Source organism: Hemibagrus wyckioides, linkage group LG21 (assembly GCF_019097595.1).
Source record: "Hemibagrus wyckioides isolate EC202008001 linkage group LG21, SWU_Hwy_1.0, whole genome shotgun sequence".
NCBI classification, from domain to species: domain Eukaryota; kingdom Metazoa; phylum Chordata; class Actinopteri; order Siluriformes; family Bagridae; genus Hemibagrus; species Hemibagrus wyckioides.
In genome coordinates this window covers 581,547-653,635 of record NC_080730.1, presented here as the reverse complement: position 1 = coordinate 653,635, position 72,089 = coordinate 581,547, and the positions used below count along the sequence as shown (strand labels likewise).

Here is a 72,089-nt window from a genome sequence, read left to right as displayed (position 1 = left end):
AACACACCTGAGTGACACCTGAGTGTGAGTGACACCTGAGTGTGAGTGACACCTGAGTGTGAGTGACAACTGAGTGTGAGTGACACCTGAGTGTGAGTGACACCTGAGTGTGAGTGACAACTGAGTGTGAGTGACAACTGAGTGTGAGTGACAACTGAGTGTGAGTGACACCTGAGTGTGAATGACACCTGAGTGTGAGTGACACCTGAGTGTGAGTGACAACTGAGTGTGAGTGACAACTGAGTGTGAGTGACACCTGAGTGTGAGTGACACCTGAGTGTGAGTGACACCTGAGTGTGAATGACACCTGAGTGTGAGTGACACCTGAGTGTGAGTGACAACTGAGTGTGAGTGACAACTGAGTGTGAGTGACACCTGAGTGTGAGTGACACCTGAGTGTGAGTGACACCTGAGTGTGAATGACACCTGAGTGTGAGTGACAACTGAGTGTGAGTGACACCTGAGTGTGAATGACACCTGAGTGTGAGTGACAACTGAGTGTGAGTGACACCTGAGTGTGAATGACACCTGAGTGTGAATGACACCTGAGTGTGAGTGACACCTGAGTGTGAGTGACAACTGAGTGTGAGTGACACCTGAGTGTGAGTGACACCTGAGTGTGAGTGACACCTGAGTGTGAGTGACACCTGAGTGACACCTGAGTGTGAGTGACATCTGAGTGACACCTGAGTGTGAATGACACCTGAGTGTGAGTGACACCTGAGTGTGAGTGACACCTGAGTGTGAATGACAACTGAGTGTGAGTGACACCTGAGTGTGAATGACACCTGAGTGTGAGTGACACCTGAGTGTGAGTGACAACTGAGTGTGAGTGACACCTGAGTGACACCTGAGTGTGAGTGACATCTGAGTGACACCTGAGTGTGAATGACAACTGAGTGTGAGTGACACCTGAGTGTGAGTGACAACTGAGTGTGAGTGACACCTGAGTGTGAATGACAACTGAGTGACACCTGAGTGTGAGTGACATCTGAGTGTGAGTGACACCTGAGTGTGAGTGACAACTGAGTGTGAGTGACACCTGAGTGTGAGTGACAACTGAGTGTGAGTGACACCTGAGTGTGAGTGACAACTGAGTGTGAGTGACACCTGAGTGTGAGTGACAACTGAGTGTGAGTGACACCTGAGTGTGAGTGACAACTGAGTGTGAGTGACACCTGAGTGTGAGTGACAACTGAGTGTGAGTGACACCTGAGTGACACCTGAGTGTGAGTGACATCTGAGTGACACCTGAGTGTGTGTGACAACTGAGTGTGAGTGACACCTGAGTGACACCTGAGTGTGAGTGACATCTGAGTGACACCTGAGTGTGAGTGACACCTGAGTGACACCTGAGTGTGAGTGACACCTGAGTGACACCTGAGTGTGAGTGACACCTGAGTGTGAGTGACACCTGAGTGACACCTGAGTGTGAGTGACACCTGAGTGTGAGTGACACCTGAGTGACACCTGAGTGTGAGTGACAACTGAGTGTGAGTGACACCTGAGTGACACCTGAGTGTGAGTGACATCTGAGTGACACCTGAGTGTGAGTGACACCTGAGTGACACCTGAGTGTGAGTGACACCTGAGTGACACCTGAGTGTGAGTGACACCTGAGTGTGAGTGACACCTGAGTGACACCTGAGTGTGAGTGACACCTGAGTGTGAGTGACACCTGAGTGTGAGTGACACCTGAGTGACACCTGAGTGTGAGTGACATCTGAGTGTGAGTGACACCTGAGTGACACCTGAGTGTGAGTGACATCTGAGTGACACCTGAGTGTGAGTGACACCTGAGTGTGAGTGACACCTGAGTGTGTGTGACACCTGAGTGTGTGTGACACCTGACTGTGAGTGACACCTGAGTGTGTGTGACACCTGAGTGTGAATGACAACTGAGTGACAACTGAGTGTGTGTGACACCTGAGTGTGTGTGACACCTGAGTGACACCTGAGTGTGAGTGACACCTGAGTGTGTGACACCTGAGTGACACCTGAGTGTGTGTGACACCTGAGTGTGTGTGACACCTGAGTGTGTGTGACACCTGAGTGTGAGTGACAACTGAGTGTGAGTGACACCTGAGTGTGAGTGACACCTGAGTGACACCTGAGTGTGAGTGACATCTGAGTGACACCTGAGTGTGTGTGACATCTGAGTGTGTGAGACACCTGAGTGTGTGTGACACCTGAGTGTGTGACATCTGAGTGTGTGAGACACCTGAGTGTGTGAGACACCTGAGTGAGTGAGACACCTGAGTGACACCTGAGTGTGTGACATCTGAGTGTGTGAGACACCTGAGTGTGTGTGACACCTGATTGTGTGACATCTGAGTGAGTGAGACACCTGAGTGACACCTGAGTGTGAGTGACAACTGAGTGACACCTGAGTGTGAGTGACACCTGAGTGTGTGTGACACCTGAGTGACACCTGAGTGTGAGTGACACCTGAGTGTGTGTGACACCTGAGTGACACCTGAGTGTGTGTGACACCTGAGTGACACCTGAGTGTGAGTGACACCTGAGTGTGAGTGACACCTGAGTGTGTGTGACACCTGAGTGACACCTGAGTGACACCTGAGTGACACCTGAGTGTGTGTGACAACTGAGTGTGTGTGACACCTGAGTGTGTGTGACACCTGAGTGACACCTGAGTGTGAGTGACACCTGAGTGTGTGTGACACCTGAGTGACACCTGAGTGAGTGTGACACCTGAGTGTGTGTGACACCTGAGTGTGTGTGACACCTGAGTGTGAGTGACACCTGAGTGACACCTGAGTGTGAGTGACAACTGAGTGACACCTGAGTGTGAGTGACACCTGAGTGTGTGTGACACCTGAGTGACACCTGAGTGACACCTGAGTGACACCTGAGTGTGTGTGACAACTGAGTGTGTGTGACACCTGAGTGTGTGTGACACCTGAGTGACACCTGAGTGTGAGTGACACCTGAGTGTGTGTGACACCTGAGTGACACCTGAGTGAGTGTGACACCTGAGTGTGTGTGACACCTGAGTGTGTGTGACACCTGAGTGTGAGTGACACCTGAGTGACACCTGAGTGTGAGTGACAACTGAGTGACACCTGAGTGTGTGTGACACCTGAGTGACACCTGAGTGTGTGTGACACCTGAGTGACACCTGAGTGTGAGTGACATCTGAGTGTGAGTGACACCTGAGTGACACCTGAGTGTGTGTGACACCTGAGTGACACCTGAGTGTGAGTGACACCTGAGTGTGTGTGACACCTGAGTGTGTGTGACACCTGAGTGACACCTGAGTGTGTGTGACACCTGAGTGTGTGTGACACCTGAGTGTGAGTGACACCTAAGTGTGTGTGACACCTGAGTGACACCTGAGTGTGTGTGACAGCTGAGTGTGTGACACCTGAGTGACAACTGAGTGTGAGTGACAGCTGAGTGACAGCTGAGTGTGTGTGACAGCTGAGTGTGTGTGACACCTGAGTGACACCTGAGTGACAACTGAGTGTGAGTGACAGCTGAGTGACACCTGAGTGTGAGTGACAGCTGAGTGACACCTGAGTGACAACTGAGTGTGAGTGACAGCTGAGTGACACCTGAGTGACAACTGAGTGTGAGTGACAGCTGAGTGACACCTGAGTGTGAGTGACAGCTGAGTGACACCTGAGTGTGTGTGACACCTGAGTGTGTGTGACACCTGAGTGTGTGTGACACCTGAGTGACACCTGAGTGTGTGTGACACCTGAGTGGCACCTGAGTGTGAGTGACACCTGAGTGACACCTGAGTGTGTGTGACACCTGAGTGACACCTGAGTGTGAGTGACACCTGAGTGTGAGTGACACCTGAGTGTGAGTGACACCTGAGTGACACCTGAGTGTGAGTGACACCTGAGTGACACCTGAGTGTGAGTGACACCTGAGTGTGAGTGACACCTGAGTGTGAGTGACAGCTGAGTGACACCTGAGTGTGTGTGACACCTGAGTGTGTGTGACACCTGAGTGACACCTGAGTGTGTGTGACACCTTAGTGTGTGTGACACCTGAGTGACACCTGAGTGTGTGTGACACCTGAGTGACACCTGAGTGTGTGTGACACCTGAGTGTGTGTGACACCTGAGTGACACCTGAGTGTGTGTGACACCTGAGTGACACCTGAGTGTGAGTGACACCTGAGTGACACCTGAGTGTGTGTGACACCTGAGTGACACCTGAGTGTGAGTGACACCTGAGTGTGAGTGACACCTGAGTGTGAGTGACACCTGAGTGACACCTGAGTGTGTGTGACACCTGAGTGTGAGTGACACCTGAGTGTGAGTGACACCTGAGTGTGAGTGACACCTGAGTGACACCTGAGTGTGTGTGACACCTGAGTGTGAGTGACACCTGAGTGTGAGTGACACCTGAGTGTGAGTGACACCTGAGTGTGAGTGACACCTGAGTGTGAGTGACACCTGAGTGACACCTGAGTGACACCTGAGTGTGAGTGACACCTGAGTGACACCTGAGTGTGAGTGACACCTGAGTGTGAGTGACACCTGAGTGTGTGTGACACCTGAGTGTGAGTGACAACTGAGTGTGAGTGACAACTGAGTGACACCTGAGTGTGAGTGACACCTGAGTGTGAGTGACACCTGAGTGTGTGTGACACCTGAGTGTGAGTGACAACTGAGTGTGAGTGACACCTGAGTGACACCTGAGTGTGAGTGACACCTGAGTGTGTGTGACACCTGAGTGACACCTGAATGTGAGTGACACCTGAGTGTGAGTGACACCTGAGTGTGTGTGACACCTGAGTGTGAGTGACACCTGAGTGTGAGTGACACCTGAGTGACACCTGAGTGTGAGTGACACCTGTGTGTGTGTGACACCTGAGTGTGAGTGACACCTGAGTGACACCTGAGTGTGAGTGACACCTGAGTGACACCTGAGTGTGAGTGACACCTGAGTGTGTGTGACACCTGAGTGTGAGTGACACCTGAGTGTGAGTGACACCTGAGTGACACCTGAGTGTGAGTGACACCTGAGTGTGAATGACACCTGAGTGTGTGTGACACCTGAGTGACACCTGAGTGTGAGTGACACTTGAGTGTGAATGACACCTGAGTGTGAGTGACACCTGAGTGTGAGTGACACCTGAGTGTGTGTGACACCTGAGTGTGTGTGACACCTGAGTGTGAGTGACACCTGAGTGTGAGTGACATCTGAGTGACACCTGAGTGTGAGTGACACCTGAGTGACACCTGAGTGACACCTGAGTGTGAGTGACACCTGAGTGTGAGTGACACCTGAGTGTGAGTGACACCTGAGTGACACCTGAGTGTGAGTGACACCTGAGTGTGAGTGACACCTGAGTGACACCTGAGTGTGAGTGACACCTGAGTGTGAGTGACACCTGAGTGACACCTGAGTGTGAGTGACAGCTGAGTGTGTGTGACACCTGAGTGACACCTGAGTGTGAGTGACAGCTGAGTGACACCTGAGTGTGTGTGACACCTGAGTGACACCTGAGTGTGTGTGACACCTGAGTGACACCTGAGTGTGTGTGACACCTGAGTGACACCTGAGTGTGTGTGACACCTGAGTGTGTGTGACACCTGAGTGTGAGTGACACCTGAGTGTGAGTGACATCTGAGTGACACCTGAGTGTGAGTGACACCTGAGTGTGAGTGACACCTGAGTGACACCTGAGTGTGTGTGACACCTGAGTGTGTGTGACACCTGAGTGACAACTGAGTGTGTGTGACACCTGAGTGACACCTGAGTGTGTGTGACACCTGAGTGACACCTGAGTGTGAGTGACACCTGAGTGACACCTGAGTGTGTGACACCTGAGTGACACCTGAATGTGAGTGACACCTGAGTGTGAGTGACACATGAGTGACACCTGAGTGTGTGTGACACCTGAGTGTGAGTGACACCTGAGTGTGAGTGACACATGAGTGTGAGTGACACCTGAGTGACACCTGAGTGTGAGTGACACCTGTGTGTGTGTGACACCTGAGTGTGAGTGACACCTGAGTGACACCTGAGTGTGAGTGACACCTGAGTGACACCTGAGTGTGAGTGACACCTGAGTGTGAGTGACACCTGAGTGTGTGTGACACCTGAGTGTGAGTGACACCTGAGTGTGAGTGACACCTGAGTGACACCTGAGTGTGAGTGACACCTGAGTGTGAGTGACACCTGAGTGTGTGTGACACCTGAGTGACACCTGAGTGTGAGTGACACTTGAGTGTGAGTGACACCTGAGTGTGAGTGACACCTGAGTGTGAGTGACACCTGAGTGTGTGTGACACCTGAGTGTGAGTGACATCTGAGTGACACCTGAGTGTGAGTGACACCTGAGTGTGAGTGACACCTGAGTGACACCTGAGTGTGAGTGACACCTGAGTGTGAGTGACACCTGAGTGACACCTGAGTGTGAGTGACACCTGAGTGTGAGTGACACCTGAGTGTGTGTGACACCTGAGTGACACCTGAGTGTGAGTGACAGCTGAGTGACACCTGAGTGTGTGTGACACCTGAGTGACACCTGAGTGTGTGTGACACCTGAGTGTGTGTGACACCTGAGTGTGAGTGACACCTGAGTGTGAGTGACATCTGAGTGACACCTGAGTGTGAGTGACACCTGAGTGTGAGTGACACCTGAGTGACACCTGAGTGTGTGTGACACCTGAGTGTGTGTGACACCTGAGTGACAACTGAGTGTGTGTGACACCTGAGTGACACCTGAGTGTGTGTGACACCTGAGTGACACCTGAGTGTGAGTGACACCTGAGTGTGAGTGACAGCTGAGTGACACCTGAGTGTGTGTGACACCTGAGTGTGTGTGACACCTGAGTGTGAGTGACAGCTGAGTGTGTGTGACAGCTGAGTGTGTGTGACACCTGAGTGACAACTGAGTGTGAGTGACAGCTGAGTGACACCTGAGTGACAACTGAGTGTGAGTGACAGCTGAGTGACACCTGAGTGACAACTGAGTGTGAGTGACAGCTGAGTGACACCTGAGTGACAACTGAGTGTGAGTGACAGCTGAGTGACACCTGAGTGTGAGTGACAGCTGAGTGACACCTGAGTGTGTGTGACACCTGAGTGTGAGTGACACCTGAGTGACACCTGAGTGTGTGTGACACCTGAGTGTGAGTGACAGCTGAGTGACACCTGAGTGTGTGTGACACCTTAGTGTGTGTGACACCTGAGTGACACCTGAGTGTGTGTGACACCTGAGTGACACCTGAGTGTGTGTGACACCTGAGTGTGTGTGACACCTGAGTGACACCTGAGTGTGTGTGACACCTGAGTGACACCTGAGTGTGAGTGACACCTGAGTGTGAGTGACACCTGAGTGTGAGTGACACCTGAGTGTGAGTGACACCTGAGTGACACCTGAGTGTGAGTGACACCTGAGTGTGTGTGACACCTGAGTGTGAGTGACACCTGAGTGACACCTGAGTGTGTGTGACACCTGAGTGTGAGTGACACCTGAGTGACACCTGAGTGTGTGTGACACCTGAGTGTGAGTGACACCTGAGTGACACCTGAGTGTGTGTGACACCTGAGTGTGAGTGACACCTGAGTGACACCTGAGTGTGTGTGACACCTGAGTGACACCTGAGTGTGTGTGACACCTGAGTGTGAGTGACACCTGAGTGACACCTGAGTGTGTGTGACACCTGAGTGTGAGTGACAGCTGAGTGACACCTGAGTGTGTGTGACACCTGAGTGTGTGTGACACCTGAGTGACACCTGAGTGTGTGTGACACCTTAGTGTGTGTGACACCTGAGTGACACCTGAGTGTGTGTGACACCTGAGTGACACCTGAGTGTGTGTGACACCTGAGTGACACCTGAGTGTGAGTGACACCTGAGTGACACCTGAGTGACACCTGAGTGTGAGTGACACCTGAGTGACACCTGAGTGTGTGTGACACCTGAGTGACACCTGAGTGTGAGTGACACCTGAGTGACACCTGAGTGTGTGTGACACCTGAGTGACACCTGAGTGTGTGTGACACCTGAGTGTGTGTGACACCTGAGTGACACCTGAGTGTGTGTGACACCTGAGTGACACCTGAGTGTGAGTGACACCTGAGTGACACCTGAGTGTGTGTGACACCTGAGTGACACCTGAGTGTGAGTGACACCTGAGTGTGAGTGACACCTGAGTGACACCTGAGTGTGAGTGACACCTGAGTGACACCTGAGTGTGAGTGACACCTGAGTGTGAGTGACACCTGAGTGACACCTGAGTGTGAGTGACACCTGAGTGACACCTGAGTGTGAGTGACACCTGAGTGACACCTGAGTGTGAGTGACACCTGAATGTGAGTGACACCTGAGTGTGAGTGACAACTGAGTGTGTGTGACACCTGAGTGACACCTGAGTGTGAGTGACAACTGAGTGTGAGTGACACCTGAGTGTGAGTGACAACTGAGTGACACCTGAGTGTGAGTGACACCTGAGTGACACCTGAGTGTGAGTGACACCTGAGTGACACCTGAGTGTGTGTGACACCTGAGTGACACCTGAGTGACACCTGAGTGTGTGTGACACCTGAGTGTGTGTGACACCTGAGTGACACCTGAATGTGAGTGACACCTGAGTGTGAGTGACACATGAGTGACACCTGAGTGTGAGTGACACATGAGTGACACCTGAGTGTGAGTGACACCTGAGTGACACCTGAGTGTGTGTGACACCTGAGTGACACCTGAGTGACACCTGAGTGTGTGTGACACCTGAGTGTGTGTGACACCTGAGTGACACCTGAATGTGAGTGACACCTGAGTGTGAGTGACACATGAGTGTGAGTGACACATGAGTGTGAGTGACACCTGAATGTGAGTGACACCTGAGTGTGTGTGACACCTGAGTGTGAGTGACACATGAGTGTGAGTGACACCTGAGTGACACCTGAGTGTGAGTGACACCTGTGTGTGTGTGACACCTGAGTGTGAGTGACACCTGAGTGACACCTGAGTGTGTGTGACAGCTGAGTGTGTGTGACACCTGAGTGACAACTGAGTGTGAGTGACAGCTGAGTGACACCTGAGTGTGAGTGACACCTGAGTGTGAGTGACAGCTGAGTGTGTGTGACACCTGAGTGACAACTGAGTGTGAGTGACAGCTGAGTGACAGCTGAGTGTGTGTGACAGCTGAGTGTGTGTGACACCTGAGTGACAACTGAGTGTGAGTGACAGCTGAGTGACACCTGAGTGTGTGTGACACCTGAGTGTGTGTGACACCTGAGTGTGAGTGACAGCTGAGTGTGTGTGACACCTGAGTGACACCTGAGTGTGAGTGACAGCTGAGTGACACCTGAGTGTGTGTGACACCTGAGTGACAGCTGAGTGTGTGTGACACCTGAGTGACACCTGAGTGTGAGTGACAGCTGAGTGACACCTGAGTGTGTGTGACACCTGAGTGACAACTGAGTGTGAGTGACACCTGAGTGTGAGTGACACCTGAGTGACACCTGAGTGTGTGTGACACCTTAGTGTGTGTGACACCTGAGTGACACCTGAGTGTGTGTGACACCTGAGTGTGTGTGACACCTGAGTGACACCTGAGTGTGTGTGACACCTGAGTGACACCTGAGTGTGAGTGACACCTGAGTGACACCTGAGTGTGAGTGACACCTGAGTGTGAGTGACACCTGAGTGTGTGTGACACCTGAGTGTGAGTGACACCTGAGTGTGAGTGACACCTGAGTGACACCTGAGTGTGTGTGACACCTGAGTGTGAGTGACACCTGAGTGACACCTGAGTGTGTGTGACACCTGAGTGACACCTGAGTGTGAGTGACACCTGAGTGTGTGTGACACCTGAGTGACACCTGAGTGTGAGTGACACCTGAGTGTGAGTGACACATGAGTGTGAGTGACACCTGAGTGTGAGTGACACCTGAGTGACACCTGAGTGTGAGTGACACCTGAGTGACACCTGAGTGTGAGTGACACCTGAGTGTGAGTGACACCTGAGTGTGTGTGACACCTGAGTGTGAGTGACACCTGAGTGTGAGTGACACCTGAGTGACACCTGAGTGTGAGTGACACCTGAGTGTGAGTGACACCTGAGTGACACCTGAGTGTGAGTGACACCTGAGTGACACCTGAGTGTGAGTGACAACTGAGTGTGAGTGACACCTGAGTGTGAGTGACACCTGAGTGACACCTGAGTGTGAGTGACACCTGAGTGTGAGTGACACCTGAGTGACACATGAGTGTGTGTGACACCTGAGTGTGAGTGACACCTGAGTGTGAGTGACACCTGAGTGACACATGAGTGTGTGTGACACCTGAGTGTGAGTGACACCTGAGTGTGAGTGACACCTGAGTGTGAGTGACACCTGAGTGTGAGTGACACCTGAGTGACACCTGAGTGTGAGTGACACCTGAGTGTGTGAGACACCTGTGTGACACCTGAGTGTGAGTGACACCTGAGTGTGTGAGACACCTGCGTGACATCTGAGTGTGTGTGAAACTTGTGTGTGTGACACGTGACACCTGAGTGTGTGTGACACCTGAGTGTGTGTGACATCTGAGTGTGTGTGACATCTGAGTGTGTGTGACATCTGAGTGTGAGTTTGAGAGCTGATGGATGTGGAAGAGGACAGGGTGCACCTTTCTCAGTGTGTTACATGTCTCTGCTGAGCAGCACCATGATGTGTTAATAATCATCTGAATGTGAAGCTCAGCAGCCGACTCTTCCTCACATTAACACTCTTACTTAACACTCACGTCTCTGGCTCCAAACACGCTCACGGAACCGAGATTGCGCAGAAGAACGTGATGAATGGTGAAGCTCTCAGAAAGCTGGTGTTTTTCTTGTTTCCTCCCACCTACGTGTCGGAGCTCCCGCTCACGGTTCTGCTGTGGTTCTTTCTTTCTATCCGTCACAACTGACACCAACACACAATAAAACAGGAGTTTAAAATAAACGCCTCAGTTTACTGCTATACAATCTGCAGAAATGGTCTAGATAAGTGTTCCTGCCTCAGAGACAGAAGCCTAGATTTTTCCTGCAGTGGCGCTGGAATCGATCCTGCGACAGAGTTCCTCCTCTGGAGCAGAACCGTGATTTAAAACTCAACACTGACATGAAAACACTGAGATTTTAATTACAAACTCATTCTCCTTCATTGGGAAACTGCGCTTCACTCCAGAATCACCTGCACTGAGACTTCCTTTATTTCTCTCTCTGAGGAGGAAACACACACACGCACACACACGCACACACACGCACACACACGCACACACACGCACACACACACACGCACACACACGCACACACACACGCACGCACACACGCACACGCACACACACGCACGCACACACACACACACGCACACACACACACACGCACACACACGCACGCACACACACACACACACACACGCACACACACGCACACACGCACACACACACGCACACACGCACACACACACGCACGCACACAATCATTTCACCTCTGATCACCTCTGATTGCTTTGTCAAAGAGGTGTGTGTGTGTGTGTGTGTGTGAGGTGGAAAATTGATTATAGATTTCTTTTGTTCCCCCCTCCACACACACACACACACACACACACACACCTCTTTGCCTGCTTTCTTTTATTTCTTTCTCATAATAGTTCCACATTCTCGTGTTTGCAATTGTTTCACTCGATATTTTTTTTTATAAACACGACAAACACACATCCTAGTAAACACGCTAATCTACAGACTAGCATCGTAGTAAACACGCTAATCTACAGACTAGCATCGTAGTAAACAAGCCAATCAAAGCGGTGTTTCTTTGACAGTTTTATAGAATAAAGGATTGCGACTGAAGTGAAAATGAATCAGTTTTTCAGCTCTAACAGGAGAAGAGTTGAACTCTTTAACGGAATTAAAAGTCGTGTTTGTTCGCTTATTTCTTATGAATTTATTTATTTTTTGTTCACATTGGTAGCGATGAAGCTGTTTGGTATAGAAATGTGCCGGAACATTCCGTGAGTGCCGCGCTGACAGTGAAGGATCGCGCTGTGAGTCTCGGACTGTGTGGAGGAGAGCAGCGAGCTAACCACACGTTCCTTTTCTCCAAACGATTAGAAAATTAATTGCTTCTTTAATTAAAGATAAAGCCGGTGGCTCCGTCAAGGCCACTCATGTGAGACTGAAGTCACTCTCTTTGTGTTCTTCTTCTACAAAGTCCTCATTTATTCGTCCTCAAAAGAGCGACGTGGTGATTTTCTAAACCAGGACATAGAGAGTTTCCTGATTAAACACAGCGCAGGCGACTTTATCGCTTTTCAAAATGACGTTATTCTCCTCACTCAGCAAAATAATTACTTGCTTTAACAGAGAATGAGAAGAAATTAAACTACATGTGATTTTAGTATGTTCACTATATCGCTAATTTCTTTTTGAAAGCAAACTAACCTGTTTATTATAACGATGATTATGTTAAAAGCATGTCAAATTTGTATCTGCAAAAATGCAAAAGATTTATTTTTCTTCCTTTAGGACAGTGACGAATGCAGACAAAACGCAACTAAGAACTCGACTCAAGCTTCAGCATCATCCATGGAGGCCATGTCTCCATTCCTGAAGAAGAAAGCACACATCCTGGAGGTTCTTCGTAAGCTGGAGGAATCGGATCCCCTGAAGTTTCATCCATCGGCTTGCTACCATCATCATCCTCACACACAGTCACTTTTAGCAGGAGAAGTGACTAGCATGCTGAACCCGAGTCCACATCAGCATCAGTGTAGACAGTCCAGTTCAGATTCCGATCTTCATGAACACACTCATGGTATCAATGAGGGACAACAGGACAGCCGTGCATCCTTTGGAGGTTGTCCATCTTGTCTTATCCTGCAGCAGAGATCAAGCCTGGAGTTGCTTAAGGGTAATCAAGCACTCAGTGTGCCATCAGGTTCTGGTAAAGATGAAAAGAAGGGTCAGATGCGGTCAGAAGAGTGCGCTGCTGAAAAAGCACTAGGTCAAGACAAATCCAATCAGCCTAGCTCAGAAGATCCAAAGAGTGAGTGCAACAAGAGACAATCAAGCAAGATTTCGCCTTCAAAGTCAAAAGGTACCAATAAATATCAACAGGATAAGAAATCTGAAACTATTTCATCACCAAAGGGGGGGAGGATGAAGGAGTCTCTCAAAGTTGCCACATCATCTGAGAAACAAAAGCCTGAGATCTGCAATGGAGACTTCTCATCCTCTAAAGAAACTGCAGTCTCCAATAAAGCATCAGTTGGATCGTATTCTTCAGCCTCATTGCCAGAGAAAAGTACAGCAGCGTTTTCACAGCAGCAGGATGCAGAAAAAAGTCCAGTGTCCTTGTGTGGTGAATCCAAACCTTCAACATCAATGCTCCTGAAGTTGCTCAGGATACCCTCAGCATCTGAGAAAATGGCATCACGCTTGAGTCCTCAACTGACACGTAACTCAAAAATCCCATGCAGAAACTACGAAATGCCGACACGTAAGGCAACAACAACAGAACGAACTGTCAGCCCTAAAACAGGTTCTCACCCTGGCACCCATTCAGCCCCAACATCTCCACCAAATCCTGAGGAAACATCTTCCATTAATATAAGAGTTCCAGGGTTAAGTAGTCAGTCTCCCCCTAAACCTAGCAAGGATTCTAAAGCAGGTGCTCAGGTACCTCACTATGAAAATGTTGTTGGTGCATCCACTTCCAGCTCCACCACGGCTACCAAAGACAGCACAGAACTTTCTGAAAAGCAAAAAATTAACTGGAGAGATGAAAAGGTCCTCAATCCACTTTCCTCTGAATCTTCAACGAGCACTAGTGAGTCTTCTTCCTCCTCATCAGATCAGGACACAGACACAGAAAGTCCAGTTTGGCAAAGATCTCAGCAGCATTTCAGCCTCCCAAACTCATCATCATCTGCAAATAAGTCCCAAAGGATGAGCTACCCCGGCATGAAGGATGGATATAATGAAAGAGGACCTACAGCTGCATCTCCAAAGGGTGGATCTTCTAGTGCATCTCAGGTTGTGGTCAAAAGAAGAGACAGACAACCATCGGTGCAAGGCAGGAGAGAAATCATCAGCAGCTACAGTGAGACGAGTTATCATCCCTTCAAAGAACGTTTAGCAGTTCTTGGAAGACTGCAGAATGTAGAAGATCTGCATCAGCCTGGAGTAAAAAGAGGGGCACAAGGTAATGTTAGCAGAGCTGCTGCATCTGCTGGGAAAGGAGAACGAAGCAAAACAGCAGATAGACAAATCGAGAGAATCACAATGGAGCAGCGCAAACACACTGGCTCGCTCGAAGGAAAATCATATCCTAAAAATAGCTTCAGCAATTATGCCAAGGTCCACTCATCATCATCATCATCAGCTGCAGCAGTAGCAGAAAGGAAGTACATCACAAAGCCACAGAGTCAGAAGACCAGAGCAGGATTGCCTTCAACATCCTCATGTGAAACTCTTGTAGTAATGCGAAGCTACGGGAAGTGTCCCAATCCCATGAACAAAACTGTACCAAGTCCCCAGAGCAGTCCTACCAGAGGGCAATCCAAGTCTCCATCCAAGGCTGGAAATGCCTCTTCTTATCCTCGAGGAATGAAACCAGTTCAGGAAGAGCATCTGATCCTTCAGAAGCATCAGTCACCCAAAACCGCTGCTGGGAAGAAAAAGACTTTTACACATGTAGACACCTTCCCTTCTCCCCTTCCATCCAAATCTGCACTCGACTTGGCCAAGTCCCCTCAGGACAAAAGACCTTCTGTCCCACAGTCCTCCATCGAGCAGAAGGTGATGCGAGGAATCCAGGAGAACGTGCTTAAACTGCAGGAACAGGATCGAGGACATGCTGTAGAAACGAAACAGAAAGCATCCAATGGGATTGCGAGTTGGTTTGGACTGAAGAAAAGCAAACTTCCTGCCCTGAGTCGCAAACCTGAAATGTCCAAAATCAAATCAAACACGTCTTCATCATCCGCTTCCTCAGGAACCAAAGACATCTCAGGGGCCAAGGGAGGGTCCAGGAAGGTAGTGGAAAGTTTAAACATCTCAAAGCTCATGGAGAAGGCAGAAGATTTACGGAAGGCTTTGGAGGATGAAAGGGTTTATGTGAAAGGAGTCGGAATTCCGCTGGACCGTTCAGCGAGAGGACGCTCCTGTGAAGTTATTGTGGACCAAACACAAGGGCAGTTATCTCTGATGTACACAGGAGTGACGGGGGACAGCTTCATGCAGCAGCTGCTCAACAGGTAGAGACCTGAAACATAGAAAATGGACAGGTGATGATCAGTTAGAACAAACTGTCTCATATTTTATTAATATGCTACCAAGCAATTCAGACATGTCTGGTCCATGATCTCTGAAAAAAAAAAAACAATCTTTAGAGACAGATACAAATGTGAGCATGTATGAAATCCTGGTAAACATTTGGTAAATATTTCATATTATGCTACTGGACATTAACTGTTAAAAACCGGCTCCTGTTTATGAACGCTTTTGTCCACTTCTCTGTGCATTATACTTCCTGCCTGATGATTTATTTATTAATATATGTTTGTTGTTAAATGAAAATGTTTTATTTGCTAACAGGGTGGATGAAAGAGGAGCCTCCAGTTTCGGCATCATGCACAGGCGTCTTTCCTTCGACTCTAAAAGGTCACATCCTGTTTTCAGCCATCAGCAAAGCTGCGTCCGTCAAACCAGGAGCGGAGAGGAGATCAAAGTAAATACTGACTGAGATTTCATAAACCAGTTTGGAGTATAACGTAATTCTGATTAGGAAAAGGTAGACAAAGTACCATATTTTCCAGATGAAGGGTTAGTCTGGAGTTTGAACTGCTTTAAACTGCAAAGAGAAGCCCAGACTTCATGGATTACTGATAGAGCAGTATTTTAGGGATCTCCACCCAGGATGGAGTTATTCAGACAATTAGCTATTCTTTAATCCACACAGAGCCGTAGCGTTACACCAGAGAACACGCCGCGGTGTTAGCGTGGCGCTCATGTCGTCAGTCAGGTTTCTGCTCTGCATTGGCTGTTGGTTTGAGTCAAAAGATTTCCATATTAAAGCCCCAGACAAGCGACACACTGCTGAATCCCCTGATCCTCTAGCGCTCTTATTTGTTCTTAATGTAATTTAAAGCCTCTTCATTGGCTACCCTGTAACTCAGTTGAGTTAGCTTGCTGTAAAGTCGCTCAGGCTTTTTATTTAACTCAGTTTTTTTCCTTGTTAAAGTGAACGGTTTAATCTACAGTCGCAACTCGAACTCCTCTTCTCACACACGGCACCTGACCTTGAGACGCTCAGAGACGCCGTCTGTCTTCTGTCTGCTTCCTTCGTATGAGTGTTTATTAGTCACTTGTGTGTTTGGGTTTTATAGGAGAGCGCAGACGGATGGCCGTGTTAATGAACTGAGACTACTTTGGGCGTAAATCGTGTTACTGCTCGGTCTCATAAGCCTGTTTGTGAAATTGCATTTGGGACTCGAGTGACATTGTGAATGCTGTTTGCTGTGAATCTCTCTAATTATTCATGCAGCTGAAAACATGGAGTCATGTGAACAATGTGCGTTTGTCAAGTCGTTTATTTCCTGCTAACGTCCTGCGAGTCCTCCATCACATTAGCCACGAACAGCCGTATTAGCGTAACTACTGGAATTTACTGTAAACAGACCCACAAATGAATGGATTACACAACGTTTATAACATACACTCTGAAATATCTGGAGGTGTCTTTAGCCCTTCTTATTCTTCAGATATTTCAGATTTTAGTCGTCACTTTGGTCTAAATTTCTACTAAATTCACTTTTAGTTAAGAAAATCCTTTCTGTCCACAGCAAACTGAAGTGTTTAAGACAAACCCAGAACTCAGAAAATTACATGAGTTGGAAATTTCCAGATGTTTATATTATACTGCAACTGAAAATGTATTTAATAACATCTTCATTTGCGGTAAACTCTTTATTTCTGACCGTTTAAAAAATAATCAACAAAACAACAACTACTGCTAGACTACACAAAAAATTACGATGCTGGATTCTGAATAAAACTGAGTGTAGCTCCTCCTCCTTATTCACTGGGCCCTATTAGCATAGAGACGCTGTACCACATGACACACCCCTGGAGCTCGAGGTTCTGCAGAAGAAGAAAAGAAGAAACCCCAGAATGTTGTGACTGAATTCTGAAACGACCCGAAAGGACACATTTTTTGCTAAACAGTTGTTTATTATTAAGTGCAGCTTGCTACACTAGAGAAAAATCCACATTTCAATAAGACTTGTGCAGCTACTGCTACAAACACCTGTCTGTCTGTGTGGATAACTCAAACATCTGGATTACATTACACATCAAAAGTTCTGAAGTAAATATTCATGTAAAACTGAGAAAGTTGCTAAAAGGCGGAGCTGGAGTTCCCAAGTTTCTGACTGATTCAAGTTTCTGATCTTTAGAAGGTTTTCAAGTCACGAAGGTTCTTTACTGACGCCCCGTGTTTTCCACTTCCTCTCTAAGTCTGTATTTTTATCCTCTCTCGCTCCGTCAGTGCTCGGAAATGAGCCGAGGCGATGACGTGACGTCTGACGAGAGCCTGGCCGAGTCCGTCAGCTCGCAGCACTTTAAAGGTGAGAAGAGTATTCCAGTTCCTCAATCACTTCTATCTGTCACTAGGATCTGTTACTTGGTGGAATCATTTTACTGTTCTGTCCAGAACTCCAGAACACACACACACACAAACACACACACACACACACACACACACACACAAACACACACACAGTTATATGGAGACATCTGATGGTTATTTTCCAGTCTGTGTATTACCCATAATGCAATGCTAAAATGGCATGTGCTAATTTCTCTACAAACTCACAAGATAAAAAGCAACATTTACATGTCTGGACTTAGCAGATGGTTTTATCCAAAGTGTCTTACAAATGAGGACGTATTGTGTGAACAGAGCGTTTGGGACACAGCCAGAGCCGCGCCGGACCTCACCGCAGGATGACAGAGCTATAACCTTTACCTCAACATTTGTCTTTAGTTTCTGACACAAATTGTAATTGGCTCTCGCTCTGATGGATCTTTTCCCCTCAGGCTGTAGGCGACACTACGCTGGTTTTGTCACTTAATTTTGTTTTATGTCACTTAATGCTCACCTCGGGAGGCCAATATGTGCACAAGGCCAATAAGTGTTGGAGCTAAAGTGCAGGTCATTTATTAAAGAGCCGCAGCGTGAGAGGAACCGCCGCGCTTCCTGCTTCAGATATTACGCTAGTGTACACTCCAGACCTTACGGGAACTTCCTGCGTCTTTATAACCACTCCAATGAAACACGCTGATATTCACACGACCCGTCGTTTAACACCACGGCCCCGAGAACCACAGACCCCACACGCTCCTGTTTACTGGGTTCAGCTGTAACCATGACGACCAGCGCGAAGAGCAGTGAAGGTTAGAGCGTTCAGGATGTGACTGAAAATAAAATCACACAGCAGGAGGAGATGGAACTGAAGACTTTAATATTATTTAGTGATAATAATGAAATTCTGCTGGACACTGTGGACTGAAATGTTTAAATGTATTTTTTTATTATTTTGAAGAATGTAAATAAAGAAAGAATGAAAATAATAAATTTAAATAAAATAATAAAAATAAAGAATATAAAACTGTAAATGGAAGAAATTACGACTTACATCTTTAAGACTGAATAAAATATTAAACACAGATAAATAAAAACTTTATATCCTGCACTAATGTGTAAAATGTAACAATCTGTGTAATCTAAAAATCTAGTGTAATCTGTGTAAAACTGATTAGAGTTGCTTTATAAAAATAAATAAAACTCTAAAGCGTATTTTCTCCCACTCTGTCTGCCCCTCAGGCTCCATGCGCACTCTGGACAGTGGGATCGGGACGTTTCCGCTTCCCGACTACATGAACAGCGCTGCCGGAAAACTCAACCCTAAACTCCACGGCTCGTCTGTTTCTCACCAAGCGGCAATGAAACCTCGAAAAACACGAACCCTGGAGGGAGGACTAGCGTCTTTAGATGAAGTGAACACTTCTGTACTCTACACTTCTCCACTAGAGGCCAAGGGAACCAGTGTGCATCTGTCCAGCACCATCCACGAAGGTGTGTAGGGTTTATTACATGACATTTTCGTAATGGCTACATTAAGTTCGAAACAGCTACATTAGTTCTCTTCATGCATTTTCTACAAATTTGCATATTTACGCATATTTATCTCTCCTTCCTGTCTTAACGAGGATTTATTTTCTTTATTTTAAATGCTTCTTTTACAGACATTGATGTCTATGGAGATCATTTTCAAGCCCCACCCACTGCAAACTGGGTGTTTCCCAAATCGAGAGGCTCAGAGGGACAGGCGGAGCCACCGAGCCAACAAACTCCATCCAAGCAGGTACGAAAATCAGCCCCAGCGGTGACGCTGAGAGACTTTATTAAGAGTTTATAACACCACACAGAGGTAATAACACTCACTCAGAGTGTAGAATTACACACGTTTCTACATTTAATTCTCATTAACTCTAAAGTCTCATCCTTAACTTCATAAAGATTTTTTTCTCATAGCTGCTGTGCTGTGATGCTAATCACTGATAGCGATCTCAGTGCTAAGCTAACACTAGCAGGCCTTCAGGTTACACCACTGTATCTGATGCTGGGTGTTTTTATAAAACTTGCTGTCTGGTTTATTTTATTGTTTATTTTTTAAAATAATTAGAAAAGTGTTGTTAAATCCACAGAGCAGTACTGATAAATATCATCATCATCACCATCTTCATCATCATCTTTATTTATGTAACACTGTTTAAACTGAGTTTAAAATGCTGTACATTTAAACATACTTAATTGTTTTAAATATTTAATGTAGATTTATTTTAATAATCAGAAATGTAACTCTATAACACTCTATAATCCTAATACTCCATAACTCTATAACACTCTATAATCCTAATACTCCATAACTCTATAACACACTATAACTCTCCATAACTCTATAACACTCTATAATCCTAATACTCCATAACTCTATAACACTCTATAATCCTAATACTCCATAACTCTATAACACACTATAACTCTCCATAACTCTATAACACTCTATAATCCTAATACTCCATTACACTTTATAACTTTATAACACACTACAACACTCTATAACATTCCATAACTCAATAATATTCTATAATCCTCTATAACACTCTATAATGTAGCTAATTAGATGAATAATGAAATAAAAATTCTAATATTAGTAACTTGATAAAATGTGTGTGTGTGTGCGATAAAATACTTATTGCTAACATCCAGCAGTTGCTTTATTTGTCTCTAACAGTACGTCACGTCACAACAACTTTTTAAATATTATAAATTTTTAATCTATTAATGAACACATCATACTTTTATAGAGAAAATCCACAGCTGAAAGTCTTGAACCATTTTTCTTTAAAGAACCATCGATACGGTAAAACACCTCCTTGATGCTCCTATAGAACTGTAGAAGAATCTAGGAGGTTTTGCTAAGCATGCAGTATTTACAGAACCTGTAACAGAACCTGTAGCGGGTGGATCCCTCATGATCCCTCATGCTTGAGTGGTTTTCTTTAAGGCTTTACGTCTGTAGACGTGTGCAGGACGGTTCCCTGAAGAACCTCAGAGGCATCAATAAGATCCCCAATGGAGTTTGAGTCCACCTTTTCTAAACATCTTCTTCCTGTGCTGTAGGGTTCCCGTTTCTCCAGAGAGATAACTCAAGGAACCCTTAAAGGTAAATTCATATTATTAATTAATAATCATAGAAGTAGTAAGTACACACACACACACACACACACAGACAGACACTTAGCAGTACCTTCTCCAGGTCGTTGCATATAAAGGAACCCTGAAATGTTCAGTGTACATCCCTAAAAGTGATCAGAGATTCCAGATAGAACCTAATCTAAGAACCTTCCAGAAACCCCTACAATGTGTACACACACACACACACACACTCTTTCCCCTGTAATTTAATCTACAAAACCGTTTTATTTTATTATTATTATTATTTTATTGTAATTGATTAATTGACCTAATTGTTTGATGAACTGATTTTCTTTCTCTGAGGTTTCATGTCTCTTCAGCATGTGATGATTCCTCACTGAAGCATGAAGTAAAATCTCACACTGCACACTTTGGTGATGATCTGCATGTAAACAACAACAACACAAAACACTAGACTGTAATAACTCTAATGCTGAATCACTGCAACACTGAAGGGACAAACCCTCCCGGCTCCACAGCAGGGTCAGAGCCGGACAGAATGGACATCACGGAGGATAAAAAGCGTGAGAGAGAAACAGAGCGTTTCTGCGATTCAGGAACAGAGTTTATATTTCCAGAGGCCTGAAAACTTCTTATCTTTAATAACTTCTTCAGTAACTTGTTCTTCGTCTGAATCTCTCTCTCTCTTTCCTTTAAATGTGTGTAAAATTGCTGCGTTTCCCAAAAGGTTGAGTGTGTGTGTGCTCCATCACGGAGACACCTGAGGCAGTGTTTTCTCATAAGAATGAATCAGAAGATGCTCCTGTCAGATATCGAGCCAGATATTGATTCACAGCCAGCATTAGGCCTTTATTTATTTATTTATTTATTTTTGGGGAACAGTTTTACATTGCAGTGAAATAGCTAATTAATATTGTGTCATTTTAAAAGCAATCACAATTCTACTGTAAGAATGACCAAAATATAAATATACAATTATAACAAATCAATAATAATTATATTTTTTCAGGTAATAGGTCTGAAGTAGCTCCGCAGCGTAATTTACACTCCTCAGCAGTGTCCGACTCCTACACATGACTCTAATAAAGCATTATAACAATAAGGAGCTTCATTCACAGCAGAGATGTGTGCTACTAGATAATAACACCTAATAAACTAGGGCTAGGGTAGAAGGGCAGAAGCACTAGATAGGCTGCCTATTAGATTTAGAGGAAGAAGGAGAATCACACTGAGACAGAACTTCAGGATATTTTACAGCAAGGAACAAAACACTGTTTCTGTCTTCAGTCAGTATTTTCTAGCCCTGATTGTTTTCAGTGTTTAAGATGGTGGTCTACACATTAGTGAAGAACTCATAACCTTTCACACAAAAAAATCTACATTAATTTACTAATCTGAAGTGAGAAAATCCCGTAACTCGAACATCAGGAACTTTCCTACATTAAACACGAGTCTCTGAACACGCCCACAGATTCGTAAATAATAACACCACAATTATTTCAAGCACTCACCTGATCATCTGGAGATGATCTGGAGGCTGAATCCTGGATGATGTCAAAGATTGGCTCTTCTCTCCAGGTGGGAGGGGCATACTCTCCCTCCCTGTCGATCACAGACATAGTAGCCAATCGTGCATCCGTGAGCTAACGTATGTGGAAGAGGGCACAGAGCTCTTTCCTTTCAGCAGCAGGGCGAAAACATGTGAAACTTCACCCTCCCCTGACCGTAGCTGCCCTGTGATAGGACAGAGCTGACCGGTGGGCGGGAATCAGCCAGGACTAAACTGTGCAGAAATCAAAAAGAAGAGTAATCAGGTTTTGAAACTCTGAAACACATTTCAAACTAAAGTGCATTAATAATAAAAACCCAGTGAAGAAGAGTGAAGAGGAGGAGGTTCACAGAGACAGGAGGAAGTTCTTGAGTGAAGCTTCTTCCATCACTGAGGATCTCTGAAGCTCGGAGATCTCAGTATGAGGAGATCATCTCTAAATCCCTGTACATACACAGGAACTTCACCTGTACTGATCTCCACTCTGCTCTCATTTCTACACATCAGCTTCAGTTTACTCTTTCATTTAGTTCTGATGTCTTTTCTCTTTTTTCATCATCTAGCATGTTTTCATTTCCCATTTTCATTTGATCCACACATCCCATCACTTTATGTACTGCTTTTTATGCTGTGCAGATTTCAGCCGCATGAATATGATTACACACTGCTCACGTAAACCTGTTCATCACACCTGAAACATACCTGATGAGTGTATAAGGGATTGTATCAGGTAGAAAAAATAACACAACAGCTGCTTCAAGACAACAAAATCTTCTGTTAGAGCACTGACTTTTTATATCGAATGTGTCTGTGTGTGTGTCTGTGTGTGTGTGTGTGTCTGTGTGTGTGTGTTTAAGAGAGAAAGAGCTTTATCTCTTTTCAATAACACGTCAATAAAGAGAATGTCAGTGTGTCTTTTGAAGGATGATTAGAGAAGGCAGTGTAGGAGATTAGAACAGCACTGACCTCCATCATTCTTCAACACACACCAAAGGCTCAGCACCAGCTGTGTGTGTGTGTGTGTGTGTTACACACTGGACAGATAAAATGAGATGACAAAGAGAAGAAAGAGAAAAAGAAAAACGTGTCACTGAGCATCTAAACACTGATGATTAACCTCTGCTTCTTTCTGATTGGGTCAGTGGTTGCCATGGAAACTGAAGAGCCAAGAACATTGATGGAGGATCTTCACCATCAGATGTTGCACTGCAAACAGTCTCTATTATTTTACACACACACACACACACACACACACACTCATGAAAACACTCTAGTGTTTTAGAGCAGCAGGGTGATTATTAGCTCCTCGCTCTTGTCCTGTTTTTAAATAAATCTCCCAGTGATGCGTTCAATAAACATCGACGTCACGACTTTGCAGAGAGTTTAGACTCAGAGTTTCAGATGTGTGTGTGTGTGTGTGTACATGAGTCTTAGACTTATAAACAAGTAAATATCTGATTTTAATGTTGTTACGTTGCTGCTATAGTCCTGATTACATTCTGGGAAAACGTCAGACGGTGATGTCACTGTGCGTGATTTCTGTTCACTTTTCTTTAAACACGTTGTGCAGTTTATAGAGACAGTTTACTCGGCTGCTGCTGCTGATGAGAGTTGATGTGTGTGGACTTGTGCCATTTTGTTAAAATCGACTCTGAAATGAAGTTTAGCTGCAAAACTGGAAAGAGTTTAGAGACATCTACTGTTCTGTAAGATGACATAACGTCAAGAGCGGAGCCAGGCAGCTAGAAGTGGGCGGAGCCAGACAGTAATTTTTGGAAGTGTGTGTGTGTCCTATTTGGTTTGTGTCAATTAACTTTAATCATTATTATTGGAATGAAGCTCTGTGTTGTTGTTTTGTTTTTTTTCCACAGATTTTGGATAAAGTTCCTCAGGTTCCTCGTGATGTGGAACCTAGAAACGTTTCACCGTCAGGAGGACGACGGGGGAAGGGTCGGAGTCATGGAGCCCAGGACACGCTGAAAGATGGAAATGCAGATTTAATGAAGGAACGAAGTGATGAACTTTTATCTCCTAACCGGCCTCAAGCATCTGAAACCCCAGAATCCCTCAGCGACTCACTGTATGACAGTCTGTCCTCGTGCGGAAGTCAGGGATAAAAATAAATAAATAAATAAATAAATAAATGAATAAATAAAGAGGAAAAAACAAGAACTCATCTCCTGCTGACAATCCAAAAGCAGGAACTGATCCTTCAGCAGATCTCACACCAACTGAACACCTGACTTCTATCCACATTTTCAGTTTGGATGAAATATTTCTGACCAGAAAGACCAGGTGTGAGAAAAAACATGAGCTTCCTCATGTTCCTCATGAACATGAGCATCCTGCACCACACACACACACACACACGCACACACACACACACACACGCACACACACACCTCTCTCTCTCCTATCCATGAACACCATACATGTGTTTTGTTTTAAGTAACATATTCACGCACGTTTCTATCCACTGACAGAAAAAATAAACAAAAGCATGACCTCAAGACGTCAGCTGGAGAACAGTGAGGAACTGACCACAGCAATGAGGAGGAACACCACACTGAGTTTTACCTCTGATTAGCCTGCGGAAAATAACATGGAATAAAAATACTCTGACCTTTCACATATTATAGAAATATTTAAATCCCACAGTTTTAAAGAAGAGTTCCAGAGAAAAGGGCGGGGTCTGAGTGAGGGGTGGGGTGTGAGTGAGGGTGGAGTCTGTTCAAGGGGTGTGGTCTGAGTGAGGGGCGGTGTCAGCTGGGTGAGAAAATAGTGTATGTGCAATTACATATAAATAAATATAAAAATATCTATCAAGAGTCGGGATAATATCCTGAGGTAATGAATTATTTCCTGCTCTCTCTCACTCTCTCTCACACACGCACACACACACACACACACACACACACACTGTGCCGAGTTTAATACGCTTCTATTGATGATATTTTCCCTATTTCGTTAAAAATCTGTCATGTTTGAATGTTTGTTTCTTGCGGTGTCGTCTCGGTTCCTGATGTTATTCTTTTATATTATTTATTTACATTTTGTTTATATGGATTTGTTCTTTATATCTAATGGACTTTCTGTATCTTGTGCACTGAAGTTTTCCCTGTGAATAATAATAATAATAATAATAATAATAATAATAATAATAATAATAATAACGGAATTTATGGTGCTGTGTAAATAAATAGCATTTCTGAAGAAGACAAACTAAAGAGCCATAAATAAATAAATAATAAACAATGGGCACAATGACACATCAGTTCATTTACAGTGAAAATCTAAGACATTCTCTCGCTCACAAACACACACACACACACACCTCCTCTCTGTATCCATGTTATTTTTGTTATTTTAATAAGCTAAGCTTTGTTCTGTTTTCTCTTGATTTATTTTTATATTTAAATCTTTACTGGTCTGTGTGTGTGTGGGGGGGAGTCAGTTGTAAAAATGTTGTAAAAATTCCCTGAAATACAGACTCATTATCATATTCCTGATGACTGACAGTTTATCTGCTAAAGTGCCCATCATCTCTAACACACTTCATTACACACTCTGTTACACACTTCATTACACACTGTTACACACCTCATTACACACTCTGTTACACACTTCATTACACACTGTTACACACCTCATTACACACTCTGTTACACACTTCATTACACACTGTTACACACCTCATTACACACTCTGTTACACACTTCATTACACACTCTGTTACACACTTCATTACACACTGTTACACACCTCATTACACACTCTGTTACACACCTCATTACACACTCTGTTACACACTTCATTACACACTCTGTTACACACCTCATTACACACTCTGTTACACACTTCATTACACACCCTGTTACACACCTCATTACACACTCTGTTACACACCCTGTTACACACCTCATTACACACTCTGTTACACACCTCATTACACACTCTGTTACACACCCTGTTACATACCTCATTACACACTCTGTTACACAACTCATTACACACTCTGTTACACACCTCATTACACACTCTGTTACACACCCTGTTACACACCTCATTACACACTCTGTTACACATCTCATTACACACCCTGTTACACACCTCATTACAAACTCTGTTACACACCTCATTACACACCCTGTTACACACCTCATTACACACTCTGTTACACACCTCATTACACACTCTGTTACACACCTCATTACAAACTCTGTTACACACCTCATTACACACTCTGTTACACACCTCATTACACACTCTGTTACACACCTCATTACAAACTCTGTTACACACCTCATTACACACCCTGTTACACACCTCATTACAAACTCTGTTACACATCTCATTACACACCCTGTTACACACCTCATTACACACTCTGTTACACATTCTGTTACACACCTCATTACACACCCTGTTACACACCTCATTACACACTCTGTTACACACCTCGTTACACACCCTGTTACACACCTCATTACACACTCTGTTACACACTCTGTTACACACCTCATTACACACTCTGTTACACATTCTGTTACACACCTCATTACACACTCTGTTACACACTCTGTTACACACCTCATTACACACTCTGTTACACATTCTGTTACACACCTCACTACACACACTGTTACACACACTGTTACACACTCTGTTACACACCTCATTACACACCCTGTTACACATCTCATTACACACCCTGTTACACACCTCATTACACACTCTGTTACACACCTCATTACACACCCTGTTACACACCTCATTACACACTCTGTTACACACCTCATTACACACCCTGTTACACACCTCATTACACACTCTGTTACATACCTCATTACACACTCTGTTACACATTCTGTTACACACCTCATTACACACTCTGTTACACACCCTGTTACACACTCTGTTACCCACCTCATTACACATTCTGTCACACACCTCATTACACACCCTGTTACACATCTCATTACACACTCTGTTACCCACCTCATTACACACTCTGTTACACATTGTTACACACCTCATTACACACATCTCATTACACACCCTGTTACACATCTCATTACACACCCTGTTACACACCTCATTACACACCTCATTACACACTCTGTTACACACCTCATTACACACTCTGTTACACACCTCATTACACACCCTGTTACACATTCTGTTACACACCTCATTACACACTCTGTTACACACCTCATTACACACTCTGTTACACACTCTGTTACATACCTCATTACACACTCTGTTACACACCCTGTTACACACCTCATTACACACTCTGTTACACACCTCATTACACACTGTGTTACACACCCTGTTACACACCTCATTACACACTCTGTTACACACCCTGTTACACACCTCATTACACACTCTGTTACACACCTCATTACACACTCTGTTACACACCTCATTACACACCCTGTTACATACCTCATTACACACTCTGTTACACACCCTGTTACACACCTCATTACACACTCTGTTACACACCTCATTACACACTCTGTTACACACCTCATTACACACCCTGTTACATACCTCATTACACACTCTGTTACACACCCTGTTACACACCTCATTACACATCTCATTACACACTCTGTTACACACCTCATTACACATTCTGTTACACACCTCATTACACACTCTGTTACACACCTCATTACACACTCTGTTACACACTCTGTTACCCACCTCATTACACACTCTGTTACACATTCTGTCACACACCTCATTACACACCCTGTTACACATCTCATTACACACTCTGTTACACACTCTGTTACCCACCTCATTACACACTCTGTTACACATTGTTACACACCTCATTACACACCCTGTTACACATCTCATTACACACCCTGTTACACATCTCATTACACACCCTGTTACACACCTCATTACACACCTCATTACACACTCTGTTACACACCTCATTACACACCCTGTTACACATTCTGTTACACAACTCATTACACATTCTGTTACACACCTCATTACACATTCTGTTACACACCTCATTACACACACTGTTACACACCTCATTACACACTCTGTTACACACCTCATTACACACCTCATTACACACCTCATTACACACCTCATTACACATTCTGTTACACACCTCATTACACATTTTGTTACACACCTCATTACACACCTCATTACACATTCTGTTACACACCTCATTACACATCTCATTACACACTCTGTTACACACCTCATTACACACTCTGTTACACACCTCATTACACATTCTGTTACACACCTCATTACACATTCTGTTACACATCTCATTACACACTCTGTTACACACCTCATTACACATCTCATTACACACTCTGTTACACACCTCATTACACACCCTGTTACACACCTCATTACACACCCTGTTACACATCTCATTACACACTCTTACACACCTCATTACACACCCTGTTACACACCTCATTACACACCCTGTTACACACCTCATTACACACTTCATTACACAACTCATTACACACCCTGTTACACACCTCATTACACACTTCATTACACAACTCATTACACACCCTGTTACACACCTCATTACACACCCTGTTACACACCTCATTACACACCCTGTTACACACCTCATTACACACCCTGTTACACATCTCATTACACACCCTGTTACACATCTCATTACACACTCTTACACACCTCATTACACACCCTGTTACACACCTCATTACACACCCTGTTACATACCTCATTACAAACTCTGTTACACACCTCATTACACACCTCATTACACACTTCATTACAAACTCTGTTACACACCTCATTACACACTCTGTTACACACCTCATTACACACCTCATTACACACTTCATTACACAACTCATTACACACCCTGTTACACACCCTGTTACACACTCTGTTACACACCTCATTACACACTCTGTTACACACCTCATTACACACCCTGTTACACACCCTGTTACACATTCTGTTACACACCTCATTACACACTCTGTTACACACCCTTTGGTATCATCAGACCAGAACACATTTGGTCACATGGTTTGGGGAGATTAAGGTTAAACAGATTAACTGCAGTGATGACGCTGGAAGATTAAGACTTCTGAACAAGAGACTGAATGTGATTGGTCCATTCTGAACACAGCCACCCAATTATCAAAGGGTACACATACTTATCCAAACAAGTTATTGTACCATTTTTTCTTCTTTCTTTTCTTCTCTAAAACATTTGTCTTTGTCTTTCACATGAATGTTGTTGACTTTCACATTAAAGGTTGAGATTGATCTATTTTATCATGGATGTATTAACTTTTGATATATGATGTAGATATTCTTGTGTATGCAAGTGTGATTAATGATGATGACGATGATGATGATGGTGTTAGAGTTGATGATGAAGATGTTGATGATGATGGTTCTGATGATGATGATGGTGATGATGATACTGATGATGATGGTGATGATGGTTCGGATGATGGTGATGATGATGATGGTGATGATACTGATGATGTTGATGATGATGATGGTTCTGATGATGATGATGATGATGGTGATGATACTGATGATGTTGATGATGATGGTTCTGATGATGATGATGGTGATGATGATACTGATGATGATGGTGATGATGGTTCGGATGATGGTGATGATGGTTCGGATGATGATGATGATGATTCTGATGATGGTGTTGATGATGATGGTTCTGATGATGGTGTTGATGATGATGATGATGGTTCTGATGATGGTGTTGATGATGATGATGATGATGATGATTCTGATGATGGTGTTGATGATGATGATTCTGATGATGGTGTTGATGATGATGATGATGATGATGATGATGATGATTCTGATGATGGTGTTGATGATGATGATTCTGATGATGGTGTTGATGATGATGATGATGATGATTCTGATGATGGTGTTGATGATAATGATGATGATGATGATTCTGATGATGGTGTTGATGATGATGATGATGATGATTCTGATGATGGTGTTGATGATGATGATGGTTCTGATGATGGTGTTGATGATGATGATGGTTCTGATGATGGTTCTGATGATGGTTCTGATGATGGTGATGATGCTGAAGATGGTTCTGATGATGGTGTTGATGATGATGGTTCGGATGATGGTGATGATGGTTCGGATGATGGTGATGATGCTGAAGATGGTTCTGATGATGGTGTTGATGATGATGGTGAAGATGGTTCTGATGATGGTGATGATGCTGAAGATGGTTCTGATGATGGTTCTGATGATGGTGTTGATGATGATGATGATGGTTCTGATGATGGTGTTGATGATGATGATGATGATTCTGATGATGGTGTTGATGATGATGGTTCTGATGATGGTGTTGATGATGATGATGATGGTTCTGATGATGGTGTTGATGATGATGATGATGATGATGATGATGATTCTGATGATGGTGTTGATGATGATGATGATGATTCTGATGATGGTGTTGATGATGATGATGATGATGATTCTGATGATGGTGTTGATGATGATAATGATGATGATGATGATTCTGATGATGGTGTTGATGATGATGATGATGATGATGATGATTCTGATGATGGTGTTGATGATGATGATGGTTCTGATGATGGTGTTGATGATGATGATGGTTCTGATGATGGTTCTGATGATGGTTCTGATGATGGTGTTGATGATGATGATGATTCTGATGATGGTGTTGATGATGATGATGGTTCTGATGATGATGATGATGATGATGGTTCTGATGATGGTTCTGATGATGGTGTTGTTGATGATGATGATGATTCTGATGATGGTGTTGATGATGATGATGATGATGATGATGATGGTTCTGATGATGGTTCTGATGATGGTGTTGATGATGATGATGGTTCTGATGATGGTGTTGATGATGATGATGATGATGGTTCTGATGATGGTGTTGATGATGATGATGGTTCTGATGATGGTGTTGATGATGATGATGGTTCTGATGATGGTGTTGATGATGATGATGATGATGATTCTGATGATGGTGTTGATGATGATGATGGTTCTGATGATGGTGTTGATGATGATGATGATGATGATTCTGATGATGATGATGATGGTTCTGATGATGGTGTTGATGATGATGATGGTTCTGATGATGGTGTTGATGATGATGATGATGGTGTTGATGATGATGATGATGGTGTTGATGATGGTGTTGATGATGATGATGATGATGATGATGGTGTTGATGATGATGATGATGGTGTTGATGATGGTGTTGATGATGATGATGATGGAGTGAAGCAGGTTTTAAATCTTGAGGAATTTGTGTTCAGTACTGAAGTAAATATTGTGTTAAATTTGCCCCATGGTGTTTCAGGTGTATGGCGCGTGGGAGACGTCTTTCTCCAGAGTGACAAACACAAGTGCGTTTCTTTCACTAAAGACACCAAGACTGGTGCAGTGGGACGAAGAAAACCTGCAGTCTACAACTCTGAAAAATACAGCACATAAACAATTTTTTATTAAACAGGTGTGTGTGTGTGTGTGTGTGTGTGTGTGTGTTTTACTCCTGATCTGTACTTTAATGCGTCACTCATCTTTTTCTCTTGCTCTCTGTCCTGTGCGCTCTGTCCTTTTCTCTTTCTCTTATCAAATCAATTCAAGCAATCTCCCTCCCTTTCTCTCTCTCCCTCCCTCCATCTATCCCCCCTCTCTCTTTCTCTTTCTCTCTCACTCACTCACTCACTCTCTTTCTCTCTTCCTCCCTCCCTCCCTCTCTCTGTCCCTCCCTCTCTCTTCTTCCCTCACTCCTCCTCCCTCACTCCCTCCCTCTCTCCGTGTTCTCTACCTCCTGCTTCAGGTCTCTGTTCTCTTAGTGACTCTCCAGTCATTCAGATAGACGTGCATCTCTCTGTCTCTCTCTCTCTCTCTCTCTCTCTCTCTGTCTCTAGATCTCTCTCCATCTCTCTCGGTCTATGTATGAGAAGATGAACAGATGACTGTCTCTGTGTAAAGAGGAGGAGAAGAATCGTTTGATGGATTTAAAGGAAAATGCGAGCGTTGTGTGTCTTCACCTGTCTGAGTGTCTGCGTCTTCACTTCAGGTAAAAACATGATCAGCTTCTGGTGAGGATCTGCAGCTCAAAGTTTTGAAAAAGAAAAAATATTTAAAATGAATGAAGTGAGAGTTAATATAAAGTGTAAGATGACAGGCTGGTCGCTGAGTGTAATTAGTGTGTTTTTCTCAAGCTTCTGAATGGCCTTATTCATATTATTTAATGCAGATTACATGACGCTAAACTGGAGGCTATGAGCTACTATTAACGTTAGCAACATTAGCATCACATCTTCAGTGCAAAAGTTTAGACACTAAACAACATTCTGTTAAATTCATGACTTTACACAGCAGATTTAAAGCAGAGAAAAAAAGCTCAGTGTTCTCGGTGTGTTATTTCACCTCTCACTCTCATTGCAATGCAAATTTAAAGTTTAGCTTCATCTTTGTGTCAAAATTCCATTTCATAAAGGAATATTTTGGTTTCTTTGCCTCAGTTCAGAGTGTGAAAGGAAATGACGGCCAGAAAATCTCATCACTTCCCGTTTTCATTGTAAAATCAGACTTAGGATGAAACTGTGATCTAGATATTTTCTCTGGATTCGTCTGACTGCAGCTTTAATGTGGAAATCTGAGGAGAGTCTTGATGATGAACACAGAGTTAACCAGATAATCTGCAGAAATGAATAAATCACCATGGAGATCCTGGAACACTGAGATTACAGACCATCAGGAGAGTGAAACAGAAACACTGAGAGTGAGACAGAAACATGGAGTGAGACAAAAAACACAGAGTAAGACGGAGAGAGAGAGAGAGAGAGAGAGAGAGAGAGAAAGAGAGACAGACAGAGAGAGAGACAGAGATAGAGTGAGAGACAGTCAGAGAGAGAGAGACAGAGAGAGAGAAATAGAGGGTCAGAGCAGAGCAGATGATTTACCTGAAGCAGGTGAGTGATGATTATGAATGCTGAATGAAGCACCCTCTTCTGGACAGATGTGGAAGTGCCCTCTGCTGGACAGACGTGGAAACCTGGAGACTCCAGACAGACCATTTCTCTAGATCAAACTTAATTTAAATACAAAACATCCATAGTGACTGATATTGTTGACTAAAAATAAATATTATATTCCATTAATATTACACTCTGTTATTATTATAAACATCATCAACACACTAATGTTACACTGTAGAGCATTACAGAGTCTGTACACAGCCTTCATCTTCAGACTGAACAACTGTTAAAGGTGCAAAGTCATGAAGACACACGCGCACACACACACACACACACACACACACACACACACACTCACTTATTAGTTGATTGAGTTTGGTGTGACTGAGGTGGTGATTTATTTACACTGCGCCCCCTTGTGGACACAGAGCTCCATATTTTGAGCTGATTAAACATTTTAGAATTAAATTTTCTAAAAAAAATCACAGGACAAATAAGAAATAATGATAATATTAATGATTTAAGGTCTTAATTTGATCATAATTCCCTAAAACTTTCTTTAACACAATATTATAAGATATTATTAAATGAATACAAATGGAAAAAGAAAAAAGAATAAATATTGGTTTAATTGCAGTAAATCTCAGCTGATAGCTGAATGTGATGAAAGTTTATAATTATTCATTAAACCTTTCGAGCTGGAAAACAGCATTAAAGTGTTTCTGATGTCGAAGTTTCTGAGGCGCCTCCGATGTTCCGCATTAAATCTTCATCACATTCATCAAAATAATTATTAATTACTTAATACAATTTTTCATTTGCTAAACTGAAATCTGAACTCTTTATCTTTTACAGCCTCAGAAGCACTGAAACCTGATTCTCTGAAATTCCTCCACAGTTGTAGAAATGAACACATGCAGTAATAAAACTTCTTCATACACAATACAGCAAAATAATCTAAAAATGAGGAAACCAGCAGCATGCTGACCTTTGACCTTATACTCACAGACTGCTCACCCTGCTGCTTTACCTTTTCTTTTGGTTTCACAAAAAGTTAAATAAAATAAAATATTAAAAGATCTCTGAATTTTTTACTAATTTATTTAAGAAACTGAGAAGAGAGACGCTGCTCATATTATATACTATAAATTACATTACACCTGCACGTTAAAGCACATGTTCTGTCTACAAACCTGTTCTGTGTTTCATGTAACATGTTACGTGTGTGTGTGTGTGTGTGTGTGTGTGTCAGTTTGTCCATTACAGATGCAGTGTTATCAGTGTGAGGAGACGCAGCTGAATAACGATTGTTCGGCTGCTACCTTCATCAGGAACTGTACAGCGAACATTCAGGACGCGTGTCAGAAGGAGGTGATGGAGAACACACACGGTGAGTCTCTCTTCATCTCCCAGAGACAGTTACACTCAGCTTTCTGTTCCTGATACTCAGCGTTACAGAGACAGAGATCTGAAAGAATTCAAAGTGAATAGTTTTAAGCACATCAGTGTAGAATGTGAGGTCTGGGTGTGTATAGGACTGAAACAGATAAAGAGGAATGATTCACTGTTACAGTGTAACACACACACACACACTGTTACAGTGTAACACACACACTGTTACAGTGTAACACACCACTGTGTAGACACTCACACTGTTACAGTATAACACACCACCCTGTAGACACTCACACTGTTACAGTGTAACACACCACCCTGTAGACACTCACACTGTTACAGTATAACACACCACCCTGTAGACACTCACACTGTTACAGTATAACACACCACCCTGTAGACACTCCCACTGTTACAGTGTAACACACCACCCTGTAGACACTCACACTGTTATAGTATAACACACGACTCTGTAGACACTCACACTGTTACAGTGTAACACACCACTGTGTAGACACTCACACTGTTACATTGTAACACACCACTCTGTAGACACTCACACTGTTACAGTGTAACACACCACTCTGTAGACACTCACACTGTTACAGTGTAACACACCACCCTGTAGACACTCACACTGTTACAGTGTAACACACCACTCTGTAGACACTCACACTGTTACAGTGTAACACACCACTCTGTAGACACTCACACTGTTACAGTGTAACACACCACTGTGTAGACACTCACACTGTTACAGTGTAACACACCACCCTGTAGACACTCACACTGTTACAGTGTAACACACCACTCTGTAGACACTCACACTGTTACAGTGTAACACACCACTCTGTAGACACTCACACTGTTACAGTGTAACACACCACTCTGTAGACACTCACACTGTTACAGTGTAACACACCACCCTGTAGACACTCACACTGTTACAGTGTAACACACCACTCTGTAGACACTCACACTGTTACAGTGTAACACACCACTCTGTAGACACTCACACTGTTACAGTGTAACACACCACTCTGTAGACACTCACACTGTTACAGTGTAACACACCACTCTGTAGACACTCACACTGTTACAGTGTAACACACCACCCTGTAGACACTCACACTGTTACAGTGTAACACACCACCCTGTAGACACTCACACTGTTACAGTGTAACACACCACTGTGTAGACACTCACACTGTTACAGTGTAACACACCACTGTGTAGACACTCCCACTGTTACAGTGTAACACACCACTCTGTAGACACTCACACTGTTACAGTGTAACACACCACTGTGTAGACACTCACACTGTTACAGTGTAACACACCACTGTGTAGACACTCACACTGTTACATTGTAACACACCACTCTGTAGACACTCACACTGTTACAGTGTAACACACCACTCTGTAGACACACTCACACTGTTACAGTGTAACACACCACTGTGTAGACACTCACACTGTTACAGTGTAACACACCACTCTGTAGACACTCACACTGTTACAGTGTAACACACCACCCTGTAGACACTCACACTGTTACAGTGTAACACACCACCCTGTAGACACTCACACTGTTACAGTGTAACACACCACTCTGTAGACACTCACACTGTTACAGTGTAACACACCACCCTGTAGACACTCACACTGTTACAGTGTAACACACCACTGTGTAGACACTCACACTGTTACAGTGTAACACACCACCCTGTAGACACTCCCACTGTTACAGTGTAACACACCACTCTGTAGACACACTCCCACTGTTACAGTGTAACACACCACTGTGTAGACACTCACACTGTTACAGTGTAACACACCACCCTGTAGACACACTCCCACTGTTACAGTGTAACACACCACTCTGTAGACACTCACACTGTTACAGTGTAACACACCACTCTGTAGACACTCACACTGTTACAGTGTAACACACCACTGTGTAGACACTCACACTGTTACAGTGTAACACACCACCCTGTAGACACTCACACTGTTACAGTGTAACACACCACTGTGTAGACACTCACACTGTTACAGTGTAACACACCACCCTGTAGACACACTCACACTGTTACAGTGTAACACACCACTGTGTAGACACTCACACTGTTACAGTGTAACACACCACCCTGTAGACACTCACACTGTTACAGTGTAACACACCACCCTGTAGACACTCACACTGTTACAGTGTAACACACCACTGTGTAGACACTCACACTGTTACAGTGTAACACACCACTGTGTAGACACTCACACTGTTACAGTGTAACACACCACCCTGTAGACACTCACACTGTTACAGTATAACACACCACCCTGTAGACACTCACACTGTTACAATATAACACACCACTCTGCAGACACTCACACGATTACAGTGTAACACACCACTGTGTAGACACTCACACTGTTACAATATAACACACCACTCTGTAGACACTCACACGATTACAGTGTAACACACCACTGTGTAGACACTCACACTGTTACAGTGTAACACACCACTCTGTAGACACTCACACTGTTACAGTGTAACACACCACTCTGTAGACACTCACACTGTTACAGTGTAACACACCACCCTGTAGACACTCACACTGTTACAGTGTAACACACCACCCTGTAGACACTCACACTGTTACAGTGTAACACACCACTGTGTAGACACTCACACTGTTACAGTGTAACACACCACTGTGTAGACACTCACACTGTTACAGTGTAACACACCACCCTGTAGACACTCACACTGTTACAGTATAACACACCACCCTGTAGACACTCACACTGTTACAATATAACACACCACTCTGTAGACACTCACACTGTTACAGTGTAACACACCACCCTGTAGACACTCACACTGTTACAGTATAACACACCACCCTGTAGACACTCCCACTGTTACAGTGTAACACACCACCCTGTAGACACTCACACTGTTATAGTATAACACACGACTCTGTAGACACTCACACTGTTACAGTGTAACACACCACTCTGTAGACACTCACACTGTTACAGTGTAACACACCACTGTGTAGACACTCACACTGTTACAGTGTAACACACCACCCTGTAGACACTCACACTGTTACAGTGTAACACACCACCCTGTAGACACTCACACTGTTACAGTGTAACACACCACTCTGTAGACACTCACACTGTTACAGTGTAACACACCACCCTGTAGACACTCACACTGTTACAGTGTAACACACCACTCTGTAGACACACTCCCACTGTTACAGTGTAACACACCACTCTGTAGACACACTCACACTATTACAGTGTAACACACCACCCTGTAGATACTCACACTGTTACAGTGTACCACACCACCCTGTAGACACACTCACACTGTTACAGTGTACCACACCACCCTGTAGACACACTCACACTGTTACAGTGTACCACACCACTCTGTAGACACACTCCCACTGTTACAGTGTAACACACCACTCTGTAGACACACTCCCACTGTTACAGTGTAACACACCACCCTGTAGACACACTCCCACTGTTACAGTGTAACACACCACCCTGTAGACACTCACACTGTTACAGTGTAACACACCACTGTGTAGACACTCACACTGTTACAGTGTAACACACCACTCTGTAGACACTCACACTGTTACAGTGTAACACACCACTGTGTAGACACTCACACTGTTACAGTGTAACACACCACCCTGTAGACACTCACACTGTTACAGTGTAACACACCACTCTGTAGACACTCACACTGTTACAGTGTAACACACCACTGTGTAGACACTCACACTGTTACAGTGTAACACACCACCCTGTAGACACACTCACACTGTTACAGTGTAACACACCACTGTGTAGACACTCACACTGTTACAGTGTAACACACCACCCTGTAGACACTCACACTGTTACAGTGTAACACACCACCCTGTAGACACTCACACTGTTACAGTGTAACACACCACTGTGTAGACACTCACACTGTTACAGTGTAACACACCACTGTGTAGACACTCACACTGTTACAGTGTAACACACCACCCTGTAGACACTCACACTGTTACAGTATAACACACCACCCTGTAGACACTCACACTGTTACAATATAACACACCACTCTGCAGACACTCACACGATTACAGTGTAACACACCACTGTGTAGACACTCACACTGTTACAATATAACACACCACTCTGTAGACACTCACACGATTACAGTGTAACACACCACTGTGTAGACACTCACACTGTTACAGTGTAACACACCACTCTGTAGACACTCACACTGTTACAGTGTAACACACCACTCTGTAGACACTCACACTGTTACAGTGTAACACACCACCCTGTAGACACTCACACTGTTACAGTGTAACACACCACCCTGTAGACACTCACACTGTTACAGTGTAACACACCACTGTGTAGACACTCACACTGTTACAGTGTAACACACCACTGTGTAGACACTCACACTGTTACAGTGTAACACACCACCCTGTAGACACTCACACTGTTACAGTATAACACACCACCCTGTAGACACTCACACTGTTACAATATAACACACCACTCTGTAGACACTCACACTGTTACAGTGTAACACACCACCCTGTAGACACTCACACTGTTACAGTATAACACACCACCCTGTAGACACTCCCACTGTTACAGTGTAACACACCACCCTGTAGACACTCACACTGTTATAGTATAACACACGACTCTGTAGACACTCACACTGTTACAGTGTAACACACCACTGTGTAGACACTCACACTGTTACATTGTAACACACCACTCTGTAGACACTCACACTGTTACAGTGTAACACACCACTCTGTAGACACTCACACTGTTACAGTGTAACACACCACTGTGTAGACACTCACACTGTTACAGTGTAACACACCACCCTGTAGACACTCACACTGTTACAGTGTAACACACCACCCTGTAGACACTCACACTGTTACAGTGTAACACACCACTCTGTAGACACTCACACTGTTACAGTGTAACACACCACCCTGTAGACACTCACACTGTTACAGTGTAACACACCACTCTGTAGACACACTCCCACTGTTACAGTGTAACACACCACTCTGTAGACACACTCACACTATTACAGTGTAACACACCACCCTGTAGATACTCACACTGTTACAGTGTACCACACCACCCTGTAGACACACTCACACTGTTACAGTGTACCACACCACCCTGTAGACACACTCACACTGTTACAGTGTACCACACCACTCTGTAGACACACTCCCACTGTTACAGTGTAACACACCACTCTGTAGACACACTCCCACTGTTACAGTGTAACACACCACCCTGTAGACACACTCCCACTGTTACAGTGTAACACACCACCCTGTAGACACTCACACTGTTACAGTGTAACACACCACTGTGTAGACACTCACACTGTTACAGTGTAACACACCACTCTGTAGACACTCACACTGTTACAGTGTAACACACCACTGTGTAGACACTCACACTGTTACAGTGTAACACACCACCCTGTAGACACTCACACTGTTACAGTGTAACACACCACTCTGTAGACACTCACACTGTTACAGTGTAACACACCACTCTGTAGACACTCACACTGTTACAGTGTAACACACCACCCTGTAGACACACTCCCACTGTTACAGTGTAACACACCACTCTGTAGACACACTCCCACTGTTACAGTGTAACACACCACCCTGTAGACACTCACACTGTTACAGTGTAAGACACCACTCTGTAGACACTCACACTGTTACAGTGTAACACACCACCCTGTAGACACTCACACTGTTACAGTGTAACACACCACTGTGTAGACACTCACACTGTTACAGTGTAACACACCACCGTGTAGACACTCACACTGTTACAGTGTAACACACCACCGTGTAGACACTCACACTGTTACAGTGTAACACACCACTCTGTAGACACACTCACACTGTTACAGTGTAACACACCACTGTGTAGACACTCACACTGTTACAGTGTAACACACCACTCTGTAGACACTCACACTGTTACAGTGTAACACACCACCCTGTAGACACTCACACTGTTACAGTGTAACACACCACTCTGTAGACACACTCCCACTGTTACAGTGTAACACACCACTCTGTAGACACTCCCACTATTACAGTGTAACACACCACTCTGTAGACACTCACACTGTTACAGTATAACACACTACTCTGTAGACACACTACAGTGTAACACACCACTCTGTAGACACCCACACTGTTACAGTATAACACACCACCCTGTAGACACTCACACTGTTACAGTGTAACACACCACTCTGTAGACACTCACACTGTTACAGTGTAACACACCACCCTGTAGACACTCACACTGTTACAGTGTAACACACCACTGTGTAGACACACTCCCACTGTTACAGTGTAACACACCACTCTGTAGACACTCACACTATTACAGTGTAACACACCACCCTGTAGACACTCACACTGTTACAGTGTAACACACCACCCTGTAGACACTCACACTGTTACAGTGTAACACACCACCCTGTAGACACTCACACTATTACAGTGTAACACACCACCGTGTAGACACTCACACTGTTACAGTGTAACACACCACCCTGTAGACACTCACACTGTTACAGTGTAACACACCACTGTGTAGACACTCACACTGTTACAGTGTAACACACCACCGTGTAGACACTCACACTGTTACAGTATAACACACCACCCTGTAGACACTCACACTGTTACAATGTAACACACCACTCTGTAGACACTCACACTGTTACAGTGTAACACACCACTGTGTAGACCCTTACACTGTTACAGTGTAACACACCACTGTGTAGACACTCACACTGTTACAGTGTAACACACCACCCTGTAGACACTCACACTGTTACAGTGTAACACACCACCCTGTAGACACTCACACTGTTACAGTGTAACACACCACCCTGTAGACACTCACACTGTTACAGTGTAACACACCACCCTGTAGACACTCACACTGTTACAGTGTAACACACCACCCTGTAGACACTCACACTGTTACAGTGTAACACACCACCCTGTAGACACTCACACTGTTACAGTGTAACACACCACCCTGTAGACACTCACACTGTTACAGTGTAACACACCACCCTGTAGACACTCACACTGTTACAGTGTAACACACCACTCTGTAGACACTCACACTATTACAGTGTAACACACCACTGTGTAGACACTCACACTGTTACAGTATAACACACCACCCTGTAGACACTCACACTGTTAGTGTAACACACCACTCTGTAGACACACTCCCACTGTTACAGTGTAACACACCACTCTGTAGACACACTCCCACTATTACAGTGTAACACACCACTCTGTAGACACACTCCCACTATTACAGTGTAACACACCACTCTGTAGACACACTCCCACTATTACAGTGTAACACACCACTCTGTAGACACACTCCCACTATTACAGTGTAACACACCACTCTGTAGACACACTCCCACTGTTACAGTATAACACACCACCCTGTAGACACTCACACTGTTACAGTGTAACACACCACCCTGTAGACACTCACACTGTTATAGTATAACACACGACTCTGTAGACACTCACTGTTACAGTGTAACACACCACTCTGTAGACACACTCCCACTGTTACAGTGTAACACACCACTCTGTAGACACACTCCCACTATTACAGTGTAACACACCACTCTGTAGACACTCACACTGTTACAGTGTAACACACCACCCTGTAGACACTCACACTGTTACAGTGTAACACACTACCCTGTAGACACTCACACTGTTACAGTGTAACACACCACCCTGTAGACACTCACAGTGTTACAGTGTAACACACCACCCTGTAGACACACTCCTACTGTTAAGCATTGGACACTAGGAGTTAAAGCTTTTGAATTATATAATATTTTGGTATTAAAAGCTGCATCTCACTTTTATTTATACGTTTAATTCACTTGCTTATGTATTATTCAATTTTTTTATTTACCAGTCAATGAAAGCTGACCTTTAAATATGAATATTTCATTTTTACCCAGAAGCCTAATTGAGGTGAGAATATAAATCACTCATGAATATCAAACACCTCTGCATTAAACACTAAACTTCCATTTCTCACACAAAGTTATAAAACGTCACGTGATATGTCCTATGGTGTGGATGGGGGCAGGGGGTGGGGTTGAGTGAGAGAGAGAGAGAGAGAGAGAGAGACAGACAGACAGACAGACAGACAGAGAGAGAGAGAGAGAGGCACACATGAGGGGAGGGAATTTGTGGTTACACATAAAAGACAGAAGGACAGACAAGCAGGCAGAAGGACAGACAGACAGGGGAAAGGACAGGCAGACAGGTGAAAGGACAGACAGACAGGGGACAGGACAGACAGACAGGCAGAAGGACAGGCAAACAGGCGAAAGGACAGACAGACAGATCAGCAGAAGAACAGACCAGACTGTCTCTCCGATGTGATAAGGTAATGATCAGCTTCTTTCCACCTGTTGGTCCTGTTTTCAGGGTCAGTGAGTAAAGTGTTGTCCTCCTCAGGTGTGTTCTACAGGAAGGCGTGTGCGTCCTACACCACGTGTCTGATCGCCTCAGCAGGGTATCAGCGATTCTGTTCTCCGGGTCGCGTCGGCTCTGTGTGCATCAGCTGCTGTAACACCCCGCTGTGTAACGGGCCACGCCCTCCACACACACGCTCCACAGCACACACACACACCTACACATACAGCCAACACCTGCTCTCCATCCTCATGCTGTGTGCTGTGGCCACACCCACCCTCACACCCTGATAGTGGGTGGAGCTGAAACCCCAAACTGGACCGAACTTTACAGGACACGATCACAGCTGGAGTAAACATGAACATTTATAATGAATAAAGTTACACAGTGTCGGTGATGAGGTCAAAAACAAAGCACGAAAAATATGATCAAAGTTTTAATAAAGATACAATTTAACAGTACTGATGTGATTCATGAGCAAGAGTGTGTGATTATAGTGAGTGTGTGTGTGATTATAGTGAGTGTGTGTGTGATTATAGTGTGTGTGATTATAGTGAGTGTGTGTGTGATTAAAGTGTGTGTGTGTGTATGTGATTATAGTCTGTGTGATTATAGTGAGTGTGTGTGTGATTATAGTGAGTGTGTGTGTGATTATAGTGTGTGTGATTATAGTGTGTGTGTGTGTGTGTGTGTGTGATTATAGTGAGTGTGTGTGTGATTATAGTCTGTGTGATTATAGTGAGTGTGTGTGATTATAGTGAGTGTGTGTGTGATTATAGTGAGTGTGTGATTATAGTGAGTGTGTGTGTGATTAAAGTGTGTGTGTGTGTATGTGATTATAGTCTGTGTGATTATAGTGAGTGTGTGTGTGATTATAGTGAGTGTGTGTGTGATTATAGTGTGTGTGATTATAGTGTGTGTGTGTGTGTGTGTGTGTGTGATTATAGTGAGTGTGTGTGTGATTATAGTCTGTGTGATTATAGTGAGTGTGTGTGATTATAGTGAGTGTGTGTGTGATTATAGTGAGTGTGTGTGTGATTATAGTGTGTGTGTGATTATAGTGAGTGTGTGTGTGATTAAAGTGTGTGTGATTATAGTGAGTGTGTGTGTATGTGATTATAGTCTGTGTGATTATAGTGAGTGTGTGTGTGATTATAGTGAGTGTGTGTGTGATTATAGTGTGTGTGATTATAGTGTGTGTGTGTGTGTGTGTGATTATAGTGAGTGTGTGTGTGATTATAGTGAGTGTGATTATAGTGAGTGTGTGTGTGATTAAAGTGTGTGTGATTATAGTGAGTGTGTGTGTATGTGATTATAGTCTGTGTGATTATAGTGAGTGTGTGTGTGATTATAGTGAGTGTGTGTGATTATAGTGTGTGTGATTATAGTGTGTGTGTGTGTGTGTGTGATTATAGTGAGTGTGTGTGATTATAGTGAGTGTGTGTGGGATTATAGTGTGTGTGATTATAGTGAGTGTGTGTGTGATTATAGTGAGTGTGTGTGATTATAGTGAGTGTGTGTGTGATTATAGTGTGTGTGATTATAGTGTGTGTGTGTGTGTGTGTGTGATTATAGTCTGTGTGATTATAGTGAGTGTGTGTGTGATTATAGTGAGTGTGTGTGTGATTATAGTGTGTGTGATTATAGTGAGTGTGTGTGTCATTATAGTGTGTGTGATTATAGTGAGTGTGTGTGTCATTATAGTGTGTGTCATTATAATGAGTGTGTGTGTATGTGATTATAGTGTGTGTGATTATAGTGAGTGTGTGTGTCATTATAGTGTGTATGATTATCATGAGTGTGTGTGTGATTATAGTGAGTGTGTATGTGATTATAGTGTGTGTGATTATAGTGTGTGTATGTGATTATAGTGTGTGTGATTATAGTGAGTGTGTATGTGATTATAGTGTGTGTGATTATAGTGTGTGTGTCATTATAGTGTGTGATTATAGTGAGTGTGTGTGTGATTATAGTGTGTGTGATTATAGTGAGTGTGTGTGTATGTGATTATAGTGAGTGTGTGTGTGTGATTATAGTGTGTGATTATAGTGAGTGTGTGTGTGTGATTATAGTCTGTGTGATTATAGTGAGTGTGTGTGTGATTATAGTGTGTGTGATTATAGTGAGTGTGTGTGTATGTGATTATAGTGAGTGTGTGTGTGATTATAGTCTGTGTGATTGTAGTGAGTGTGTGTGTATGTGATTATAGTGAGTGTGTGTGTGATGATAGTGTGTGTGATTATAGTGAGTGTGTGTGTATGTGATTATAGTGTGTGTGTGTGTGTGATTATAGTGTGTGTGATTATAGTGTGTGTGTATGTGATTATAGTGTATGTGATTATAGTGTATGTGATTATAGTGTATGTGATTATAGTGTGTGTGTGTATGTGATTATAGTGTATGTGATTATAGTGTATGTGATTATAGTGTGTGTGTGTATGTGATTATAGTGTATGTGATTATAGTGTGTGTGTGTATGTGATTATAGTGTATGTGATTATAGTGTGTGTGTGTGTGTGTGTGTGTGTGTGATTATAGTGTGTGTGTGTGTGTGATTATAGTGTGTGTGATTATAGTGTGTGTGTGTGTGTGTATGTGATTATAGTGTGTGTGATTATAGTGTGTGTGTGTGTGTGTGTGTGTGTGTGTGTGATTATAGTGTGTGTGTGTGTGTGTGTGTGTGTGTGTGTGTGATTATAGTGTGTGTGTGTGTGTGATTATAGTGTGTGTGTGTGTGTGTGATTATAGTGTGTGTGATTATAGTGTGTGTGTGTGTGTGTGTGATTATAGTGTATGTGATTATAGTGTATGTGATTATAGTGTGTGTGATTATAGTGTATGTGATTATAGTGTGTGTGATTATAGTGTATGTGATTATAGTGTATGTGATTATAGTGTGTGTGATTATAGTGTGTGTGTGTGTGTGTGATTATAGTGTATGTGATTATAGTGTATGTGATTATAGTGTATGTGATTATAGTGTATGTGATTATAGTGTGTGTGTGTGTGTGTGATTATAGTGTGTGTGATTATAGTGTGTGTGTGTGTGTGTGTGTGTGTGTGTGTGTGATTATAGTGTGTGTGATTATAGTGTGTGTGTGTGTGTGTGTGTGTGATTATAGTGTATGTGATTATAGTGTATGTGATTATAGTGTGTGTGATTATAGTGTATGTGATTATAGTGTGTGTGATTATAGTGTATGTGATTATAGTGTGTGTGATTATAGTGTATGTGATTATAGTGTATGTGATTATAGTGTGTGTGATTATAGTGTGTGTGATTATAGTGTATGTGATTATAGTGTGTGTGTGTGTGTGTGTGATTATAGTGTGTGTGATTATAGTGTGTGTGATTATAGTGTATGTGATTATAGTGTGTGTGATTATAGTGTGTGTGATTATAGTGTGTGTGATTATAGTGTATGTGATTATAGTGTATGTGATTATAGTGTATGTGATTATAGTGTGTGTGATTATAGTGTGTGTGTGTGTGTGATTATAGTGTGTGTGATTATAGTGTGTGTGTGTATGTGATTATAGTGTATGTGATTATAGTGTGTGTGATTATAGTGTGTGTGTGTGTGATTATAGTGTGTGTGTGTGTGATTGTAGTGTGTGTGATTATAGTGTGTGTGTGTGATTATAGTGTGTGTGATTATAGTGTGTGTGATTATGATTGTAGTGTGTGTGATTATAGTGTGTGTGTGTGTGTGATTATAGTGTGTGTGTGTGTGTGTGTGTGATTATAGTGATTGTGTGTGTGTAGGTGATTATAGTGTGTGTGATTATAGTGTGTGTGTGTGTGATTATAGTGTGTGTGATTATAGTGTGTGTGATTATAGTGTGTGTGATTATAGTGTGTGTGTGTGATTATAGTGAGTGTGTGTGTATGTGATTATAGTGAGTGTGTGTGTGTAGGTGATTATAGTGTGTGTGATTATAGTGTGTGTGTGATTATAGTGTGTGTGATTATAGTGTGTGTGTGTGATTATAGTGTGTGTGATTATAGTGTGTGTGTGTGATTATAGTGTGTGTGATTATAGTGTGTGTGATTATAGTGTGTGTGATTATAGTGTGTGATTATAGTGTGTGTGTGTGATTATAGTGTGTGTGATTATAGTGTGTGTGTGTGATTATAGTGTGTGTGATTATAGTGTGTGTGTGTGTGTGTGATTATAGTGTGTGTGATTATAGTGTGTGATTATAGTGTGTGTGTGTGATTATAGTGTGTGTGTGTGTGATTGTAGTGTGTGTGTGTGTGTGATTGTAGTGTGTGTGATTATAGTGTGTGTGATTATAGTGTGTGTGTGTGTGATTATAGTGTGTGTCTGTGATTATAGTGTGTGATTATAGTGAGTGTGTGTGTATGTGATTATAGTGAGTGTGTGTGTGTAGGTGATTATAGTGTGTGTGATTATAGTGTGTGTGTGTGATTATAGTGTGTGTGATTATAGTGTGTGTGTGTGATTATAGTGTGTGTGATTATAGTGTGTGTGTGTATGTGATTATAGTGTATGTGATTATAGTGTGTGTGATTATAGTGTGTGTGTGTGTGATTATAGTGTGTGTGTGTGATTGTAGTGTGTGTGATTATAGTGTGTGTGTGTGATTATAGTGTGTGTGATTATAGTGTGTGTGATTATGATTGTAGTGTGTGTGATTATAGTGTGTGTGTGTGTGTGATTATAGTGTGTGTGTGTGTGTGTGTGATTATAGTGATTGTGTGTGTGTAGGTGATTATAGTGTGTGTGATTATAGTGTGTGTGTGTGTGATTATAGTGTGTGTGATTATAGTGTGTGTGTGTGATTATAGTGTGTGTGATTATAGTGTGTGTGTGTGATTATAGTGAGTGTGTGTGTATGTGATTATAGTGTGTGTGATTATAGTGTGTGTGTGTGATTATAGTGTGTGTGATTATAGTGTGTGTGTGTGATTATAGTGTGTGTGATTATAGTGTGTGTGTGTGATTATAGTGTGTGTGATTATAGTGTGTGTGATTATAGTGTGTGTGATTATAGTGTGTGATTATAGTGTGTGTGTGTGATTATAGTGTGTGTGATTATAGTGTGTGATTATAGTGTGTGTGTGTGATTATAGTGTGTGTGATTATAGTGTGTGTGTGTGATTATAGTGTGTGTGATTATAGTGTGTGTGTGTGTGTGATTATAGTGTGTGTGATTATAGTGTGTGATTATAGTGTGTGTGTGTGATTATAGTGTGTGTGTGTGTGATTGTAGTGTGTGTGTGTGTGTGATTGTAGTGTGTGTGATTATAGTGTGTGTGTGTGTGTGATTTTAGTTTGTGTGATTATAGTGTGTGTGTGTGTGATTATAGTGTGTGTCTGTGATTATAGTGTGTGATTATAGTGAGTGTGTGTGTATGTGATTATAGTGAGTGTGTGTGTGTAGGTGATTATAGTGTGTGTGATTATAGTGTGTGTGTGTGATTATAGTGTGTGTGATTATAGTGTGTGTGTGTGATTATAGTGTGTGTGATTATAGTGTGTGTGTGTGATTATAGTGTGTGTGATTATAGTGTGTGTGTGTGATTATAGTGTGTGTGATTATAGTGTGTGTGATTATCGTGTGTGTGATTATAGTGTGTGTGATTATAGTGTGTGATTATAGTGTGTGTGTGTGATTATAGTGTGTGTGTGTGTGATTGTAGTGTGTGTGTGTGTGTGATTGTAGTGTGTGTGATTATAGTGTGTGTGTGTGTGTGATTATAGTGTGTGTGATTATAGTGTGTGATTATAGTGTGTGTGTGTGATTATAGTGTGTGTGTGTGTGATTGTAGTGTGTGTGTGTGTGTGATTGTAGTGTGTGTGATTATAGTGTGTGTGTGTGTGATTTTAGTTTGTGATTATAGTGTGTGTGTGTGTGATTATAGTGTGTGTCTGTGATTATAGTGTGTGTCTGTGATTATAGTGTGTGTGATTATAGTGTGTGTGTGTGTGTGATTGTAGTGTGTGTGTGTGATTGTAGTGTGTGTGATTATAGTGTGTGTGTGATTATAGTGTGTGTGTTTGTATTGTGTGTGATTATAGTGTGTGTGATTATAGTGAGTGTGTGTGTGTGATTGTAGTGTATGTGATTATAGTGTGTGTGATTATAGTGTGTGTGATTGTAGTGTGTGTGTGATTATAGTGTGTGTGTGTGTGATTGTAGTGTGTGTGATTATAGTGAGTGTGTGTGTGTATGTGATTATAGTGAGTGTGTGTGTGATTAAAATGTGTGTATGATTATAGTGTGTGTGATTATAGTGATTGTGGTGTATGTGATTTTAGTGTGTGATTATAGTGTGTGTGTGTGTGTGATTATAGTTTGTATGCTTATAGTGAGTGTGTGTATGTGAATATAGTGTGTGTGATTATATTGAGTGTGTGTGTATGTGATTATAGTGTGTGTGATTATAGTGAGTGTGTGTGTATGTGATTATAGTGAGTGTGTGTATGTGATTATAGTGAGTGTGATTATAGTGAGTGTGTGTGTGTGTGATTATAGTGTGTATGATAATATTGAGTGTGTGTGTATGTGATTATAGTGAGTGTGTGTGTATGTGATTATAGTGAGTGTGTGTGTATGTGATTATAGTGTGTGTGATTATAGTGAGTGTGTGTGTGTGATTATAGTGTGTATGATAATATTGAGTGTGTGTGTATGTGATTATAGTGAGTGTGTGTATGTGATTATAGTGAGTGTGTGTGTATGTGATTATAGTGTGTGTGATTATAGTTTGTATGATTATAGTGAGTGTGTGTATGTGTGATTATAGTGTGTATGATAATAGTGAGTGTGTGTATGTGTGATTATAGTGTGTATGATAATAGTGAGTGTGTGTATGTGTGATTATAGTGCGTGTGATTATAGTGTGTATGATAATAGTGAGTGTGTGTATGTGTGATTATAGTGTGTATGATAATAGTGAGTGTGTGTATGTGTGATTATAGTTTGTATGATTATAGTGAGTGTGTGTGTATGTGATTATCGTGTGTATGATTATAGTGAGTGTGTGTGTATGTGATTATAGTGTGTATGATTATAGTGAGTGTGTGTGTATGTGATTATAGTGTGTATGATTATAGTGAGTGTGTGTGTGTGTGATTATAGTGTGTGTGTGTCATTATAGTGTGTGTGATTATCATGAGTGTGTGTGTGATTATAGTGAGTGTGTATGTGATTATAGTGTGTGATTATAGTGAGTGTGTGTGTCATTATAGTTTGTGATTATAGTGAGTGTGTGTGTGATTATAGTGAGTGTGTGTGTGATTATAGTGTGTGTGATTATAGTGATTGTGTGTGTGATTATAGTGAGTGTGTGTGTGATTATAGTGAGTGTGTGTGTGATTATAGTGTGTGTGATTATAGTGATTGTGTGTGTGATTATAGTGAGTGTGTGTGATTATAGTGTGTGTGATTATAGTGATTGTGTGTGTGATTATAGTGAGTGTGTGTGTGATTATAGTGAGTGTGTGTGTGATTATAGTCTGTGTGATTATAGTGAGTGTGTGTGTGATTATAGTCTGTGTGATTATAGTGAGTGTGTGTGTGATTATAGTCTGTGTGATTATAGTGAGTGTGTGTGTATGTGATTATAGTGAGTGTGTGTGTGTGTGATTATAGTCTGTGTGATTATAGTGAGTGTGTGTGATTATAGTCTGTGTGATTATAGTGAGTGTGTGTGATTATAGTGAGTGTGTGTGATTATAGTGTGTGTGATTATAGTGTGTGTGATTATAGTGTGTGTGATTATAGTGTGTGTGATTATAGTGAGTGTGTGTGTGTGATTATAGTCTGTGTGATTATAGTGAGTGTGTGTGTATGTGATTATAGTGAGTGTGTGTGTGTGATTATAGTGTGTGTGATTGTAGTGAGTGTGTGTGTATGTGATTATAGTGAGTGTGTGTGTGTGATTATAGTTTGTATGATTATAGTGAGTGTGTGTATGTGTGATTATAGTGTGTATGATAATAGTGAGTGTGTGTATGTGTGATTATAGTGCGTGTGATAATAGTGAGTGTGTGTATGTGTGATTATAGTGCGTGTGATTATAGTGTGTATGATAATAGTGAGTGTGTGTATGTGTGATTACAGTGTGTATGATAATAGTGAGTGTGTGTATGTGTGATTATTGTGCGTGTGATTATAGTGTGTATGATAATAGTGAGTGTGTGTATGTGTGATTATAGTGTGTGTGATTATAGTGAGTGTGTGTGTCATTATAGTGAGTGTGTGTCATTATAGTGTGTGTGATTATAGTGAGTGTGTGTCATTATAGTGTCTGTGATTATAGTGAGTGTGTGTGTATGTGATTATAGTGTGTGTGTGTCATTATAGTGTGTGTGATTATAGTGAGTGTGTGTGTCATTATAGTGTGTGTGATTATCATGAGTGTGTGTGTGAATATAGTGAGTGTGTATGTGATTATAGTGTGTGTGATTATAGTGAGTGTGTGTGTCATTATAGTGTGTGATTATAGTGAGTGTGTGTGTGATTATAGTGAGTGTGTGTGTGATTATAGTGTGTGTGATTATAGTGATTGTGTGTGTGATTATAGTGAGTGTGTGTGTGATTATAGTCTGTGTGATTATAGTGAGTGTGTGTGTGATTATAGTCTGTGTGATTATAGTGAGTGTGTGTGTATGTGATTATAGTGAGTGTGTGTGTGTGATTATAGTCTGTGTGATTATAGTGAGTGTGTGTGATTATAGTCTGTGTGATTATAGTGAGTGTGTGTGATTATAGTGAGTGTGTGTATGTGATTATAGTGTGTGTGATTATAGTGTGTGTGATTATAGTGTGTGTGATCATAGTGAGTGTGTGTGTGTGATTATAGTCTGTGTGATTATAGTGAGTGTGTGTGTGTATGTGATTATAGTGAGTGTGTGTGTGTGATTATAGTGTGTGTGATTGTCGTGAGTGTGTGTGTATGTGATTATAGTGAGTGTGTGTGTGTGATTATAGTCTGTGTGATTATAGTGAGTGTGTGTGTGATTATAGTGTGTGTGATTATAGTGAGTGTGTGTATGTGATTATAGTGAGTGTGTGTATGTGATTATAGTGAGTGTGTGTGTGTATGTGATTATAGTGAGTGTGTGTGTGTATGTGATTATAGTGAGTGTGTGTGTGTATGTGATTATAGTGAGTGTGTGTGTATGTGATTATAGTGAGTGTGTGTGTATGTGATTATAGTGAGTGTGTGTGTATGTGATTATAGTGAGTGTGTGTGTGTGATTATAGTGAGTGTGTGTGTATGTGATTATAGTGAGTGTGTTTGTGTGATTATAGTCTGTGTGATTATAGTGAGTGTGTGTATATGATTATAGTGAGTGTGTGTGTGATTATAGTCTGTGTGATTATAGTGAGTGTGTGTATGTGATTATAGTGAGTGTGTGTGTGTGATTATAGTCTGTGTGATTATAGTGAGTGTGTGTGTATGTGATTATAGTGAGTGTTTGTGTGTGATTATAGTTTGTGTGATTATAGTGAGTGTGTGTGTATGTGATTATAGTGAGTGTGTGTATGTGATTATAGTGAGTGTGTGTGTGTGTGATTATAGTGAGTGTGTGTGTATGTGATTATAGTGAGTGTGTGTGTGTGATTATAGTCTGTGTGATTATAGTGAGTGTGTGTGTATGTGATTATAGTGAGTGTGTGTGTATGTGATTATAGTGAGTGTGTGTGTATGTGATTATAGTGAGTGTGTGTGTGTGATTATAGTGAGTGTGTGTGTGTGATTATAGTCTGTGTGATTATAGTGAGTGTGTGTGTGTGATTATAGTGAGTGTGTGTGTATGTGATTATAGTGAGTGTGTGTATGTGATTATAGTGAGTGTGTGTGTGTGTGTGATTATAGTGAGTGTGTGTATGTGATTATAGTGAGTGTGTGTATGTGATTATAGTGAGTGTGTGTGTGTGATTATAGTGAGTGTGTGTGTATGTGATTATAGTGAGTGTGTGTGTGTGATTAAAGTCTGTGTGATTATAGTGAGTGTGTGTGTATGTGATTATAGTGAGTGTGTGTGTATGTGATTATAGTGAGTGTGTGTGTGTATGTGATTATAGTGTGTGTGATTATAGTGATTGTGTGTGTGATTATAGTGAGTGTGTGTGTGATTATAGTGAGTGTGATTATAGTGATTGTGTGTGTGATTATAGTGAGTGTGTGTGTGATTATAGTGAGTGTGTGTGTGATTATAGTCTGTGTGATTATAGTGAGTGTGTGTGTGATTATAGTCTGTGTGATTATAGTGAGTTTGTGTGTATGTGATTATAGTGAGTGTGTGTGTGTGTGATTATAGTCTGTGTGATTATAGTGAGTGTGTGTGATTATAGTCTGTGTGATTATAGTGAGTGTGTGTGATTATAGTGAGTGTGTGTGTGTGATTATAGTGTGTGTGATTATAGTGTGTGTGATTATAGTGTGTGTGATTATAGTGTGTGTGATTATAGTGAGTGTGTGTGTGTGATTATAGTCTGTGTGATTATAGTGAGTGTGTGTGTATGTGATTATAGTGAGTGTGTGTGTGTGATTATAGTGTGTGTGATTGTAGTGAGTGTGTGTGTATGTGATTATAGTGAGTGTGTGTGTGTGATTATAGTCTGTGTGATTATAGTGAGTGTGTGTGTGTGTGATTATAGTCTGTGTGATTATAGTTTGTATGATTATAGTGAGTGTGTGTATGTGTGATTATAGTGTGTATGATAATAGTGAGTGTGTGTATGTGTGATTATAGTGCGTGTGATAATAGTGAGTGTGTGTATGTGTGATTATAGTGCGTGTGATTATAGTGTGTATGATAATAGTGAGTGTGTGTATGTGTGATTATAGTGTGTATGATAATAGTGAGTGTGTGTATGTGTGATTATAGTGCGTGTGATTATAGTGTGTATGATAATAGTGAGTGTGTGTATGTGTGATTATAGTGTGTATGATAATAGTTAGTGTGTGTATGTGTGATTATAGTTTGTATGATTATAGTGAGTGTGTGTGTATGTGATTATCGTGTGTATGATTATAGTGAGTGTGTGTGTATGTGATTATAGTGTGTATGATTATAGTGAGTGTGTGTGTATGTGATTATAGTGTGTGTGTGTGTGATTATAGTGTGTGTGATTATAGTGAGTGTGTGTGTCATTATAGTGAGTGTGTGTCATTATAGTGTGTGTGATTATAGTGAGTGTGTGTCATCATAGTGTCTGTGATTATAGTGAGTGTGTGTGTATGTGATTATAGTGTGTGTGTGTCATTATAGTGTGTGTGATTATAGTGAGTGTGTGTGTCATTATAGTGTGTGTGATTATCATGAGTGTGTGTGTGAATATAGTGAGTGTGTATGTGATTATAGTGTGTGTGATTATAGTGAGTGTGTGTGTCATTATAGTGTGTGATTATAGTGAGTGTGTGTGTGATTATAGTGAGTGTGTGTGTGATTATAGTGTGTGTGATTATAGTGATTGTGTGTGTGATTATAGTGAGTGTGTGTGTGATTATAGTCTGTGTGATTATAGTGAGTGTGTGTGTGATTATAGTCTGTGTGATTATAGTGAGTGTGTGTATGTGATTATAGTGAGTGTGTGTGTGTGTGATTATAGTCTGTGTGATTATAGTGAGTGTGTGTGATTATAGTCTGTGTGATTATAGTGAGTGTGTGTGATTATAGTGAGTGTGTGTATGTGATTATAGTGTGTGTGATTATAGTGTGTGTGATTATAGTGTGTGTGATTATAGTGAGTGTGTGTGTGTGATTATAGTCTGTGTGATTATAGTGAGTGTGTGTGTGTATGTGATTATAGTGAGTGTGTGTGTGTGTGATTATAGTGTGTCTGATTGTCGTGAGTGTGTGTGTATGTGATTATAGTGAGTGTGTCTGTGTGATTATAGTGATTGTGTGTGTGATTATAGTGAGTGTGTGTGTGATTATAGTGAGTGTGTGTGTGATTATAGTGTGTGTGATTATAGTGATTGTGTGTGTGATTATAGTGAGTGTGTGTGATTATAGTGTGTGTGATTATAGTGATTGTGTGTGTGATTATAGTGAGTGTGTGTGTGATTATAGTGAGTGTGTGTGTGATTATAGTCTGTGTGATTATAGTGAGTGTGTGTGTGATTATAGTCTGTGTGATTATAGTGAGTGTGTGTGTGATTATAGTCTGTGTGATTATAGTGAGTGTGTGTGTATGTGATTATAGTGAGTGTGTGTGTGTGTGATTATAGTCTGTGTGATTATAGTGAGTGTGTGTGATTATAGTCTGTGTGATTATAGTGAGTGTGTGTGATTATAGTGAGTGTGTGTGATTATAGTGTGTGTGATTATAGTGTGTGTGATTATAGTGTGTGTGATTATAGTGTGTGTGATTATAGTGAGTGTGTGTGTGTGATTATAGTCTGTGTGATTATAGTGAGTGTGTGTGTATGTGATTATAGTGAGTGTGTGTGTGTGATTATAGTGTGTGTGATTGTAGTGAGTGTGTGTGTATGTGATTATAGTGAGTGTGTGTGTGTGATTATAGTTTGTATGATTATAGTGAGTGTGTGTATGTGTGATTATAGTGTGTATGATAATAGTGAGTGTGTGTATGTGTGATTATAGTGCGTGTGATAATAGTGAGTGTGTGTATGTGTGATTATAGTGCGTGTGATTATAGTGTGTATGATAATAGTGAGTGTGTGTATGTGTGATTACAGTGTGTATGATAATAGTGAGTGTGTGTATGTGTGATTATTGTGCGTGTGATTATAGTGTGTATGATAATAGTGAGTGTGTGTATGTGTGATTATAGTGTGTGTGATTATAGTGAGTGTGTGTGTCATTATAGTGAGTGTGTGTCATTATAGTGTGTGTGATTATAGTGAGTGTGTGTCATTATAGTGTCTGTGATTATAGTGAGTGTGTGTGTATGTGATTATAGTGTGTGTGTGTCATTATAGTGTGTGTGATTATAGTGAGTGTGTGTGTCATTATAGTGTGTGTGATTATCATGAGTGTGTGTGTGAATATAGTGAGTGTGTATGTGATTATAGTGTGTGTGATTATAGTGAGTGTGTGTGTCATTATAGTGTGTGATTATAGTGAGTGTGTGTGTGATTATAGTGAGTGTGTGTGTGATTATAGTGTGTGTGATTATAGTGATTGTGTGTGTGATTATAGTGAGTGTGTGTGTGATTATAGTCTGTGTGATTATAGTGAGTGTGTGTGTGATTATAGTCTGTGTGATTATAGTGAGTGTGTGTGTATGTGATTATAGTGAGTGTGTGTGTGTGATTATAGTCTGTGTGATTATAGTGAGTGTGTGTGATTATAGTCTGTGTGATTATAGTGTGTGTGTATGTGATTATAGTGTGTGTGATTATAGTGTGTGTGATTATAGTGTGTGTGATCATAGTGAGTGTGTGTGTGTGATTATAGTCTGTGTGATTATAGTGAGTGTGTGTGTGTATGTGATTATAGTGAGTGTGTGTGTGTGATTATAGTGTGTGTGATTGTCGTGAGTGTGTGTGTATGTGATTATAGTGAGTGTGTGTGTGTGATTATAGTCTGTGTGATTATAGTGAGTGTGTGTGTGATTATAGTGTGTGTGATTATAGTGAGTGTGTGTATGTGATTATAGTGAGTGTGTGTATGTGATTATAGTGAGTGTGTGTGTGTATGTGATTATAGTGAGTGTGTGTGTGTATGTGATTATAGTGAGTGTGTGTGTGTATGTGATTATAGTGAGTGTGTGTGTATGTGATTATAGTGAGTGTGTGTGTATGTGATTATAGTGAGTGTGTGTGTATGTGATTATAGTGAGTGTGTGTGTGTGATTATAGTGAGTGTGTGTGTATGTGATTATAGTGAGTGTGTGTGTGTGATTATAGTCTGTGTGATTATAGTGAGTGTGTGTATATGATTATAGTGAGTGTGTGTGTGATTATAGTCTGTGTGATTATAGTGAGTGTGTGTATGTGATTATAGTGAGTGTGTGTGTGTGATTATAGTCTGTGTGATTATAGTGAGTGTGTGTGTATGTGATTATAGTGAGTGTTTGTGTGTGATTATAGTTTGTGTGATTATAGTGAGTGTGTGTGTATGTGATTATAGTGAGTGTGTGTATGTGATTATAGTGAGTGTGTGTGTGTGTGATTATAGTGAGTGTGTGTGTATGTGATTATAGTGAGTGTGTGTGTGTGATTATAGTCTGTGTGATTATAGTGAGTGTGTGTGTATGTGATTATAGTGAGTGTGTGTGTATGTGATTATAGTGAGTGTGTGTGTATGTGATTATAGTGAGTGTGTGTGTGTGATTATAGTGAGTGTGTGTGTGTGATTATAGTCTGTGTGATTATAGTGAGTGTGTGTGTGTGATTATAGTGAGTGTGTGTGTATGTGATTATAGTGAGTGTGTGTATGTGATTATAGTGAGTGTGTGTGTGTGTGTGATTATAGTGAGTGTGTGTATGTGATTATAGTGAGTGTGTGTATGTGATTATAGTGAGTGTGTGTGTGTGATTATAGTGAGTGTGTGTGTATGTGATTATAGTGAGTGTGTGTGTGTGATTAAAGTCTGTGTGATTATAGTGAGTGTGTGTGTATGTGATTATAGTGAGTGTGTGTGTATGTGATTATAGTGTGTGTGATTATAGTGTGTGTGATTATAGTGATTGTGTGTGTGATTATAGTGAGTGTGTGTGTGATTATAGTGTGTGTGATTATAGTGATTGTGTGTGTGATTATAGTGAGTGTGTGTGTGATTATAGTGAGTGTGTGTGTGATTATAGTCTGTGTGATTATAGTGAGTGTGTGTGTGATTATAGTCTGTGTGATTATAGTGAGTTTGTGTGTATGTGATTATAGTGAGTGTGTGTGTGTGTGATTATAGTCTGTGTGATTATAGTGAGTGTGTGTGATTATAGTCTGTGTGATTATAGTGAGTGTGTGTGATTATAGTGAGTGTGTGTGTGTGATTATAGTGTGTGTGATTATAGTGTGTGTGATTATAGTGTGTGTGATTATAGTGTGTGTGATTATAGTGAGTGTGTGTGTGTGATTATAGTCTGTGTGATTATAGTGAGTGTGTGTGTATGTGATTATAGTGAGTGTGTGTGTGTGATTATAGTGTGTGTGATTGTAGTGAGTGTGTGTGTATGTGATTATAGTGAGTGTGTGTGTGTGATTATAGTCTGTGTGATTATAGTGAGTGTGTGTGTGTGTGATTATAGTCTGTGTGATTATAGTTTGTATGATTATAGTGAGTGTGTGTATGTGTGATTATAGTGTGTATGATAATAGTGAGTGTGTGTATGTGTGATTATAGTGCGTGTGATAATAGTGAGTGTGTGTATGTGTGATTATAGTGCGTGTGATTATAGTGTGTATGATAATAGTGAGTGTGTGTATGTGTGATTATAGTGTGTATGATAATAGTGAGTGTGTGTATGTGTGATTATAGTGCGTGTGATTATAGTGTGTATGATAATAGTGAGTGTGTGTATGTGTGATTATAGTGTGTATGATAATAGTTAGTGTGTGTATGTGTGATTATAGTTTGTATGATTATAGTGAGTGTGTGTGTATGTGATTATCGTGTGTATGATTATAGTGAGTGTGTGTGTATGTGATTATAGTGTGTATGATTATAGTGAGTGTGTGTGTATGTGATTATAGTGTGTGTGTGTGTGATTATAGTGTGTGTGATTATAGTGAGTGTGTGTGTCATTATAGTGAGTGTGTGTCATTATAGTGTGTGTGATTATAGTGAGTGTGTGTCATCATAGTGTCTGTGATTATAGTGAGTGTGTGTGTATGTGATTATAGTGTGTGTGTGTCATTATAGTGTGTGTGATTATAGTGAGTGTGTGTGTCATTATAGTGTGTGTGATTATCATGAGTGTGTGTGTGAATATAGTGAGTGTGTATGTGATTATAGTGTGTGTGATTATAGTGAGTGTGTGTGTCATTATAGTGTGTGATTATAGTGAGTGTGTGTGTGATTATAGTGAGTGTGTGTGTGATTATAGTGTGTGTGATTATAGTGATTGTGTGTGTGATTATAGTGAGTGTGTGTGTGATTATAGTCTGTGTGATTATAGTGAGTGTGTGTGTGATTATAGTCTGTGTGATTATAGTGAGTGTGTGTATGTGATTATAGTGAGTGTGTGTGTGTGTGATTATAGTCTGTGTGATTATAGTGAGTGTGTGTGATTATAGTCTGTGTGATTATAGTGAGTGTGTGTGATTATAGTGAGTGTGTGTATGTGATTATAGTGTGTGTGATTATAGTGTGTGTGATTATAGTGTGTGTGATTATAGTGAGTGTGTGTGTGTGATTATAGTCTGTGTGATTATAGTGAGTGTGTGTGTGTATGTGATTATAGTGAGTGTGTGTGTGTGTGATTATAGTGTGTCTGATTGTCGTGAGTGTGTGTGTATGTGATTATAGTGAGTGTGTCTGTGTGATTATAGTGATTGTGTGTGTGATTATAGTGAGTGTGTGTGTGATTATAGTGAGTGTGTGTGTGATTATAGTGTGTGTGATTATAGTGATTGTGTGTGTGATTATAGTGAGTGTGTGTGATTATAGTGTGTGTGATTATAGTGATTGTGTGTGTGATTATAGTGAGTGTGTGTGTGATTATAGTGAGTGTGTGTGTGATTATAGTCTGTGTGATTATAGTGAGTGTGTGTGTGATTATAGTCTGTGTGATTATAGTGAGTGTGTGTGTGATTATAGTCTGTGTGATTATAGTGAGTGTGTGTGTATGTGATTATAGTGAGTGTGTGTGTGTGTGATTATAGTCTGTGTGATTATAGTGAGTGTGTGTGATTATAGTCTGTGTGATTATAGTGAGTGTGTGTGATTATAGTGAGTGTGTGTGATTATAGTGTGTGTGATTATAGTGTGTGTGATTATAGTGTGTGTGATTATAGTGTGTGTGATTATAGTGAGTGTGTGTGTGTGATTATAGTCTGTGTGATTATAGTGAGTGTGTGTGTATGTGATTATAGTGAGTGTGTGTGTGTGATTATAGTGTGTGTGATTGTAGTGAGTGTGTGTGTATGTGATTATAGTGAGTGTGTGTGTGTGATTATAGTGTGTGTGATTATAGTGAGTGTGTGTGTGTGATTATAGTCTGTGTGATTATAGTGAGTGTGTGTGTGTGATTATAGTTTGTGTGATTATAGTGAGTGTGTGTGTGATTATAGTGTGTGTGATTATAGTGAGTGTGTGTGTATGTGATTATAGTGAGTTTGTGTGTGATTATAGTCTGTGTGATTATAGTGAGTGTGTGTGTATGTGATTATAGTGAGTGTGTGTGTGATTATAGTGTGTATGATTATAGTGAGTGTGTGTGTGATTATAGTCTGTGTGATTATAGTGAGTGTGTGTGTATGTGATTATAGTGAGTGTGTGTGTGATTATAGTGTGTGTGATTATAGTGAGTGTGTGTGTATGTGATTATAGTGAGTGTGTGTGTGTGATTATAGTGTGTGTGTGTGTGTGATTATAGTGTGTGTGTGATTATAGTGGGTGTGTGTGTGTGATTATAGTCTGTGTGATTATAGTGAGTGTGTGTGTGTGTGATTATAGTGAGTGTGTGTGTATGTGATTATAGTGAGTGTGTGTGTATGTGATTATAGTGAGTGTGTGTATGTGATTATAGTGAGTGTGTGTATGTGATTATAGTGAGTGTGTGTATGTGATTATAGTGAGTGTGTGTGTGTATGTGATTATAGTGAGTGTGTGTGTATGTGATTATAGTGAGTGTGTGTGTATGTGATTATAGTGAGTGTGTCTGTGTGATTATAGTGAGTGTGTGTGTATGTGATTATAGTGAGTGTGTGTGTGTGATTATAGTCTGTGTTATTATAGTGAGTGTGTGTATGTGATTATAGTGAGTGTGTGTGTGTGATTATAGTCTGTGTGATTATAGTGAGTGTGTGTGTATGTGATTATAGTGAGTGTTTGTGTGTGATTATAGTTTGTGTGATTATAGTGAGTGTGTGTGTATGTGATTATAGTGAGTGTGTGTGTGTGATTATAGTGAGTGTGTGTGTGTGATTATAGTGAGTGTGTGTATGTGATTATAGTGAGTGTGTGTGTGTGTGATTATAGTGAGTGTGTGTGTATGTGATTATAGTGAGTGTGTGTGTGTGATTATAGTCTGTGTGATTATAGTGAGTGTGTGTGTATGTGATTATAGTGAGTGTGTGTGTATGTGATTATAGTGAGTGTGTGTGTGTGATTATAGTGAGTGTGTGTGTGTGATTATAGTCTGTGTGATTATAGTGAGTGTGTGTGTATGTGATTATAGTGAGTGTGTGTGTATGTGATTATAGTGAGTGTGTGTATGTGATTATAGTGAGTGTGTGTGTGTGTGATTATAGTGAGTGTGTGTATGTGATTATAGTGAGTGTGTGTATGTGATTATAGTGAGTGTGTGTGTGTGATTATAGTGAGTGTGTGTGTATGTGATTATAGTGAGTGTGTGTGTGTGATTATAGTCTGTGTGATTATAGTGAGTGTGTGTGTGTGATTATAGTGAGTGTTTGTGTGTGATTATAGTCTGTGTGATTATAGTGAGTGTGTGTGTATGTGATTATAGTGAGTGTGTGTGTGATTATAGTGTGTGTGATTATAGTGAGTGTGTGTGTATGTGATTATAGTGAGTGTGTGTGTGTGATTATAGTGAGTGTGTGTGTGTGATTATAGTCTGTGTGATTATAGTGAGTGTGTGTGTGTGATTATAGTGAGTGTTTGTGTGTGATTATAGTCTGTGTGATTATAGTGAGTGTGTGTGTATGTGATTATAGTGAGTGTGTGTGTGTGATTATAGTCTGTGTGATTATAGTGAGTGTGTGTATGTGATTATAGTGAGTGTGTGTGATTATAGTGAGTGTGTGTGATTATAGTGAGTGTGTGTGATTATAGTGAGTGTGTTTGATTATAGTGAGTGTGTGTGATTATAGTGTGTGTGTGTGATTATAGTGAGTGTGTGTGTGTATGTGATTATAGTGAGTGTGTGTGTGATTATAGTGTGTGTGATTATAGTGAGTGTGTGTGTATGTGATTATAGTGAGTGTGTGTGTGATTATAGTGTGTGTGTATGTGATTATAGTGAGTGTGTGTGTGTTTGATTATAGTGAGTGTGTGTGTATGTGATTATAGTGAGTGTGTGTGTGTGTGTGATTATAGTGAGTGTGTGTGTGATTATAGTGTGTGTGTATGTGATTATAGTGTGTGTGATTATAGTGAGTGTGTGTGTATGTGATTATAGTCTGTGTGATTATAGTGAGTGTGTGTGTATGTGATTATAGTGAGTGTGTGTGTATGTGATTATAGTGAGTGTGTGTATGTGATTATAGTGAGTGTGTGTATGTGATTATAGTGAGTGTGTGTATGTGATTATAGTGAGTGTGTGTGTGTATGTGATTATAGTGAGTGTGTGTGTATGTGATTATAGTGAGTGTGTGTGTATGTGATTATAGTGAGTGTGTCTGTGTGATTATAGTGAGTGTGTGTATGTGATTATAGTGAGTGTGTGTGTGTGATTATAGTCTGTGTGATTATAGTGAGTGTGTGTATATGATTATAGTGAGTGTGTGTGTGTGATTATAGTCTGTGTGATTATAGTGAGTGTGTGTATGTGATTATAGTGAGTGTGTGTGTGTGATTATAGTCTGTGTGATTATAGTGAGTGTGTGTGTATGTGATTATAGTGAGTGTGTGTGTGTGATTATAGTGAGTGTGTGTGTGTGATTATAGTGAGTGTGTGTATGTGATTATAGTGAGTGTGTGTGTGTGTGATTATAGTGAGTGTGTGTGTATGTGATTATAGTGAGTGTGTGTGTGTGATTATAGTCTGTGTGATTATAGTGAGTGTGTGTGTATGTGATTATAGTGAGTGTGTGTGTATGTGATTATAGTGAGTGTGTGTGTGTGATTATAGTGAGTGTGTGTGTGTGATTATAGTCTGTGTGATTATAGTGAGTGTGTGTGTATGTGATTATAGTGAGTGTGTGTGTATGTGATTATAGTGAGTGTGTGTATGTGATTATAGTGAGTGTGTGTGTGTGTGATTATAGTGAGTGTGTGTATGTGATTATAGTGAGTGTGTGTATGTGATTATAGTGAGTGTGTGTGTGTGATTATAGTGAGTGTGTGTGTATGTGATTATAGTGAGTGTGTGTGTGTGATTATAGTCTGTGTGATTATAGTGAGTGTGTGTGTGTGATTATAGTGAGTGTTTGTGTGTGATTATAGTCTGTGTGATTATAGTGAGTGTGTGTGTATGTGATTATAGTGAGTGTGTGTGTGATTATAGTGTGTGTGATTATAGTGAGTGTGTGTGTATGTGATTATAGTGAGTGTGTGTGTGTGATTATAGTGAGTGTGTGTGTGTGATTATAGTCTGTGTGATTATAGTGAGTGTGTGTGTGTGATTATAGTGAGTGTTTGTGTGTGATTATAGTCTGTGTGATTATAGTGAGTGTGTGTGTATGTGATTATAGTGAGTGTGTGTGTGTGATTATAGTCTGTGTGATTATAGTGAGTGTGTGTATGTGATTATAGTGAGTGTGTGTGATTATAGTGAGTGTGTGTGATTATAGTGAGTGTGTGTGATTATAGTGAGTGTGTTTGATTATAGTGAGTGTGTGTGATTATAGTGTGTGTGTGTGATTATAGTGAGTGTGTGTGTGTATGTGATTATAGTGAGTGTGTGTGTGATTATAGTGTGTGTGATTATAGTGAGTGTGTGTGTATGTGATTATAGTGAGTGTGTGTGATTATAGTGAGTGTGTGTGTGATTATAGTGTGTGTGTATGTGATTATAGTGAGTGTGTGTGTGTTTGATTATAGTGAGTGTGTGTGTATGTGATTATAGTGAGTGTGTGTGTGTGTGTGATTATAGTGAGTGTGTGTGTGATTATAGTGTGTGTGCATGTGATTATAGTGTGTGTGATTATAGTGAGTGTGTGTGTATGTGATTATAGTCTGTGTGATTATAGTGAGTGTGTGTTTATGTGATTATAGTGAGTGTGTGTGTGTGTGTGGTTATAGTGTGTGTGATTATAGTGAGTGTGTGTGTGATTATAGTGAGTGTGTGTGTATGTGATTATAGTGAGTGTGTGTATGTGATTATAGTGTGTGTGATTATAATGTGTGATTATAGTGTGTGTGTTTATAGTGTGTATGATTATAGTGAGTGTGTGTGTGATTAGTGTGTATGATAATAGTGAGTGTGTGTGTATGTGATTATAGTGTGTATGATAATAGTGAGTGTGTGTGTATCTGATTATAGTGTGTGATTATAGTGAGCGTGTGTGTGTGTGATTATAGTGATTGTGGTGTATGTGATTATAGGGTGTGTGTGTGTGATTATAGTCTGTGTGATTATAGTGAGTGTGTGTGTATGTGATTATAGTGAGTGTGTGTGTATGTGATTATAGTGAGTGTGTGTATGTGATTATAGTGAGTGTGTGTGTGTGATTATAGTCTGTGTGATTATAGTGAGTGTGTGTGTATGTGATTATAGTGAGTGTGTGTATGTGATTATAGTGAGTGTGTGTGTGTGTGATTATAGTGAGTGTGTGTATGTGATTATAGTGAGTGTGTGTATGTGATTATAGTGAGTGTGTGTGTGTGATTATAGTGAGTGTGTGTGTATGTGATTATAGTGAGTGTGTGTATGTGATTATAGTGAGTGTGTGTATGTGATTATAGTGAGTGTGTGTGTATGTGATTATAGTGAGTGTGTGTGTGTGATTATAGTCTGTGTGATTATAGTGAGTGTGTGTGTATTTGATTATAGTGAGTGTGTGTGTATGTGATTATAGTGAGTGTGTGTGTATGTGATTATATTGAGTGTGTGTGTGTGATTACAGTGAGTGTGTGTGTATGTGATTATAGTGAGTGTGTGTGTGTGATTATAGTGAGTGTGTGATTATAGTCTGTGTGATTATAGTGAGTGTGTGTGATTATAGTGAGTGTTTGTGTGTGATTATAGTCTGTGTGATTATAGTGAGTGTGTGTGTATGTGATTATAGTGAGTGTGTGTGTGATTATAGTGAGTGTGTGTGTATGTGATTATAGTGAGTGTGTGTGTGTGATTATAGTGAGTGTGTGTGATTATAGTGAGTGTGTGTGATTATAGTGAGTGTGTGTGATTATAGTGAGTGTGTGTGTGATTATAGTGAGTGTGTGTATGTGATTATAGTGAGTGTGTGTATGTGATTATAGTGAGTGTGTGTATGTGATTATAGTGAGTGTGTGTGTGTGATTATAGTGAGTGTGTGTGTATGTGATTATAGTGAGTGTGTGTGTGTGATTATAGTCTGTGTGATTATAGTGAGTGTGTGTGTGTGATTATAGTGAGTGTTTGTGTGTGATTATAGTCTGTGTGATTATAGTGAGTGTGTGTGTATGTGATTATAGTGAGTGTGTGTGTGATTATAGTGTGTGTGATTATAGTGAGTGTGTGTGTATGTGATTATAGTGAGTGTGTGTGTGTGATTATAGTGAGTGTGTGTGTGTGATTATAGTCTGTGTGATTATAGTGAGTGTGTGTGTGTGATTATAGTGAGTGTTTGTGTGTGATTATAGTCTGTGTGATTATAGTGAGTGTGTGTGTATGTGATTATAGTGAGTGTGTGTGTGTGATTATAGTCTGTGTGATTATAGTGAGTGTGTGTGATTATAGTGAGTGTGTGTGATTATAGTGAGTGTGTGTGTGATTATAGTGAGTGTTTGTGATTATAGTGAGTGTGTGTGATTGTAGTGTGTGTGTGTGATTATAGTGTGTGTGATTATAGTGAGTGTGTGTGTATGTGATTATAGTGAGTGTGTGTGTGATTATAGTGTGTGTGATTATAGTGAGTGTGTGTGTATGTGATTATAGTGAGTGTGTGTGATTATAGTGAGTGTGTGTGTGATTATAGTGTGTGTGTATGTGATTATAGTGAGTGTGTGTGTGTTTGATTATAGTGAGTGTGTGTGTATGTGATTATAGTGAGTGTGTGTGTGTGTGTGATTATAGTGAGTGTGTGTGTGATTATAGTGTGTGTGTATGTGATTATAGTGTGTGTGATTATAGTGAGTGTGTGTGTATGTGATTATAGTCTGTGTGATTATAGTGAGTGTGTGTTTATGTGATTATAGTGAGTGTGTGTGTGTGTGTGTGGTTATAGTGTGTGTGATTATAGTGAGTGTGTGTGTGATTATAGTGAGTGTGTGTGTATGTGATTATAGTGAGTGTGTGTATGTGATTATAGTGTGTGTGATTATAATGTGTGATTATAGTGTGTGTGTGTTTATAGTGTGTATGATTATAGTGAGTGTGTGTGTGATTAGTGTGTATGATAATAGTGAGTGTGTGTGTATGTGATTATAGTGTGTATGATAATAGTGAGTGTGTGTGTGTGATTATAGTGTGTGATTATAGTGAGCGTGTGTGTGTGTGATTATAGTGATTGTGGTGTATGTGATTATAGGGTGTGTGTGTGTGTGATTATAGAGTGTATGATTATAGTGAGTGTGTGTGTGTGTGATTATAGTGTGTATGATTATAGTGAGTGTGTGTGTGTGATTATAGTGTGTGTGTGATTATAGTGTGTGTGTGATTATAGGATGTGTGATTATAGTGTGTGTGTGATTATAGTGTGTGATTATAGTGTGTGTGTGATTATAGTGTGTGTGATTATAGTGTGTGTGTGGTTATAGTGTGTGTGTGATTATAGTGTGTGATTATAGTGTGTGTGATTATAGTGTGTGTGTGATTAGAGTGTGTGATTATAGTGTGTGTGTGATTATAGTGTGTGATTATAGGATGTGTGTCATTATAGTGTGTGATTATAATGTGTGTGTGATTATAATGTGTGTGTGATTATAGTGTGTGATTATAGTGTGTGTGTGTGATTAAAGTGTGTGATTATAATGTGTGTGTGATTATAGTGTGTGATTATAGTGTGTGTGATTAAAGTGTGTGATTATAATGTGTGTGTGATTATAGTGTGTGTGTGATTATAGTGTGTGTGTGATTATAGTGTGTGATTATAGTGTGTGTGTGATTACAGTGTCTGTGTGATTATAGTGTGTGATTATAGTGTGTGTGTGATTATAGGATGTGTGTGATTATAGTGTGTGTGTGATTATAGTGTGTGATTATAGTGTGTGTGTGATTATAGGGTGTGATTATAGTGTGTGTGTGATTAAAGTGTGTGATTATAATGTGTGTGTGATTATTGTGTGTGATTATAGTGTGTGTGTGATTAAAGTGTGTGATTATAGTGTGTTTGTGATTATAGTGTGTGATTATAGTGTGTGTGTGATTATAGTGTGTGTGTGATTATAGTGTGTGTGTGATTATAGTGTGTGATTATAGTGAGTGTGTGATTATAGTGTGTGTGTGATTATAGTGTGTGTGATTATAGGGTGTGATTATAGTGTGTGTGTGATTATAGGGTGTGATTATATTGAGTGTATGATTATAGTGTGTGTGTGATTATAGGGTGTGTGTGATTATAGTGTGTGTGTGATTATAGTGTGTTTGTGATTATAGGGTGTGATTATAGTGTGTGTGTGATTATAGTGTGTGATTATAGTGTGTGATTATAGTGTGTGATTATAGTGTGTGTGTGATTATAGTGTGTGATTATAGTGTGTGTGTGATTATAGGATGTGTGTGATTATAGTGTGTGTGTGATTATAGTGTGTGTGTGATTATAGTGTGTGTGTGTGATTATAGGATATGTGTGATTATAGTGTGTGATTATAGTGTGTGTGTGATTATAGTGTGTGTGTGATTATAGGATGTGTTTGATTATAGTGTGTGTGTGATTATAGTGTGTGTGTGTGATTATAGTGTGTGATTATAGTGTGTGTGTTTATAGTGTGTGTCTGATTATAGTGTGTGATTATAGTGTGTGTGTGTGATTATAGTGTGTGATTATAGTGTGTGTGTGATTATAGTGTGTGATTATAGTGTGTGTGTGATTATAGTGTGTGTGTGATTATAGGGTGTGTGTGATTATAGTGTGTGTGTGATTATAGTGTGTGTGTGATTATAGTGTGTGATTATAGTGTGTGTGTGATTATAGGATGTGTGTGATTATAGTGTGTGTGTGATTATAGTGTGTGATTATAGTGTGTGTGTGATTATAGGATGTGTGTGATTATAGTGTGTGTGTTATTATAGGGTGTGTGTGATTATAGTGTGTGATTATAGTGTGTGTGTGATTAGAGTGTGTGATTATAGTTTGTGTGTGATTATAGTGTGTGATTATAGTGTGTGATTATAGTGTGTGTGTGATTATAGTGTGTGTGTGATTATAGTGTGTGTGTGTGATTATATGGTGTGATTATAGTGTGTGTGTGATTATAGTGTGTGTGTGATTATAGTGTGTGTGTGATTATAGTGTGTGATTATAGTGTGTGATTATAGTGTGTGTGTGTTTATAGTGTGTGTCTGATTATAGTGTGTGATTATAGTGTGTGTGTGATTATAGGATGTGTGTGATTATAGTGTGTGATTATAGTGTGTGTGTGATTATAGTGTGTGATTATAGTGTGTGTGTGATTATAGTGTGTGTGTGATTATAGTGTGTGTGTGATTATAGGATGTGTGATTATAGTGTGTGTGTGATTATAGTGTGTGATTATAGTGTGTGTGTGATTATAGTGTGTGTGATTATAGTGTGTGTCTGATTATAGTGTGTGTGTGATTATAGGATGTGTGTGATTATCGTGTGTGATTATAGTGTGTGTGTGATTATAGTTTTTGATTATAGTGAGTGTGTGATTATAGTGTGTGATTATAGTGAGTGTGTGATTATAGTGTGTGATTATAGTGTGTGTGTGATTATAGGATGTGTTTGATTATAGTGTGTGTGTGATTATAGTGTGTGTGTGATTATAGTGTGTGATTATAGTGTGTGTGTGATTATAGGATGTGTGTGATTATAGTGTGTGTGTGATTATAGTGTGTGATTATAGTGTGTGTGTGATTATAGGATGTGTGTGATTATAGTGTGTGTGTGATTATAGTGTGTGATTATAGTGTGTGTGTGATTATAGGATGTGTGTGATTATAGTGTGTGATTATAGTGTGTGTGTGATTATAGGATGTGTGTGATTATAGTGTGTGTGTGATTATAGTGTGTGATTATAGTGTGTGTGTGATTATAGTGTGTGATTATAGTGTGTGTGTGATTATAGTGTGTGATTATAGTGTGTGTGTGATTATAGTGTGTGTGTGATTATAGTGTGTGATTATAATGTGTGTGTGATTATAGTGTGTGTGTGATTATAGTGTGTGTGTGATTATAGGGTGTGTGTGATTATAGTGTGTGTGTGATTTTAGGGTGTGATTATAGTTTGTGTGTGATTATAGTGTGTGTGTGATTATAGTGAGTGTGTGATTATAGTGTGTGTGTGATTACAGTGTGTGTGTGATTATAGTGTGTGTGTGATTATAGTGTGTGATTATAGTGTGTGTGTGATTATAGTGTGTGTGTGATTATAGTGTGTGATTATAGTGTGTGTGTGATTATAGTGTGTGTGTGATTATAGTGTGTGATTATAGTGTGTGTGTGATTATAGTGTGTGTGTGATTATAGTGTGTGATTATAGTGTGTGTGTGATTATAGTGTGTGTGTGATTATAGTGTGTGATTATAGTGTGTGTGTGTGATTATAGTGTGTGATTATAGTGTGTGTGTGATTATAGTGTGTGATTATAGTGTGTGTGTGATTATAGTGTGTGTGTGATTATAGTGTGTGATTATAGTGTGTGTGTGATTATAGGATGTGTGTGATTATAGTGTGTGTGTGATTATAGTGTGTGATTATAGTGTGTGTGTGATTATAGTGTGTGTGTGATTATAGGATGTGTTTGATTATAGTGTGTGTGTGATTATAGTGTGTGTGTGATTATAGTGTGTGTGTGATTATAGTGTGTGATTATAGTGTGTGTGTGATTATAGTGTGTGATTATAGTGTGTGTGATTATAGTGTGTGTGTGATTATAGTGTGTGATTATAGTGTGTGTGTGATTATAGTGTGTGTGTGATTATAGTGTGTGTGTGATTATAGTGTGTGATTATAGTGTGTGTGTGATTATAGTGTGTGTGTGATTATAGTGTGTGTGTGATTATAGTGTGTGTGTGATTATAGTGTGTGTGTGATTATAGTGTGTGATTATAGTGTGTGTGTGATTATAGTGTGTGTGTGATTATAGTGTGTGATTATAGTGTGTGTGTGATTATAGTGTGTGTGTGATTATAGTGTGTGATTATAGTGTGTGTGTGATTATAGGATGTGTGTTATTATAGTGTGTGTGTGATTATAGTGTGTGTGTGATTATAGTGTGTGATTATAGTGTGTGTGTGATTATAGTGTGTGTGTGATTATAGTGTGTGATTATAGTGTGTGTGTGATTATAGTGTGTGTGTGATTATAGTGTGTGTGTGATTATAGTGTGTGTGTGATTATAGTGTGTGATTATAGTGTGTGTGTGATTATAGGATGTGTGTGATTATAGTGTGTGTGTGATTATAGTGTGTGTGTGATTATAGTGTGTGATTATAGTGTGTGTGTGATTATAGTGTGTGATTATAGTGTGTGTGTGATTATAGTGTGTGTGTGATTATAGTGTGTGTGTGATTATAGTGTGTGTGTGATTATAGTGTGTGATTATAGTGTGTGTGTGATTATAGTGTGTGTGATTATAGTGTGTGATTATAGTGTGTGTGTGATTATAGTGTGTGATACTAGTGTGTGTGTGATTATAGTGTGTGTGTGATTATAGTGTGTGTGTGTGATTATAGTGTGTGATTATAATGTGTGTGTGATTATAATGTGTGTGATTATAGTGTGTGATTATAGTGTGTGTGTGATTATAGTGCGTGTGTGATTATAGGGTGTGATTATAGTGTGTGTGTGTGATTATTGGGTGTGATTATAGTGTGTGATTATAGTGTGTGTGTGTTTATAGTGTGTGTCTGATTATAGTGTGTGTGTGATTATAGGATGTGTGTGATTATAGTGTGTGATTATAGTGTGTGTGTGTTTATAGTGTGTGTCTGATTATAGTGTGTGTGTGATTATAGGATGTGTGTGATTATAGGATATGTGTGATTATAGTGTGTGTGTGATTATAGGGTGTGTGTGATTATAATGTGTGTGTGATTATAGTGTGTGATTATAGTGTGTGTGTGTGTGATTATAGTGTGTGTGTGTGATTATATTGTGTGATTATAATGTGTGTGTGATTATAGGGTCTGTGTGATTATAGTGTGTGTGTGTGATTATATTGTGTGATTATAATGTGTGTGTGATTATAGGATGTGTGTGATTATAGTGTAAGATTATAGTGTGTGATTATAGGATGTGTGTGATTATAGGATGTGTGTGATTATAGTGTCTGATTATAGTGTGTGTGTGATTATAGTGTGTGTGTGATTATAGTGTGTGTGTGATTATAGTGTGTGTGTGTGATTATAGGATATGTGTGATTATAGTGTGTGATTATAGTGTGTGTGTGATTATAGGATGTGTTTGATTATAGTGTGTGTGTGATTATAGTGTGTGTGTGATTATAGTGTGTGTGTGATTATAGTGTGTGATTATAGTGTGTGATTATAGTGTGTGTGTGATTATAGGATGTGTGTGATTATAGTGTGTGATTATAGTGTGTGTGTGATTATAGTGTGTGTGTGATTATAGTGTGTGATTATAGTGTGTGTGTGATTATAGGATGTGTGTGATTATAGTGTGTGATTATAGTGTGTGTGTGTTTATAGTGTGTGTCTG

The 72,089-nt window shown here is 40.9% G+C and overlaps 2 protein-coding genes across 3 annotated transcripts in view; both read left to right on the top strand.

Annotated features, from left to right (window-relative positions):
• Positions 1 to 25,792, top strand: part of LOC131342159 (nck-associated protein 5-like) — a 73,884-nt gene extending 48,092 nt beyond the window's left edge. Inside the window, exons 7-13 of one of the 2 annotated variants that reach the window (XM_058372823.1) lie at positions 12,484 to 15,215; positions 15,556 to 15,688; positions 17,507 to 17,585; positions 18,845 to 19,096; positions 19,267 to 19,385; positions 20,708 to 20,750; positions 24,164 to 24,305. In XM_058372823.1, the coding sequence (XP_058228806.1) occupies positions 12,484 to 15,215; positions 15,556 to 15,688; positions 17,507 to 17,585; positions 18,845 to 19,096; positions 19,267 to 19,385; positions 20,708 to 20,750; positions 24,164 to 24,174 (3,369 nt within the window). In that variant the 3' untranslated portion in view covers positions 24,175 to 24,305. Of the gene's footprint in view, positions 1 to 12,483; positions 15,216 to 15,555; positions 15,689 to 17,506; positions 17,586 to 18,844; positions 19,097 to 19,266; positions 19,386 to 20,707; positions 20,751 to 24,163 lie in introns of both variants that reach the window. The other variant, XM_058372822.1, reaches the window with a different exon arrangement.
• Positions 25,793 to 32,211: 6,419 nt separating this feature from the next.
• On the top strand, positions 32,212 to 43,768 carry LOC131342819 (ly6/PLAUR domain-containing protein 1-like). Its single transcript, XM_058374064.1, has 3 exons — positions 32,212 to 32,412; positions 34,569 to 34,706; positions 43,345 to 43,768. Exons 1-3 carry the CDS (start codon positions 32,361 to 32,363, stop codon positions 43,590 to 43,592), a joined length of 438 nt encoding a protein of 145 aa, XP_058230047.1. The 5' UTR covers positions 32,212 to 32,360; the 3' UTR covers positions 43,593 to 43,768.
• Positions 43,769 to 72,089: the final 28,321 nt, after the last annotated feature.

Coding starts and splice junctions, on each gene's coding strand:
- LOC131342819 (XM_058374064.1), top strand. CDS start 32,361: ATGCGAGCGTTGTGTGTCTTCACCTGTCTGAGTGTCTGCGTCTTCACT. Junction 32,413..34,568: donor TGTCTGCGTCTTCACTTCAG/GTAAAAACATGA, acceptor TGTGTGTGTCAG/TTTGTCCATTACAGATGCAG. Junction 34,707..43,344: donor GGTGATGGAGAACACACACG/GTGAGTCTCTCT, acceptor TGTCCTCCTCAG/GTGTGTTCTACAGGAAGGCG.